At 46.2% G+C, this 69,435-nt stretch overlaps 1 long non-coding RNA gene across 2 annotated transcripts; it reads right to left on the reverse strand.

Moving 5' to 3' along the window:
* Window positions 1–33,644: 33,644 nt before the first annotated feature.
* On the reverse strand, window positions 33,645–60,112 carry LOC116877105. 2 transcript variants are annotated; one of them, XR_004384544.1, is made up of 4 exons: window positions 60,084–60,112; window positions 56,773–56,876; window positions 53,627–53,706; window positions 33,645–34,051 (listed from the first exon to the last, which is right to left on the reverse strand). It is a non-coding gene; the product is annotated as an uncharacterized LOC116877105 (long non-coding RNA). The 2 variants fall into 2 exon arrangements; XR_004384545.1 differs by having other exon boundaries at window positions 33,645–34,054.
* Between the last annotated feature and the right edge of the window lie 9,323 nt (window positions 60,113–69,435).

A 69,435-nucleotide genomic window follows, 5' to 3' on the forward strand; every position in this document is an offset into this window, starting at 1 on the left:
CGATGTGTACCTGGAAGGAAATGGGGCTGCGACCTCAGACACTATCTTGCCCAGGCCAAGGCCACCCTTCTCCCCTAGCCTCTGGCACCTCCCAGGACTGACTGAGGTAGGTGTGTAGTCTGTAAGGGTTTCAAGCCTCCAACCCCACAAATCATCCTGTTTTAATGTAAATGGCAATTGCCAGGAGTACAGCATGTTTTCCTGTGTCAGCAGCTCAGTGACTAATGTCCCAAGATAAATGGCTTTGCTTTGCCTTATTTAGAATGATTCTGTAATCTTACCATCCTTTCTGCAGAGGGGACTCCCCAGCACCTTCCCAAGCACACTCCAGGACTGAGGAAGACTGGGGGTTGGGGTCCTGCCAGCTGGGCTGGGGTTGCTCCTTGTGCAGTAGGAGGCAGGGGCAGGTGAGAACCTGGGCTGAGCATATCTGAAGCAGACCAGCCATCAGTCCTCAGCAAATGACGGAAGAGGAGCTGAGAACAAGTTCTACCCTCCAGCCAGTCTGGAGCTGGGCTTGGCAGGACGATCCAGAGTGCCTAGGACTACTGGGAGAAATGTGGGGCCTGGGATAGAAAGCAAAGAAGAATGGGCAATTAGGGAGACGTTCCACTGCTATCTTGTGCCACATGGATATTATTAAGCAGCTGTTGGGAAGAGTACCTTTTTTTTTTTTTTTTTGAGAGATAGTGCACATGGATGAGTGCGGGGGGTGCCGAGTGGGGAGGGAGAGAATCTCAGGTAGACTCCCTACCCAGTGCAAAGCTGGGCACGGGGTTTGGTCACACAACCAGGAGATCAGCCCCTGAGCTGAAACCAAGAGTTGGATGCTTAACCAACTGAGCTACCCAGGCGGCAGCCTCCCGGGGAGCGGGGGGTGGATATTTTTATTTATTTACTTTTAGTCAGTGAAGACTTAGGGTTTTGGAAGAACTGGCTATGGACCCAGACCCAGGTGTCTGGGAATTTCAGTCCTAGCACCTACTGGCTGTGGCATCTTGGATGGTAGCACTTCCATTTTATAGATGAGAAAACCGAGTCTGAGAGTGGCTAAGCAATTCGCCCCAAGTCTTATGTCTAGTTCACGGCAGCGTTCAAACTTAAACCAGGACAGTCTAGCTTCAAAGTCAATAGTGCTGAATGAAGGGGCAATTGAGAGAATCTCTCTCCCCAGGTCCCTGGTGACTTCTGACCACTCACCTGAAAGCCCAGCTCCTCACCCATCCAGAAATGTGTCCTTGCCTTACCACACTGCAAACGCTGTGGTTTATATTTCCACCCTTCTGCCTTCTGAACACCTTTCCCCATCCCCTAGTGGTTGGAGGACCATGTGCTGTGTATCATGTCCTGGCTGGAACATTTCACTGTCAGTTTCAAGCCCTCCAGGCCCCTCCCTTTGTCACAGCAGCAGGCGCTGTTCCAAAGAGCTGCTCCATCAGCCTGGGTCCCTGATGTCATGGACAGGACCCTAACCAACCCGCAATGGACAATGGAGCATGAGTAAGAAATAAGTCTTCACTGCTCCAGACTGCTGGAATTTGAGGTTTGTTATTGCAGTCTAACTCAGCCCATCCTGACTGATTGTCTTCTCTTTCTAGGAGGAGGAAGAGGTAAATTCCTCTGGATGTACAACAGCGGTGTTCAGCAGAGGGAAAGGACAGGGAGCCCCTTTCCATCAGTGACACCACCCTGTCTCAGAGAGGTCAAGTGGAGTAAGGAGAAATGGGTCTTAGAGGAGACAAAGATTCCAAGAGCCCTGAGCCAGAGAGCTTTCAGACTTGCAGGGTCATCTGGCCCCTCTGAGGTCAGGACAACTGGGTCAAGGAGGTCTAATTTCACACAACCCAGATCCAGGAGGCTCAAGTCTGGAGCTGTCCAGGCCTCAGGCAAGAGAAGGAGCTGAGCCACCCCTGGGCTGAGCATCAGCAGAGTCTCTCGAGTGACAGATGGGCACAGGTGCAACTGGGCATGTTGGCAGACAAGTCCAGGGCCCTGGTACCCCAATTATCTAAGCACAGTTTCCATTCTCCAGGCGAACCCCTTGGACAGGGCACAGGGCCCTCCAGGGGCATGAGGCCTGGGACACACACTGCGAAGGCAGGGACCAGGCTGCAGGACATGGGGAAGAGTCTCCCAGAAGTGACTCTGAGCCCTGTGGAGAGTGTGGGTACTAACCCTTCCCTTGGGGTGTCTTCCCCCTCCTCCTGGAGAAGTCTTCCCTTCCCCTGTCTCACATTTCTGAGAGACAGCTAAAGGGAAAACAGTTGCACTGTAAATTAACCCCTCCAGATAAGGTGGTTCTGAAGCTGGACTTACACTGGGAGAGATGCTGGAACCTGGCACTCAGAGGGCATCCCTGTGGAAGGGGAAGGGGTAGCAGTGGGGGTAGACTTTTCCCGAAGTGGCAGCTGCCTGACTGGTGTGAATAGAGGGCTGTTTCAGGGCACAAGTGACCCCCAGACACCCTTCCACCACTTCCCCCTTTCCCTGTGGTCAGGACTAGCCTTTACTCATGCTGCACCTGACCTCTCCTGCCTCTCAGGTCCCTGGAAACCCCTCCTCTCTCAAAGCTGCCAGAAAGATCTCACAAGTCTTCTTTCACAATGCACAGAGTTCCTTCCAGAAGATCTTGGAAGTGCTGGACTGCTTTCTGGAGAAGCAGTGAACAATGGAGCCCCTTTCCCCCAGAAAAGATGGGCAATTTGGAAGCTGCCTTGGAAGCAAACACTGATATTACAACCACCTCTGATTGTATCCTCAGCAGAAATGTGGAGCGGCAACAGCCCAGCCTTTAATATGAGACAAATCTGAGTTTCATTCCCAGCTCTGCCATGCGACAGGAGTGTGAATGTGGGCCAGGGCCCTGAATTCTATAAGCCTCAGCGTCCTCATCTGTAAAATAGTGATAACACTGGCCCCCATGCCATGATAGTGCTCATGCAAGGACCCAATGGGGTGACAGAAGACACAGTCCTTACCACAGGTCTCTCTGCCATGAAGCACATAATGAAGCTTAATAAATGATATTTGAGATTTGCGTGCTTTCCTGAGTGGGCCAGAAGCAGACGCTCCAAGAGTGTAAACAAGCAGGCAGTGAATTTGCTTGACTCAAGAGGGCAAGAAGAGGGTTGGGAAAACGTGTGCCAGGGGCCTAGGCTACACCTTAGAATTCTGGTCAGCTGCAGGACCAAGTCCTCAGCACCCTGAATCCAGAGCCCACAGACGGACAGGAGGTTCCAGAGCCTGGGTGGCCTCCCAGCCAGCAGCTCTAGAGTCAGCCCAGTGCTGACTTGGGCAAAGGTCTGAACACATTTGTTCAGGGTCCAGAACAGTCCAGAAACCACCCTGGGAAAAGCTCTTCCTTAGCCTTACTCCTATCCCTCTGTATCAGCACCCTTCTGTTTCTGCTGTTGCATTTCTGGGTTGCCATTTTGGACCTTCAAACTGCCTGTGGGTATTTCTGGAGAAGTTGCTGGGCTTCCCAGTCCAAGCCTGTGAGGTTGGGAGCATGGGCAGTAAGGGTGGCGGGGTCCCATTCAAGAGCCCAGAGCCAACTGGGAAGACATAGAAGAAATGAAGAAGATGGGGCCTTAGGGCTGCTTGAGGAGGATAGGACCCCTCCATCCTGAATATTCCCAGAGGGGATTTTTACCCAGAAGTGTTCCATCTCTGCATAGAAGAATGACAGATATGTTTGTTTATTTAGTAGGTATGCATAGAACCATGTTAAAGAGAATAAAGAAAGGAAAATATTCACAGGCAAATAATGGAGAAGGAAACCAAGGTGATAAGCAGAAACTGAAATGCAGCAAATAACAGAAACAGTGACGAGTCACTGTGACTGGACAGGGCTCCTGGGTAAAGCCAGGGAGCCCTGAGCTTCCAGCTGGCCCACCCTGGAAGGCTGGATTGACTGCCCACATCGGGGAGGTATCTGGACCAGAAACTGAGATGCAGAAACTGAAATGCAGCCCAAGAAAGAAAATGAGCCCTGGTCATGGTCCCTATGTAGGTGGAAAGTAAAGTGTGGTAAATAGAAACAAAATGATATTACAGAAGTAATTTCAAATATATTGATACTCAAAATAAATGAATTTGAGTGTGTGAAGCCTTTATTAGGGGGAGACAAACCATGAAAGACTATGGACTCTGAGAAACAAACTGAGGGTTTTGGAGGGGAGAGGGATGAGGAGTTGGGTGAGCCTGGTGGTGGGTATTAGGGAGGGCAAGTATTGCATGGAACACTGGGTGTGGTGCATAAACAGTGAATTCTGGAACACTGAAAAGAAATAAAATAAAATGAAAAAAAAAAAAGATAAGTTTTTATGGGGATGCCTGCGGGGCACAGTTGGTTGGGAGTCTGACTCTTGGTTTTGATTCAGGTGGTGATCTCAGGGTCAGGAGGTCAAGTCCTGCATCAGGCTCCGCACTCAGCATGGAGTCTATTTGAGATTCTCTCTCCCTCTCTCTGCCCCTCCCTCACTGCTCACAGGCATGCACTCTCTCAAATAAATGAATGAATCTTTTAAAAAAAGATAAAATTTTAGGTTTTTCCCTTTAATTCACATATATCCTATTTATGAAAGAAATATCTAAAATTAAGACAGACATATTGGCAGTAAGGTTATGCAACACACATACACAATGCTAATCAAAAGGGAACTGATGAAATATTATTTTGTAGAAGAAAACCTTAACTTTATGGAAATGAAAAACACTTCTTAGTCTTAAAAAGAAGTATCCATTAAAGTGAAATAACAATAATACCTTGTATATAACTAACAAAACAAACTCAAAACATGTGATTGGCAGTATTGAAAGGAGATGTTGACAAATCCACAATCAGAATGGGTCACTCTCTCAGAAATGAATAGATTATATAGTCAACAATTTCTCAGATTATAAAATAACTGAATACAAGTATTCGAACAATAAAATGATACATTTGCTATAATACAGCCATATAGTACTTGGCATCCAATAAGCAGAAAACACATATCATTCAAGCATGCATGGGTCGTTTGTAATACTCATTCTGAACTGCCTGGTAAAACTAGTCTCATCAAATTGCAAAGACTCAATATGAAACAGACCACATGTTCTGACTGCCACACCATAAAGCCCAAAAGAAACCATCAAAAGAGGGCACCCCCAAAACTCCATATATTTGGAAACAAACAAAGCAAAACAATTCCACTGCCAAATAATTTATAAGTTAAAGAGGAAATCTTTTAAAAATATATGAACACTTTAGAACCAAACAAGAATGAGAGCATGGCATATAAAAATTTCTGAAGGGGTCCCTAGAGAGAAATGTCTAAATCTAAATATGTTTATTAGAAACCAAGAAAGATGTAAAATAAATAGACCAAGGATTCACCTTAAGAAGATGAAATAGGGGGCGCCTGGGTGGCTCAGTGGGTGAAAGCCTTTGCCTTCAGCTCAGGTCATGATCCCAACGTCCTAGGATCAAGCCCCGCATCGGGCTCTCTGCTCAGTGGGGAGCCTACTTCCCCCTCTCTCTCTGCCTGCCTCTGCCTACTTGTGATCTCTGTCTGTCAAATAAATAAATAAAATCTTTAAGAAAAAAAAAGAAGTTGAAATAGGATAATGAAGCAAACCAAGAAAGAAGAAGAAAAGGAAATAATAAAGATAAAAGCCAAAAATAATAAAATAAAAATAAATAACAAAAATAGAAGAGAACAATGAAATAAAAAAGTGGTTGCTTGGGGGAAAAAACCCTCTAATATGACTGGGAAAAAACATAATCTGTTATACTAATAGTATTATATTGTTACAAAGCAATCAAGCAAACATAACTATAGATAGTTATTTTAGGGCTTCTGGGAGCTACTTCTGTATTCATCATGCCTTTCCATTTTCTGTATTTCCTGATGTTTTGATAGCTGGGACCCTGCTGTCCCCAGAAAGACTGCCTCTCCCAGGACTGGCCATGCATAGAGACAGGAAAGGACTCACCTGCAAGCATCTTTCCTGAGCAAATCAACCAATCCTGAGCCCAGGCCCAACTACCTCTTTTACCCACCTGCCCTAACCACCCCAGGGCCAACTATAAGACAATCAATTAGCCCTTTGGCCCCAGAGTCTGCTGAAATTATCCAAACTAGGCAATCCTAAGCCTGCTTACTATGCCCATTCCTTTTTACAGAAACCATAATGAAGGCTCTTGCCCATGCTTTCCTCTCATACCCTCTGCCTCCTGACTGACCCTGGTGCTTCTCCATGTGACCCCATGCAGTGTACCACACTTTCTCTAGGGCCCCTTCCTCTAGGGAACTATGAGTCACAAACTATCCTTTCAATGCCAGTCATCTCCTGATCTGTGGCCTCTCCATACTGGAATAATAACAAAGCCTACATTTCTTTCTTGTTTTTATTTAAATACAATTAATTAACATATAATGTATTATTGGTTTCAGAGGTAGAGGTCTGTGATTCATCAAGTCTTATACAATACCCACTGCTCATTACATCATGGGCCCTTCTTAATATCCATTACCTCATCCCTCTACCATTCCCCCTTTCCAGCAACCCTCAGTTTGTTTCCTATGATTAAGAGTCTCTTATGATTTATCTCCCTCTCTGGTTTCATCTTACTTTATTTTTCCTCTCTTCCCCTTATGATCCTCTGTTTTGTTTCTTAAATTCCACATATGACTGAGATCATATGAGAATTGTATTTTTCTGATTTATTTTGCTTAGCATAATATCCCCTAGTTCCATTCATGTCATTGCAAATGGCAAGATTTCATTTTTGATGGTTGAGTAGTATTCCATTAATATATATACATATATATATATAATACACAATGTGTATATATACACAACATATATATATATGAGTGTTCCATTAAATATATATATATACATGTTGTGTATATATATTATATATATATTATATTATATATATACACATACCACAATTTCACATCTTTATCCATTCATCTGTTGATGGACATCCAAGTTCTTTCCTCTAGTTTGGCCATTGTGGACACAGCTGCTAAGAACCCTGGGGTGCAGTTGCACCTTCGAATCACTACATTTGTATCTTTAGGGTAAATACCCAGTAGTGCGATTGCTGGGTCATAGGATAGCTCTATTTTTGTATTTTTGAGGAATCTCCATACCGTTTTCCAGAGTGGCTGCACCAAAAGCCTACATTTCAAAACAGCTTCCCCATCGCTATTCCAGGAGAAAGAGGAGAAGATGAATTGGGTGGGAAATGTGAGAAATGAACAATATCTTTAATCTTAGGGGTAGAAGGTCCCATGGACAACCAAGCACTACAGATGTAAGAAGAACCATATTTAAATCTTGCCCAGTGAATTTTTAGAATGTCAGGGATAAAGTTTCAAAACCTTTAAGTATTTGAGGGGAAAAAACTTACATGTCAGGGTAAAGATGATTGAACTGAGTCTTCTCCTTTACAAACCTAAATACAAACAAAATATGATAAGTATAATAATATCAACAAAGTTCCAAGAGAAAAAGACTCCATTCAAGACAAAAAAAAAAAAAAAGCTGTGATTTATTTGTGAGGTCAATTAAAAGACATTTTTCAAACCTTTAAGCATTTGAATGTATACCACACACTCAAACATGCAGAAAAATTCGTTCAAAGTATATTCCAGCTGAGCAAGAAATGAATAAGAAAATTAATAGAACTCAAGATTAATTTATAAAAATTCAATATTAGCATTATTGATGTCCAAATATAATGTCCAACATAATTACTGAAGGAGAAGATACATAAATGTCCAAAATAATTACTACAAGAGAAAGTATACATACATGTAAGAAATAAATTCATAATACTAATCTTAATTTTTTATATCAAGAAAAAAAGGAGGTGAGAAGTAGGGAGGAAATTTTAAAAGTATGAAATTATCATACACAGGGGAAATAAATACATACTATGTGTTTTTTTGAGGTTGATAAGGCAATAGTATATATATGGGATGTGTGTATGTGCATGTGCATGTGTCTGTGTGTGTGTGTATGATCGAAGGCATCAGGAGTAGGCTAGAAATGGGAATGTGACTTTCTGATTTCTAACTATACACTTGCAAAGCAAACCTGAGCAAATGGCAATATAAGGAAGCGTAAAGAGTACAAAATACTATCATCATATGAGACAAATGATTAAATAACCTGACTCCAGAGCCTCAGGACTAAAATAACACTGGGACCACCATGCTGGGGACTCCCCCATCTCTCAGGACTGGGTCTACTTTCTTTTCACCATTTGCAATAATCTACTCCCTGTTTTCCAGTTTACCCATAGGAAGATGGCCATGGCACAGGCAACAACCAAGTGTGTGTCCCAAGTGCCAACACTTAGGGAGGATTCTGCTTGGCCCTGCCTGCATCAGCTGCCCATGTTGGAGCAAACAAATGTGGCTGGGGACAAGATCTTAAGAACTCCCCACAAAGTGGACCACCTTCCAGGAGAAGGATGGACAATCTACTTGGTGTACATTACCCAAGGACAAACAAAAAGAAAGCAATATTCACATCAGACAATGCAGAATTCATAACAAAAAAGCACTAAACTACCTTGGGGTGGGGGAGGAGAGAAGGGTATCCTATATTGGCAAATTGTAGAAACTAATGAGAATATAAGAACCATGAATTCTGTGTGCACTGAATATTGCGTTAAATGTACAAGGCCAAAATGCTAGCAATTAAGGAGTAATTGAACAAAACCACAGTGATAACAGAAGGATTAATATGCCTTATCATTTCTGAGAGACCAAGTAGACAGAAATTTCATGAGAATAGAGAAGAGTTCAAGTCTATTATTAAAATTTTGATTTAACAGATCTATATCAGAATGTGTTCTCTAGAAACAGAAAATACATACTCATTTCAAATGGCCAAAGAAGAGTTACAAATTTGGTATCTTAGGCCACAAAGAAAATCTCATTAAAGCCTCAAAAGCAGAAATAGTACTATGCACAAATTCAAACCACAATGCAACAAAAGTAGAAGTTAATAGCACAAGAGAAACAAAGAAACAAAATGAAGCCACTCTGGGGAGCTGGGAAACTTGTCTTAATAGCTGGAGAGTCAAAGAGAACATTGAAGCCATAATTAATGATTGTTTAAGCAACAATGAGGAGCTATGCCAAAGAGAAAATACAAAGCTCTAAAGAACAGAATACATAGAGTTTTGTTTTTCTCATTAAGCAGAATTAAATGAAACAAGTATGCAAGACAAAAGCAAAGTTCTTAAAAGAGTAAAAAAGTGAAGCTATGAAAAGCCAGAGGAAGAATTTGAAGATAGTGAATATGAAGGAAATAAATTAAAAATTATTTTTAAAAAACTATAGATCTGAGAAATTTAAGAGCTGGATCTTTGAAAAGACTATAATTAGGATACTAACAGAGACTATGGATTGGGCATTCAGTTAATGGCCAAGGATTATGCTAAACACTTTGACATTTACACATTCATCTCAGGATAACCCCATGTGCTAGGAAGTACAGATATCCCCATTTTGTAAGATGGGAAAACTGAGGTGTTGGGAGTTAAGTGTTGGATCCCAGATCAGTCCATGCCCAGAACTCATGCTCTTAGTCATAACGCATTTCCTCTAGCAGGGCAAATCAAGGAGAAAAGACATCATGGCCACAGATACACAATACGGTGGAGGAGAAAGGCATACAACCACTACAGAGAATTTCAAATTAAGAGAAAATAATACACACAAACTGATACTAAGATAACTGATTTGTTTCTCTCTCTCTCTTTTTTTTTAATTGGCAAGTTTGTTTATTTGACATAGTTGGGTTCATATGCTTCACCCAGTCGGGTCTCCTTTCTTTTTCTCTTTTTGTGTAGAAATAATTTCAGGACTAAAGAAAGTTTGCTAAAACAACACTAAGAACTTTCCCCGCTAAACCATGTAAGAATAATTTGCCCACAGGATGCTCCTATACCCCTCCATACTTGAGTGTGTATTTCCTTAAAGTATGGACATCTTCCCACAGAATCTCAATACAGCCATTGGAACCAGGACAATATCGATACACTTCTGCCGTTCAATCCACAGACCACATTCAAGTTTTGCCAACTACCTCCACAATCTCCATAAGCAAGCAGCTTCAATCTGGAATCACATGTTGCATTGAGTTGTCAATTCCCTTTGATATGGAACCATACCTCAGTCTTGTCTTTACTCTTATTAAAAAGGGAACAACAAGTTCAATATGGAGTCATTTGCCCCCTGTGATGGCAAACTGAGACTTAACAGTTTCAACTTACCCTGGGGAATGTGACATTTTAACAGTCGTTCTGAAATTTCCTGGCCAGCCATTTGCAGGATACAGACCCTATCATCCCCCTACCACCACCAACCCCCCCAGCCTCCAAGAATACATATCCTGGCCTAGAACAACTCTTCCTTCTCTTTTGCCATTAACTTCCTTACTCCACCCTCCTGATTATAAAAAACCTTCCATTTTGTACATCTCCTTAGATCATATTCCTATTTGCTAGATGAGTTGCTGCTGGACTCACAAATCACTTAAGTGATTTCACCAATCACTTAAGCCAGTTAGATCTTCAAACGTACCCACTGGATTTTTGTTCTGTAACACTCTCTTGATCTTGATATATTTGAGGATACAAGTCAGCTATTTTGTTGAATGGCCCTCAGTTTGGGTTTGTCTGGTATTTCCTCATGCTACATTTTTTTCCTTATGATTTTATTTATTTATTTGAGAGAGAGAGAGAGAGCATGCGCGCATGCGAGCACAAGCAGGGGGAGGGACAGAGGGAGAGGAAGAAGCAGGCTCCCCACTGAGCAGGGAGCCGGATGCTGGGCTCCATCCCAGGACCCTGGAGTCATGACCTGAGCCTGAGCTGAAAGCAGATGCTTAACTGCCTGAGCCACCCAAGCATCCCTCATGTTACATATTTTGAACAAAAACATCACACACTATGGTTCTTCATTGCATTCTATCATGGGTCACATGATTTCATTTTGACCTTGGTTATTGAATTAAGGGAGTGTCTTCTATTAAGGATTCTTCTTCCAAAGCCCTTTGTAATCAATAATTATTTTATGGGAAAGTATTTTGAGACTACATAACTAGCTTCTCTTCTACCCTTGTAATATCCACTGATGGTTCTTAGCTGCATCACTTATTACCACAATGGTTGCCAAATAATGATTTTCAAATTCCTTCATCCCTTCTACATTGGTTGACATTCTACTTTTAAAGAAAGGTTTTTCTCTCTTCTCCACTTACATATTCACTTATTTATTTTATCACCGTGGACTCCTGATTCCTATTTCATTCCATGGTAAAAATCTGTTACTATTCTCTTGTATTTTGTCAAATTATCCCAGATTGGCTAGTATTACCTCTTCAGTCTGGTCTCTTTGTCCCTCTTGATCTGTACTCATTATTCCTTGAGCACATCTTTACTTTCTTGAACAACAGGATGTTCCAGGCTCATCTTGTACTTTTCCTGCCCCAGTCCTGGAATCCACCATTTAGTGGAGAAAGGTACTTAAAAAACAAAGATCTAGACAGGAGATGAGTTCATTGCTCTTAAGATTTCTCAGGGCACAGAGGCAAAAAATATCAATCCCACCTGTCAATCATCTATCAATTTATCTATTTAACTATCTATCTATCTATCTTTCTGTCATCTATCATCATCTATCTGTCGTAGGCAGCCCCAGGATTGCCCCCCAAAATGATCCCCACCTCCTGATATTCAAATACTTACGTAACCTTCTCCTCTCAAAAGTGAAATGCACATTTCTGACTCACCTCTAACAAACAGAATTTGACAAAAGTTTGAATTCAAGTTTAGGTTTATGTCACATTGAAGTTCAGGTTATAAGAAGACTGTGACTTCTATCTTAAATATTCTCTCTTACTCACTTTGAAGGAAGCCAGCTACATGCTATAAGCTGCCCTACGGAGAGGTCCATATAGCAAGGGACTGAGGGCACCTCCAGCCAACAGCCCGTGAGGAAATGAGACCTGCCAACAACCACATGAGTGAGAATGGAAACAGGTCTTTCTCTAATAGAACCTTCAGATGAGACTATAGCCCCAACCACAGTGTGAGTCTCACAGCCTTGTGAGACCTTGAGACAGAGGCACTCAGCTAAGTCACTCCTAGATTCTTGATGCACAGAAATTATGAAGTAATAAATATGTCCTGTTGTTTTAAGGCACTAAGTTTGGGGGTCCTTTATTACACAGCAACAAATAATAATAAACAAACCTCCCCCCCCCACGCAAAATACATGCATTTATTGCTAGCTATATCCGTGCTCCATGTTGAAAACTATGAGTTCACCCATACCTCCAATTACAATTCAGTACCACTCTACTGAATTCTAGGATTCACTCTAGTTTTCTTTTCCCTAACTGTAAAACCCTTCACTGACAGTAAGGACCTGACTCTCATTATTCTTAATATACTTACTTATTGGATCACCCCCCACCCCCATAACTAGTTTCCTTTCCCTACCACCACCACCCCATGCAGGCTTACCTGTTAGAACTCTGATACCCCAAGTTAAAGCCATGGGCATTGCCTACCCTGTCTGAACCACTATCTTATTCAGATCTACCAAGTTGCTCCTGGTATTTAAGAAGGGAGGAAGAAAAATCATAAAGGTGGGAAGAAGGCAAGAGAGAATATCAAACTTGATTCCAAAAAGAGACAAAAAGGATAGAGAAATAAGCTTGAAATAAATTAAGAACCCTTAGAGATTTACCTGCCAAAAGGTGATGGGCCCAGAAGTATTTCAGACTGTGAGGGAATAGATCATTACTGGACTATATAAACTGTTTTAAGACCAGAGAAAAATATGGGTAATATTTCAAATCATTTTCAAATCTAGCAAAACTCTGATATTAAACCTGACTAAAGAAATCAAAGCTTCACAAAGTAAATAAGCTGAATTCAGCAATATATTTCAAGAGTAACGCATCATCAAGCAGATTGAACTGCAGGAATGCAGGGGTGGGTAAACATTAGGAAATCTCTTCACTTTAAGTGAGTAGATATAAGGAGATATGTGGAGATTGCAGCTGACATCAAATGGATTTTTTTTTTAATTCAATCTTTCCCAAGACATAATCAGTCAGCACTCTTTTGGTTGAAAGTAACAGAATCAAAGTCAAGCTTATCCACATAGGGCTATTTCATCGATGTCAATAAATTACTACTAAAAAAAGAATAAGTGTTGGAAAGGAAAAAGCAAAAAACTTTTTTTGTACCTGTTCATCGAGAATAAATACTCCAAAATCAGTAACTTTCCCATAAATCGACAATATCCGGCTTGAAAAGCCAACAATATATCAACAAAGACTACACAGTACCTAGAGGTTTGATGCTAGTGATGTGCATCTATTGAGGAAATGTAGAATATTTTTCACAGGAGAACATAGAAGGAGACTTGAGTAAGAGGAGAGACAGGGACTGTTTCTGGGTAAGAAGATGGGATTTTGTAAAGATGTTTATCTGCCTTGAATAAATCTATAAAGTCAGTGCGGTCTCAATGGGACAGTCTTTAAAACCGTCAGATGTTGCCTCATCGGACACTAAAAACATAGCATTGATCGAGTGCTTATACTGTACTTAGCACAAAGCTAAGTATTTCATATGCATTGTGGGTTCTATTCACTCCTTCCAAAAATTTAGGGAAGTACTATTACATGCACCTGAGAGACATTAACAAAGTTTCCCATCATTACAGAAGTACTAAATATCAGGAGCCTGTATTTGAACTCTGGACTCAATCACTTCAGAACTTAAAGTATTACTACTATGCTAATTAAATATATTACAAAGCTAGAGAAACTGAAAAACCTGCTAGTGAGAACTCAACTAAGCAAATTAATTTTTAAAATATGCATAATTATATTACTGCCAACATAAAAATAGAATTACAGGGGCCCCTGGGTGACTCAGTTGGTTAAGCACCTGCCTTTGGCTCAGGTCATGATCCCAGAGTCATGGGTTGGAGCCCTGCATTGGGCTCTCTGCTCAGTGGGGAGTCTGCTTCTCCCTCTCCTTCTGCCCCTCCACCTTCTTGTGCTCTCTCTCTCTCTCTCTCTCTATCTCTCAAATAAATAAATAAAATCTTTTTAAAAAATCGAATTACAGATTTATTTTTTCTTACACTTTATTTCTTTCAGGATTTATTATTTATTATGATGAACAGTATCAGGCAGAATGTGTTTATTACTTTTTTCAAAGAAAGAGCTGTTGATTATATTTATTAATTCTATCTTTCTTTGTGTAATTAATTTCTTTATTACTCTTTTTTTCCTTATTTCCTTTGGTTTTTTTTCTCTTCTCTCTCTCTCTTTTTTTTTTTTTAGTTTCTTGCATTGAGTGCTTAGTGTTTAGCATAATAATGAAGTACTTCTCCCCCATTTATTTTTCCAAATGAACTTTGTATTCTCTTTAAGTTCTGAAAAACTTCCATGGAGATGTTTATCAGAATTTTATTAAAGGTATAATTAAATTGTGGTGAAATTACATTTTTACATATTGAATCTTCCCAACAAGAAGCCTAACCTCCCATTTATTAAAGATCTCTTTTATGCCTTTCAGTAATGTCTTATGGTTTTATTCCTATGGGTCCAGCACAGTTTTCAATAGTTCATGCCAGGGAAATCTTTTTTTGTTTTCTTAACTAGCTATTGCTATTCTATAAGACTTTGTTAAGTGAGTTCAATTTGTGACTGGTTTCCTTATGAACTGTCTTCTGTTGTTCCCTAGGGTTTTCAAGGTAAAAAAAAAAAATTATATTCAAATTATGATAATTTCATTTCCTATTTCTTCTTTCTTTTTTCAGTTGCCTAAATAATTGTATTAACTAAAACTTCTAGAACAATATCAACAAATAATGGTTATGGTGGGCATCTCTGTCTGGCTTCTGACTAATGTAAATGATTGTTTCATTTTTTTTATTACACTTTTTGAGACAATTATAGATTCACATGTATTTGGAAGTCATAAGGAGACCTCATGCAGGTTTCCTGCAAAGTTATGTTTTGCAAAACTATAGTTACAACCAGAATATTAACGTTGATTCGATTCACCCATCTTATTCATATTTCCCCAGTTCTACTTGTATTTATGCGTGTGTGTGTGTGTGTGTGTGTGTGTTTTGATTCTGTAGAATTTTATCATACATGTAATTTCTTGTATCCACTTCCATAGTGAATAAAGAACAGTTCCTTGTCACAAGGGTCTCTCGCGCTGCTCTTTCTTCGCCACTCCTGCTTCCACTCTGTCACCCTTACACCCCATCTCTGGCCCCTGGCGACCATTAATCTGCTCTCCATTCCCGTATTTGTCATTTCAAAAAAGTTATATAAATGGAATCATATAATATGTAACCTTTTGAGATTGGCTTTTTTTACCATGATTCTCTGGCAATTCATACACGTTTTTACATGTGTTAATAGTTGGTTACTTTTTATTGTTGAGTCGTATTCCATGGTATGGATATATCACAGTTGGTTTAAACAGTCACGTGATGAAGAATATCTGGATTGTTTCTGGTTTGGGGTTATGATGAATGAAGAAGCTAATAATGCTGAACATCTTTTCAGGTGCTTATTTGCCATCTGTCTATTCTCTTTATGTGAAATATCTGTTTATGTCTTTTCCCCATTTTACAATGGGACTTTTTAAAAAATTATTAAGCTTTGAGAGTTCTTTACATATTCTAGATACCAGTCATTTTGTCGAATATGTGACTTGCAAATACTGTGGCTTGTCTTATCCCCTTCATATGAACCCTCACAGGGAAAAAGCTTTCAATTTTGATAAGGTCTAATTTATCTTTTTTAAAAATTTTATTTATTTGACACAGAGGGAGAGACAGCAAGAGAAGGAATACAAGCAGGGGGAGTGGGAGAGGGAGAAGCAGGCTTCCCGCCAGGCAGGGAGCCCAATGCAGGGCTCCATCCCAGGACCCGGGATCATGACCTGAGCTGAAGGCAGACTCTTAACAACTGAGCCACCCAGGCACTCCAGGTACGATTTATCTTTATTTTATTTGGTATGGATCACAGTTTGGTGTCAAATTTAAGAATTCTTTGCTTATATCCAGAATCCAAGATCTTCTATTTTTTTCCTAAAAGTTTTACAGTTTTATGTTTTATATGTAACTCCACGATAAAACATTTGACAAATCCAATACCCACTCATGACAAAAAATCTTAGCAAATTAGGAATAGAGGAAAATTACCTCAACTTGATAAAGAGCATCTACTTAAAAACCTACAGCTAACATCAGACTTAATGGTAAAAGACTGAAAGCTTTTCCTTCAGATGGAGAATAGGCAAGAATGTCTGCCCTCACTGCTTTTATTCAGCATAGTACTAAAAGCCCTAGCCCCTGTGATAAGGCAAGAAAAAGGAATAAAAGGCATATAGTTTAAAAATAAAACTGTATTTTCAGATGACATGATTGTCTATGTAGAAAATCACATGGAATCTACTAAAAAACTATAATATGTGAGTTCAGTAAGGGTATAGGATACAGAGTCAACATACGAATCAATTGCAGGTCAACACACTAACAATGAACATATGGAAACTGAAATGTAAAACATGATGCCACTTATAATAACTCCAAGGAAAATTAAATACTTAGATATATATCTACCAAAACAGGTGTGTGCCATATCTATATGCTAAAATTTACAAAATGCTGATGATATAAATCAAGGAAAATCTAAATAAAGGTAAAGACATACTGTGTTCATGGATTAGCTGCCTCGACATAATAAAAATTTCTGTCCTATTCAAATGATTTATAGATTTAATGCAATTCCTATCAAAATCCCAGTAAGATTTCTTTTTAATATACATAAACAAGCTTATTCTGAAGTTTGTGTGGAAGGCAAAGGCCCTAGAATAGCTAAAACAATTTTGAGGAAGAAGAATGAAGTGTGAGAATCACTCAGTTTCAGGCTAAACATCTTCAAATAATTCTTTTTAAAGAAAAAATGTGGATCCCAGACTTCTACCCACAAAACTGAAAAAATGGAAACATTGCTATCTTTTCTTTTGGCAGTTAGTGTTGCAGATGAAAAGTTTGAAGTCCTCCTAACTTGTGGATAATCTATATTTTTCACTTCTTGATTCCTATTAATATTTTTTCTTATGAAATATAATTATTTCCATGATATGTCCAGATGAGATCTCTTTTTAAAATCATCTTGCTTAAAATATAGAAAAACACTTCTGGACACATACTTGGATTCCCTTTTGATTTCTAAGAAGAAAAAGAAAATTTGTTTTGACCGATCATTGCCTCTTCCAGTTATCCTGGTTTTTCTCCCACAGCAATACCTGTTAGTCTTTGTTCATATCCTTGTACAAGTCAGGGATCTTAATATCAAGCAACCCAAACTAACTCTGGCTGAATTAGCAGTGAAATGAATTTATTAAACAGATCCTGGGAATCTTACCAAAAAAATTTTTATATATATGTGTATGTGTGTGTACACACACACACACACACACACGTATATATATAGACTCAAGCTCCGAAAATGGGCAGCCTAGAAGGAGGCTCAACAGCAACCAGAATGACAACCAAGTTGCACCACAGAACACACCCAGTGAGGACTCCAAGATGCTACCACCAAACCCTGGGGGCTCCTCACAGCATTACCGCTCTAGCCCTGGACACTGCGGCTTGTGCTGTCCTGAACCCAGTGCTGCCACCCTCCAAGAAAATTCTCCTTAGTCCTTTCATCTTTGTGCTGCAAGCTTCCTTTTCAAAGTCCCAGATGTATGTGCCTGACTGGCTAGCACACATCACATGCCAGCACCTTAGCAATAAGCCTGAGGAAATGAAATTCTGGCCTTTTCAGATTCAATGTGTGGGACAGTTCTACCACCAAGATACCTCACACGGGAAATTCTACAAGCATAGAAAGGAACTTCCATTAGGACCTTGCTTCTTTGTCCTCTGTCTCTCATTCATTATTTTCATCTCTATATCCACTCATACCTTCTGGGACTACGCAAATTTGTGTTCCACACCACTATTCCAGTTTTCCATAGTGTCAGTTCTGCTCCTCACCTCCTTTGGTGTGGATGTTAAATTTTCTTTTTTTTTTAAATGATTTTATTTATTTATTTGACAGACAGAGGTCACAAGTAGGCAGAGAGATAGGCAGAGAGAGAGAGGAGGAAACAGACTCCCTGCTGAGCAGAGAGCCCGATGTGGGGCTTGATCCCAGGACCTTGGGATCATGACCTGAGCCGAAGGCAGAGGCTTAACGCACTGAGCCACCCAGGCATCCCTAAATTTTCTTTTTAAGTTTCTTTTCCATCCTTCTTTTGAAACTACAATTCCCAGGTAGATTGACAGCAAAAACGACTGTCAATTATTCCTCCTAACCCTGTATGCACACGTATCCCCTCCCATCAAGAGGTGGAGAATTTTTCTCTTCCCTTTAACCCAGGCTGATCTTGTGACCTGATTTAACCAACAGAATGTATCAGAAGGGATATTATAGGACTTCCAATCCTCAGTCTAAAGAAGGTTGGCAGCTTCCCCTTTCTCACTCAGGGGATCTAGCTGCCATATAAAGAATCTCAAGCCACATGAGAAAAAGAGAGAGGGTCCCAAAATTCTCCAGCCACGTGCCATGAGAAGAACATTCCAGCTCCAGCCACCTCTCAACTAAATGCTACCACCCCTAGGCAGACCCCACACCAGACAGAGCAGAAGAGCTGATCAATTCACCCTGCTCTAACTCCTTCCCACGGAATTGTGAAGAATAAAATGGTACGATTTAGCTCACTAGGTTTCAACACAACTCGTTTCATAGCCGTAGGTAACTTGACACACTCTAACATCTTACCTAGTTCTTTTTCACCTCACTTTGGCATCTATTCATCTCATCTTATTTCATCGTGTCTTCTCTGCCCTTATGATTTCCTTTAGCTGTTCAGAGGCCACATTTTTTTTTCAACTAAGTGAGGGTTCCAAACAATTTTTCTAAAATTGAACTCTTGTTACTCTCTGCACATCTGAGTCATCAAGATACAGTTTCCTTTCTCATGTTCCACAGTTCATCTTTTTTTTAATAGATCAAGTTGAGTGTTTTCCCTTTTTATTCATTTTCAAAATAAAAGAGACATATCAAGATTCCATTTAGCATCAAACAAAATGTGTAGATTTCCCTTGGTGCTCCCACTGTTTATCGGGAATCAGTTGAATCCCCTTCACAAAGCTATAACATCAGGGCTTTTGAGGGCTATATATTTTATAGAGACCTCAGCCCAACTCCCAAGGTCTGGATCCCAGGCTTTCTTTTAATATGGTACTTTTAATATGGTCATGGTGTGATCGAGTCTTGTCATACCCCTACTTCATGGCTTCCTAGAACGTGGAAACTGATTCCCAGCATGCTTTGTTCCAGGTCTATTAAGGCTCTGTCCTACCCATAGGTGTGGGGCTATGCATGAGGGTCCTACGCCTCCTGGAATGCAAAGCACTACCATTGAGGTCAGCCTATACTGCCCTGCTGTTTTGTGGCCGTTTCACTCCCCAAATGAATGTAGAAATGTTAGTGGGAAGGCAAAATAAGCTGCACTCACACAGTACTGGGATGGTTCATAGTTTTTTCATTTGGCATCAGAATGTCTTGGGGCAATCAGAGGAGGAGAAAAGAAATCTTCTGCTTTATGTCAAAAGGAACACGAGTGTGCCATTTGTTTCTCCTTTTGTGATACAGCTTTATCAGTATTGTCTTTAATAAGAATTCCTCTAATAATCTGATAATATCATCATCAGCCTTGGTTTTCAGTGATGTTACACATTTTCATCTCTTTCTAGGTTTTTCTCAGACTTTTCGAGGGAAAAGCATACAGGCCTCATCAGAGCCTGCAAACTCTGTCTCCATTAAAATCATCAGCAGTCAGGAACCAGTGTCCAGTAGAGTTCTGTATTACATCTGCTGGAGGAACTGCACGAGTGGAAGTAATTCTAGGAAGACATTATGCAGAAGGAATTTTAATTCCATTTTCTCAAAAGATGCAGGTGGACTATAAAGAAAAGGATTAGAAAGGAAATGTCCTAGGTTAGGGAGAGGAGCAAGCTTGATGAAAAAGGTGTTTGAGGGAAATTGGAAGGGGAGGTGAACCATGAGAGACGATGGATTCTGAAAAACAATCTGAGGGTCTTGAAGGGGTGGGGGGTGGGAGGTTGGGGGAACCAGGTGGTGGGTATTGGGGAGGGCACGGATTGCATGGAGCACTGGGTGTGGTGCAAAAACAATGAATACTGTTACACTGAAAATAAATTTTAAAAATTAAAATAAAGTTAGGCTTTTGATCTGGAAGAAAGTAAATATGATTTACTGATGTTTGATAATAACTCATTTTGTCAAATAGGTTATTTTGTGAGCATTTTTCATAAATTAAAGTAAGCTAATGTGACTCTAAGATTTTAATGAAAATGTAAGTTCAAAAGATATATTGTTTAGAAGTGATGCAATAATGAGTATCAGACTTACTTTTGTTTTATAAATAACTATAAAACTGGAGCAAAGTCATAAAACAAGTGTTTTGGGGGGTATTAAGCAACAGATAATACAAGATTGTGATCTCTGAAGAAGTAAAATACACCAGGGTAGTTTTATCTGTATCTTATCTTTCTGCCTGGCAGAGAGGAAAATGTTAAAGAGTGGAAGAAAGTGATATTGGAACTTATTGCTGCTGAAGTGGCTAGAATTTGCAGGGCAAAAATAAATAAATAAATAAATAAATAAATAAATAAAATCCTTTAAAAAAAAAAAAGGTGTTTTAGCTAGAGTCAGGATATTGGATCAAAAAGTTATAAGTCATCATAGTGCCAAATTTTAGGCTTGACCTGTATCGGAGTAGATATCTTGAATGCTACAATTTGAATGTTGGAGCCAATACAGGTAGTTAGATTTAGGCCAATAAATGTCCAAACTATAGAAGCTCTTGAATCTAAGTGCAGAGAGAGTAGAGGTAAGGAGCCAGCTAATATAGGGCATTGAATAAAAAAATCTGCAGATTGAATCATGCAGTATAGACCTATGCTCTCTACTCCCACTGTTCTGGTTATTTATTGCTACATAGCAACCACTCCAAAATTTAGTGGCTTAAGCCAATGAGCATCTTATTACTTACAATTCTTTAGGTTTATTGTCCCTAGCTAGCTAGTTTTTCCACACCGGAATTAAAGATCATGGGTCTCTAGATCGAAATTCATTTTTTTTAAATCCACACTAAGACCCAATGTCATGAAACTTTAACATACCAGGGTTAAATATCTGAAAGATTTTAAAGAGAAAAGATAGCCCAAACAAAGGGCTGAGAATAAGAATGGCATGGGCTCTTCAACAGCAACACTAGAAGCTAGAAATTATGAAGGGGGATTATTTTCACCTGACAATTCTCCACCTATATTCAATCTAGTTTGTGGGTAGAATAAACCCATTTCAGACATTCAGAATCTCCTAACATTTAATTTTGTTGTATTGTTTCATGGGAAGCTATTGGAGGTTTGGCACCACCAAAGCCCAGGGAGTAAATCAAGAAACAGGCAGACATGACATAGAGTCAAACCAACCAGGAATAAACATAAGAGAAGGGCAAAGGCAATGCCAGGATGTTAGAGAGAGGAAGGGGCAGGATGAGGCTGTGCACCAGCCAGAGACAGAAGTGAGTCCAGATGCAGCCACAGATCTCAGTGTGCAAGAAGATAGGACTCCAGGGGAGAGAAAATGAAAGTGGTGAGTTATCTGGTAGGCTTACCAATCAGAAAATTGCAACTGAGAGGTATTTTGTAGAGCCATGAAAAAGTGTGAAATTACTTAGTAGGCCATTCAAAGAAAAGAAAATAAATGAAAATCGGAGGCAATTATTAACTCCAAGAAAAGCTAAAAGTTATACAACAAATTATATGTAATTAAACTGTTGTAATTAGACACCATTTGTGTCAACAGTAAGCAAAATTTATAGCCATAATGATGAAAACTCTGAAAATGATTTTTACTAAGAATCTAGGTATAATGACATTAGGAGAATAGGGGGTGTACGGAAGTGTGTATAAGTGAGTTGGTATTTTCATCTATCATGATAGAAAGTCAATATCTGAAGTTAATGGATAAAGAGAAAGCAACGCATTCATTTTAGCTAGAGATATAAATAGAAATACCAAAAGAAATACTAAAATAGTTTAAAATGCTTCCTTCTGGGGCGCCTGGGTGTCTCAGTGGGTTGAGCCTCTACCTTCAACTCAGGTCATGATCTCCAGTCCTGGGATCAAGCCCCGCATCAGGCTCTCCACTCAGCGGGGAGCCTGCTTCCCCTCTCTCTCTCTCTGCCTGACTCTTTGCCTATCTGTGATCTGTCAAATAAATAAATAAAATCTTTAAATAAATAAATAAAATGCTTCCTTCTGAGCAGTAGGATGGGAGTGGGATACAGTCTCAAGAGGTCTTAACAGGACTTCCTGCTATAGCATCTAAATATCCTGCTATCCTGCTCCTTACCCCATGCCCTCTTCCCTTTCCCAACCAGGCATCCCTATTATAGTTCCTTGCAACTCATCTCTGCTCTGTCACAAAACCTCTTCCTTATTCATCCTCTCCCCCAACCCAGTCTCAGACACTGTCCAGACCACCTTCACTTGTTACTCTGTTTGCACTTATAAATCTTTGAGACAAGCATATTTGTTGTCTACAAGTTCCAGGAGAAAACACAGGGGAGAAACCATGAGAAACTGAAGACCTAGGACCAGGACGGTCAGAGGAAAGGTTTTTCAGCTTCAGCTCAGAAAGCAAGTGGACAGTCACACTTGAGAAATTGAAGAAATTGTTCTAGCATGGATAGCCACACTTACCAGTTTCCCCTCATTCCCAAATTCATCCAAGTCCCACCTCCTCTATGATGAAGACTCCCTCATCTCCCAGTCTGCAAGAACATCTCCTTTTTAGGACAGTAGTACCTTCAGACTTGACCAAATCCCAGCCCATGTAATCTCTAGGTGGCTCTCCATTCAGCCTTGGAAAAGAAAGCACCATGCTACTACAGCTTCTCTATTTATTTAGATCACAGCAGCAGAGAGCGAAGGTATTTATAAGCCTTCAACAGAGGCTGAGTATATTGAATCGCTTGATTCAACTTAGCAAATGCCCAGTCTGCTCACATGTCTTTCTCGTCCCTGCTGAACTATGAACTGGATTTTCATATCTGTGTTTTTAGTAGGTGTCAGTCAGCATTTATTGAATGAATTAATTAATGAATTCAATGACTGCATATTTTACTGATGGTTCCTGCCCTCATTAAGTGATGTTAGCACAACAAAACTGGGTTAAATTACACTAAGGTAGTGGTTCTCAAGGTGTGACCTCTGGGTCAGCATCATCATTGATACTTGCTAGAAATGCCTCACTCAGGACTTCCTGATTTAGAAACACTGGGGTCAGGGCCCAGAAATCAACATTTGACAACCTTTACAGGTGATTCTGATGCAAGCTCAAGTTCAAGAAGCTAACTGCACTAATGGTTCCTCTCATTCTCAAGGCTATGTCTTGCCCTGCATTTTCTCACACAGAGATATTAGTGAGTGAGAGAAAAGTAAGGACAGCCAGAAGTAAGACTCGCACAGCTTTTGTTAATGGAGAACCCCACTGCCTGATTTGTTCTAGAGAAATGTGATCTGATATTTTAAATTCCTGTTAAGAACTGCCTCAGGCAGGAACCCTGGGCTTCAGCTAGCAAAAGGTATCCAGGTTAGACAAGAGAATTACTGGACCGGCGTCACCAAAGGCAGGCATAGAGTATCACCTCTGAAACGCAAGGAAACAGACAAGATGACTGCCAATAGTAAATACACGCCAGACCAACAAGTAGGGGTCAGATGCCCGTCCACAACTACCCAGCACTCTGAGCACCTTGCCCCTCCTCCCCCACCCATCCCTCCTTCCTCATCTTCCAGGGCAGAGCTGGAGGCAGTTCCAGAGGCAGATTTACAGCTCTCCTCCATGAATAATGCAGCAGCCCAGCTCTCCAGGCAGAAGCTTCTGGGTAGCCCGTAAATCACTGCAGACATTGTGCCAACCTGCTTAATCAGCTGTCTCCAGGGCACCTCTGCAGAGGGAAGGAGGGCACCCTGGCCGCACTCAGTGCTCCATTAAGGCGGCCCCAGGCTATAGCAGCTAACCCCTCCATGCTGGCCTCACAGCCCCCACACTGTGACCCCAGAGAGGAGAGACTTCCCTAGTAGGGACAGCAGAAGGACATAGAGGGGAGAGGAGACCCAGTCCTTGATCCAGGAAGCTCCAGCTACCACACACACACACAAGCACTTCTGTTCCTGGGCTCTGGGCCATAGAGCAAAGGTTGTGCAGGTCATGCCTTCATTGCATAAGGGCCCAGCAGGAGGGGCACACAGAAGGCTGAAATCCAGCCCAGCCATTGCCCACCAAGTCTGCACTCTGGCTCAGGGCTGTGCTCTGACACTTTTTTCTGATTGTTCAAAGGTGTGATCTTGGCTCACAGCTGTAGTGCTGGGCATTTATCTGGGTCCCCTCTTCCTTCTGAATCCCACCTCCTCTAGTTCTCAGCATTGGCCCTGTCTCCTCCTAGAACCCCAGTCTCCCCGGGTACATTCCCTGTTCATAGCCTGAGGCCCTGTCCCCCATGACCAACCATTTCTTGGTGCCAATTTTTCAGGGCTATCTAGCCTGCATTTCCCCCTCTCTAAGTGACTAAGAATGAAAAACCCAGAGCTGGCATGTGCCCATGCATTGCTGTGGTCCCCAGAAACAGAGCTGTAACATGACTTTCCCTGAGACGGCCTGAGGCAAGGTCATTCCCAAGTTCCCTGATGGACAGGCCTGGGCAGCCCCTTGCTGTAAGTAAACAGACAATACATGATCCCCAACTCAGAACAGAGTGTTTGAGTTTCCCCGGTGTCTTCTTATTCCAAAAACTGTGCATTTCCCACCAGGACCCCTCAGGCAAGCCTTAACCATACATAATCTAGCAGAAAGACCTTCTCAAATTAAGAGATGATTCCCAACCCACTGGAACTCTGATTCATGCATCTGCTAATGTTTCTTATTCTCCATTGGAAAGGAGGATATTGCTCATAATAAAAGGGTACGCCTGGGGAGGGGTATGCACAGGGGAGCAGGCATCTGAAAATAGGGTCAGGAATTTGAGAAATGTACGAAGTTCCCGAACCATGTCTCCTATCACATGACCCATTTGGTGTCTCCGGAAATCCCACATGGAAAATTGGACCAAAGCAGGGAGACACAGCTTCCCCAGGGAGGCGGGAAGGCTGGAAGTCAGCGAGTCGAGCCGCCCTGGGAATGGTGGTGCCCTTGGACTTGTGGTTTAATGAATGAGCCAGGTCACTAACTCTGGGAAGAGCCCCGGAGGCCCAGGAGGTCATAGAGGCAGCCCACCATGGACATAGCAGCCCACTTCCTGCCTTGGTCACCCTCCCTCCCCCAGCCACCACTAACTCCAAGAGTTACATGACTCAGCACCCAGAGCCACCAACCACTGAGTTCCTCAGCACCCCTGGAGAGACCTAGGCAACCAGAAGTTCCCCGGTTCACCAAAACCCACAGGCTCTACATGAAATGACCGCCCTGTCCTGGTAGGGAGAAAAAATGCAGCTCCTGCCCTCAGTGGGTACCTGTCCTGTAGCCACACCATTGGCCACCACAGCCAGGCCCTCAGCAGAAATCCATTGCATAATAACAGCAGACCAGGACTGGATGCAGGAGCCAGGTGTCTGGTCCTTTCTATAGCCATTAAGCAGACGGTCACGCAGTCATCCCCCACATGTGGCTAAGGCCAACTTTGTGCCAAGCACTGGTAGTGCATAGTGTACCAACCTAAATGATAAGAGCTACCTTGGAGGGCACTGCTGGGCCTCAGCCTCTGCTGAGGGCTCCAGATGTGTCAGTCCATGTAAGCCCAGCAGCAAACTTTCACGCCATCCTTATCTTACTGGAAACTGAGGCACAGAGGGCTTAAGTGATTTGCCTCAGAGTGCATGGCAAAGCGATGCCCGGCTCCTGGTGGCAGCCCTCTAGAACCCAAGGCAGGTGATGCTCAGGGCTCCAGGTGGCAGCCTGCCTTACTCCTCCACTGACAGCGCTCCTCTCTTAACAGCTCATGGTCTGTAAGAGAGTGGGGCCATGCACCAGATAATTAGAATACAGAGCCTCTCTGGCTAAAAATGCTGACTCTAAACCCGGGCCTAAATAGAGTGTTAGAGTAGGATTCTGAGCAGTCTGTTTGAAATCTCAGAAGAATAAGAGCTTGGCATTTCTGGAAAATGGCAAGATGCCCTTCGAGGATCTAGTCTGTGACCAGGCGAGCCATGAGGCCGGAGAGACAGCCTGCATGAGGGTCCTTCCATGCCCGGGCTGGAGCATGTACGCTGTGTCTCGTGGGCCGTGGGGAACCACGGCAGGTTTCAGGTAGAGTGGTGACATAACCCCTGGCCAGCAAGAGGGCCTGGCACAGGGGTCAGGGGGCCATCTATGACCAGCCTGTAGCTAAGGACCCAGTGGCGGGCTCCCCCAGGGCCTGGCCTGGCCTCTGCCTGCCCTGGGCCTGGGGCGGGGCTGGGGGAGCCGGCCGGCTGTCTCCAGATGATTAAGGAGCTGGCAGCAGCTCCTTGGTCCAGGGAGGCTCCAGCCAGCAGAGCACAGTCCTCCCTCTTTCCCTTTTGGCACCGGGTGGGCCTATTGATGTTTATCAGCCCGTGTTTATTATTCTTAACGCTGCTCAGGATGTTCCTCCCAGCTGGGGAGGGTGAGGCAGGCCAGCAGGGAGAGCACGGGGCTGGGACCTTGGCCTCGCTGCCACCCAGGGTGTGTGTCAGAGCTGGAAGGCTCACAGCTCAGCCAACTTAGCCGCATTGACAGATAAAGAAGTTGAGACCAGACACCGGGAGAGATTTGCCCAAGATCACAAGAAAATCAGATGAAGATTATCTGCGATGAGAACCAAGCCTGAATTCAGACCTCTCTGTCCCTGCAGCCCCACACCCTGGATCAGGGCTTGGAGTTTTGTTTAACTAAGGGTAATCATGTGCCTGGTATCTGAAGGGGCTCTGGAAGACTGAGTAGGAATTATCCAGAACAAGAAGGCTGAGACGAGGTTAGGAAGTTGGTAGAAAGAGCCTGAGCAGATAAAAGACCTTGGGCTGGAACCTAGACTGTGCAGATGATTCCAGAGCTGGGGGGGTGAAGGGTGGGAGCCAAGGGTGATGGTGGGCAATAAGAATACTGACATCTCTCCAAGCTGGAGAGCTCCCCAGGAGGCCTCCTGCATGTGTAATCAGCCACCTTCATCATTCCAGATAAAGCTTGAGCACACCCCTGCTGCCTCCAGGCCCTTTAGAAGCCTGTCTCTTTGTTCTCATTCCCCCACACATGAAGCAGATTCCCACTGGGCTCAGGAGGGACTCGAGGAATTCAGCTCCCCCTGCTCATTGGGAGACTTTGTGTCTCTCCAGAGACGTGGTTTGATGGGGCAAGGGTCACCAGGTGGAAGGAGAGCTTGGTTTGGAAGGGTGCAGGGAAGCCCGTCTGCAGGGAGGTAATGTCCCCCCCAGAGGCTAGGGCAGGTGAGGCTGGGGGCTCCAGCCCAGGGCACCAGCCTGAATGATCCCTCTAGGCTGACTGTAACTCCCCACCCTTCCTAGCCACCTGCCACAGGGCTGCAAGGCACAGGGCTACTCCTGCCCCAGCACTAACCAAGATCCCCAGAGAAGAGGGCATCCTTCTGGCCTCTGTCCTTCTTTTCCCACGCTATCTCTGCCCTGACACTTCCCAGAGTTTATCCCCCTCCAGAGAGCGCTCCCCAAATGTCCCCCTGACTCTGGAGACGCTTGGGTGGTAAACTCAAGCCCCGGGGTTGCCGTGTGTTGCTTCATACTTGTTTCTCTCATCCCTGGCCTGTAGCTGGGAGTGTTCTCCCCAGTCAGCAAATGCCCAGTGGCCCCACTGAGATGGATGGGCCTGTGGTAACTCTGCAGCAGGCCCTTCTCAGACCTGGCTGAGCATGCCAGGTGCTAGGACAGGATCAGGAAGGTGCTCTGATGGCCTTCTACCTTAAATCTATCCCCAGAACTTGATTCTAAGACCTGAGACCCAAATCCATCATCTGCAAGGCTGAAGCTTTCTCGTGCTCTCCATAGAGCCTGAGCACCAGGGGCTTGATGGGAGGCAGAACAGAAACAAGCAAACCTAGAAACAAGCACAGCAGCCAAGAAATGTGCCAAGGGCCTGGGAGGCTCTGGAGGAGTCGCCCAGCCCGGGGAAGGGGTTGGTCTCAGGACCTGATGAAGAGGGCAGGGGCAAGATGAGGACTCTGAGTCAACTGCCTGGGGCAGTGAGTTCCCTGACAACTCCTGGGGTTCCAGAGTCGCTCCTCCCACCAACGCCAAAGACTATGGACCAAAGCCTTGTCGCTGAGGGTTTCATCTGTATGGTGAATGCATTGGTTGGTCCAGAAGGTTCCTATGAGGCTTCTCAGATTCCATTGTGTTTTAATGATCACAGTCTGATTGTAGTGTGCATGGAAACACAGTAGGGGAATGCCTTTCTAACCACAGTAACCCAAAACCAGGGCCCTGGAAATCCACATTAAAAAAGACCTGTGGCTCTTACGTGCTGCCCGAAATGCCCAGCATCACTCTGAGTAGAAGAGTGCCGTCTCCCTAATAGCCGAGGTAGCAAAGATCAAAGAGCTAACCCACGCATGGAGCTTCTGTTAGTCATCTGCAGTCAAGGCCAGTTGTTAGTTAAGGCCCTTGGCTTTGGAGGCCAGAAGGCGGCAATGAAAATAGGGCACAGTTCAGAGAGGGGAAGCAGACTCAGCACACATTCCTGTGTGCGCCAAGGGCTGTCATAAAGGCAGAGTTGATTCACCACTCCATTCATCTCTTTGGCCATTCATCGTTCACTCCTTGAGTTCTCCCTGGCTGCAGTGGAACAACAGGAGCTATGAGGACAGGGAGGGTTAGGTAAGATAATCTCTGCCCAGAGGTGTGCATGGCCAAGCTGGGGAAACAGAAGGGCAGCAGCAGTCACGGGCTACCGAGGTTTCAGGAGGCTGGTGTGCACCTGCCCAAGGTGGCTCTAAAGAATCAGCATGTGGACGGAGGTGCTGGCCCTGGGCTGTGGTGAGGAAGCCAGGATCAGGCAGGTGGACAAGAACAAGGTCAAACAGCCTCAATGGTGCAGTAGCACCAGGCCTCAGAGTGACACTGAAGGGCGTGGATTTTAGCCGTAAGTTAGGAGGCCATCAGGTAAGGGTGGTGCTGCCCTTAGCAGGTGCAGGAAGGGGGAAGTGGGGTATCATCCTGGACACCCCATTTTCCGACCTGAGCAGCTCGGGAGGTGTGCTGAACACACAGGAGAGGGTTTGGGGGAAGATGACAAGTTCAGCTTTCCCGGAATCACACATGCCTGTATTTCCTTCAAGCGTTAAAGGTTTCATTGACAGGCTGCAAATGATTTATTGTTCCTCCCTGTCTGCATCCATTACCCTTTGGGTTTTTAGTCCTATATACCCACAGACAGAAAGAGACACAGAAACAGGAAGAGAGTCCCAGGGAGTACGTTCCAGAGAGAAGCGAAACTTTCCTTCTCTTTCCCTTTGCCCCTAGACCATGCCCGTCACACACCTAAGCCAGTCCTACGGCCCGCACAACAGCTGCAGCTCCTCTCCCGCCTCATTGTGATAGCCACCTGGGAAGCCTTCCGAAATGGAGGTCCCAGGAGGTGTGGTAGTCACCAGGACATGTGGCCCTTCCTCCCCTCGTCGCTGTCAGGAGGCACCCAGCAGGGCCTGGGATATGGTGAAGCCTTGCCTTCATCCACGGGACTGGTGTGGCCAAGAGATGCCTCTGGTGGAGGCACCATGGGGCTCCAGCCCAGATAACAGGTTGAGATTATAGAGGGAGAAAAAAAGTCAGGTCTGAATTCCTGTGGAAGTGCCTCCTGACCTTCTCTAACATGGTGTGGTTTGAGTTTTCCAGAAACCAAGCCCCCCGACTAATGGTTCTACTTTCTTTTCTAATAAATACGTGGCCCTGGGCCCGGCTCCCTTCTCTGCTTTGTCATAAGGGACCCGTTATTTATGACTTAGGGATGAGTCACAGGCCTTGGCAAGGAGCTCACGGCTCTGGGCCCAGTGTATTTTTCCACTCAGTAGCAAGTGAAGGAGGACAGATGCTTGTAAATTCTCCTGTTGAAACGACTGTGTAGGTATCTTCACAGGGATGCTCTTCCTCATTCGGCTATAAATCTGCCTGTTGGACATTTCTGGTGGTCTTTGGCTGCTGCCCAAGAGTGCAGATGAGGGCTCTAAGGACTCAGGACTCAGTCCCCACCATGGCTTCCAGGCCACACAAACAACTCTGTGCCTCACAAAAGTGCCACGTACTCTATGGGGATTTTTCCAAGGCACCTTGGACACAGTGAGCCAATGGAAATGAAGGTGTCAGAACAGTGAGTCCCAGAGATGATAAGGGTGGTGCCTGGGAGACACAGGCAGGGCAGCGGGAGAGAAGGGCTTCCAGGGCTCCCCATCACCCTCCAAACTCAGTGTGCATTCGTTAGCTGGCACTCCGATGAACTCTGTGCTGGGGCTGACCCTCACCTACACAAGGTGTGGACAGCACTGGCCTACAGTCCCAGCCTCCCTGCTTTGCTCCAGCTCTTCTCTCTCCTTCCAAACCCCCTTCCTCAAAGCCCCTACTCAAGCACTCTATGCTATTAGTGATCAGACTATGTTACAGATTATTTTTTTACTTCCTATTTGTCTTATTTGCCCAAATAGATTTTGAGCTCCTGAGCAGAAGGTCTCATGTCTCTTTACATCACTTACATGATGACCAAGCACTTGATTTGGGGGGCCAGTAGGAGAGGTGTCAAGAGCTGCAGAAGGAGCAAGATTTATACACTTCTCACAAGCTAGAAAGCTTGCCTGCCAGTAATTTCATGGATGCTGGCTGAGACACGAGACTCCTGGGTCAGAGACAAAGGACTCTATTACTCACAGTGAGAACAGTATCTGGAGCATCAGCATTTGTGCCAGTCCCGGGAACCCTACTTTCTACAGGGTTAGGGAAAGAGGCCAGGTGAGTGCTGCACCGTGGTTTGCATTACAGATCTCTGAAATTAGGGAGCCTGAATCCTTTATAATAGGCAGTAAGTTTGCCTAAATTTTGACCCAGAAGTAGACTTTTTCTTTACTGCTCTGGACAGCATACAAAGCTGCTCTCTGCTCCACAGGGAGACACTTCTGTCTTCCTGGACCATTAACTACACAAGCAACCTTGAAAATGCAGTCAAGAACAAAGGAAGCCTGTGTCTGGGCTGGTAAGACGTGCAGAAAAATGAGACACATGCAGCGTCTTCCAACAGGGGGATCAAGAGATTTTTTTTATTCATCTCATAATGACAAGCCATGGCATTGTCCAAAACTGTGTCATAGTGCACCAGTCTAGAGATCCCAGCCTAGAGATCTGATGGGAATTGCACATAAGAGTCTCGGTGAGTTTGAGGGCAAGAGTGAGAGATGTACCTCATTTGTAAAGGCATATTTCAGCACGCTTTCTTGGTTCTCTGCCATAGTCTTCAGCATCACCTCCAGACTGAAGACTACCCACTATGCCCCATCTTTGCCTGAGCTCAGGACAAGCCAGAGCTGATGGAGGTTTAGTGCTCCTGGAGTCAGTCCTCAGCCAAAGATGGGGAGATGGTGCTTAGATACCTCCAACTCCTTCCCCTTGCCTGGGACAACTCACTGAGATTATGCCCCAGTTTCCCATACCAATAGCTACTCAATCTTTATCTGCTCCTTCCATTCACTTTCTCACTTCTGCACTCTCTCGGAGCTTTCTGAGGTCACTTGCATTCATATCCTTTTCTTAGTACTACTTCTAGAGTATCCCAACCTCAGACAATTAACTGACTTCATAATATTCTATGAAATGTGTATTGTTCTCACAATACAAGGTATAGAAAATAAAGTTTACCATACTATGCTTGAGTCATGGAGATACACAAAAAATAGTAACAATTCCTTCTAAGAGAGGGGCAGATCAACAGAGGACAGGCAGGGAAATATGGGATTAAAGATGCCAAGATACCACTAATTTAGACCCTGTGCTAGCTCTTGAGAACACGGCAGCTGGACTATCTCTGCCAGTACAAAGGTGAGACATGTAAGGTATGGATCACTGGCCAAGGGAGCGCTTGCCTGCAGTCTTTCCTTTTGCGGAGCTCTCCCCTTATACACCAACTCCAAGTCTACAGCCCTCTTAGCCCAGACTCTTCCCTTACAAGAATTCCAATCAGACACAGGCATGAGTATCTGAGAATAGCTATGAATGGGATCCTTGGGGCACTGAATTAAATGAGCCTCAAAGCTTTGAGCTAAAGTGAGGAATACCCAAGAAGGGGGATGAGGTAGGAGTCAAGAACTTCAGAACCACTTGGAGGGTTTATCCAAACCATACACCTAATGAGGTGGAGATATCCCAAGAGTGGGCTGAATGTCTCCAATTCAGCCACATCCCTGCATAATTTAGTTTCTGCCCAGAACCACTCTGCCAGTCTTCTTCCTCAGCACATACACTGGAAATTCTCCCCTCCAACCCTTTAGCAAGCAAATAAAGCATATTGGGAAACTACTAGCATTAATTAGCACTTACATTATTGCTCATTGTCATTATCATCTCGAGTTAAAACAGTTCTTTATATTTTTCAAAGCTTTATCATATTGACTATATGTTATTTGAGCCTTTTTCTTTCTATTGCCCCATTAAGTAAATACAAAAATAGCCTCATTCCACCGAGAGTGAAACTTTGGATTAGAAAAGGAAGCTTGATAGAAATACTCTCACTTTACAGGTAAAGAAACTGAGACTCAGAAAGAGTGGCTTGCCTAATATCACACAGGACATTACTGTCCCAGAGAGTAAGAGGAGCATCTTGTTATACATTACTGTAGTGCTTATCACTAGTTGGGTGTTTACGATCTGCCAGGTCCTGTATGTTGATGACATTCAGCTCATCATTTTCATTAATCCTTAAGAAAAGCCTTCCAGGGAGGTGTTATCATGATCCCCGTTCCACATATGAGGATAGCAAGTCTCCAAGTGGTTAGTGCTTTGCCCCAGGGGAAGGCAGATCCTGGCTGGGTGGGCATGGATGTGTGTGGAGTTAGGCCTCCTGGCCTGCCAGCTCTCTCCAGGCATGAGCTCAATCAGATCTGACAGCCAGATGGCTGGGCTGTGACGTCAGGGCTTAGGGCAAGGGGCTGGGGGGCAGCCAAGCTCTGGTTGGTAGCCCCCACCCAGACAGCTCCCCATGTGCTGGACCACATGAGAGCCAGAGTGAAAGAATATGTCTGCTCCTCCCAGCTGAAAACACCCCGCTGATGGGCTTGGGGCTGGTCTTTGTACCAAAACCAGACCAATATTTATGGGTCCCTGGTTGGAGTGGGCTCTAGAAGAGTGCTGGACTCCGTCCCTACAGCTCCAGGTCCTCTGCAGGCAGATGCGCCAGAAGGGGCCAGTGACTGCCCATCCCAGTAGCACCCGGCTGAGGACTGTCTTCCCCTCCCCCATCACAGCCTCATCTGTTCATCCATAACCATTTGGCCATTGCTTCTTCCACAGATCTGTTCCACGGTCTCTTCCCAGGGAGACATCTTGCTCCCCTCCAGGCATGGCCTACAGCTCAGAATGTACACCCAAGCTGACCTCACTACTTCACATCAGGAATGGTTTGGTGTGCATGCCAGACCAAGTCTTGGGTCACTGGTGATGAAAGTCTGCTGTCATGTCCCTTTCCCCCAGCCCTGACACTGTCCTTCGGCAGCAGCCCTTGAAGCCTTCTCAGTATCCAGATGTTTGGTGTCCTACAGCCTGGCTGATGTCCAGCCACACCACAGCAGCATTAATGGGCCATGAAGGCATGGAGGCTTCTGCTGGAGAAGATGGAGGTCAGTTTATTTAACTCAATTATAAACAAAAGCAAGAATTAGCCTGGGTGACGGAGGGAAGAAAAAAGGAATAAATTAAGCCCAGGCTGAAGAAACACCTGTGGAAAGGACTCCTCAGCCCTGGGGAAAGTGGCAGCTGTAAACAAACCACGAGTGACCTTGGATCACAAACTACTAATTTGCTGATTGTTGATGGGTTTACACAGTCTAAAATGGGAAGAAAGCCACCATCAGGCAGTAACCCAGTCACCCTGTGTGGGAGAATTTAGTCACGAACTAGCAATTCATTACTCATGAATTAGCAAAGATGGACCAGCCCTGGTCTAGGGTCACAGGCCTGAGAAGGGACTCTGCCATCTTGGGGGATGAAGGGCACCCAATAGGGTGGCTGCGCCCTCTACAAACACAGAGACAGACATGAGAGGGGTCGCATTTGCACTCAGATAGCTACAGGACTAAGCAAAACCAAATAGATATATGTATCAGTCAGGAATCTTGGTTACAGCTTGAACCAGATTAAGGGAAAGATGGATATTATTTACTCAAAGAATCCAACCAAGTCATTGCAAAAGCAAGAATGTAAATGGGCTTCAGGAATCCTTCAAGGTCCTCTAGGCCTGCTTCTGTGCTTCTCTCTCCTCTCTCTCACCGTATATATCTCTATGCCTCTCTGTGTGTTAGTTTCCTTCTCTTACTGCACAGTGGTTTCCATCATACAAAGAGGACACGGCCTCCAACAGCTTCTAAGTTTTACATCATACTATTTCCACCCCATTCTCTTTCTCAGTTTTTATTTTTTTTAAAGATTTTATTTATTTATTTGAGAGACAGAGCAAATGAGAGCAAGCATGAGGTGGGGGAGGGGCAGAAAGAGAAGAAGTGGGAGAAGCAGACTTCCCACTGAGCAGGGAGCCTGATGCCATGGCTTAATTCCTGGACCCTGGGATCATGACTGGAGCCGAAGACAGACGCTTACCCGACTGAGCTACCCAGGCGCCCCATCTCAGTTTTTGTTTTAAAAAACGTGTCAGGGAATGACTGTGAGTAGCCTGAACTGAGTGAAGTGGTTGGTCTTAGACCAATGAACTAGAACCAGAAGGGTAAGGAGCTACAATTGACCAGCTCAGCCAAGACCCAACAGTGACCACAAAGGTGGGGCTGCCAAACACCTAGGCAGTCCCCTCTTTTCAACCATGTGCTGGTGGGAACAGCAGAGAGAGGAGGGGACTCCAGATGGAAGGAGGGGTGTGGGGTATTAACTGCACAGCCGGACACAGCACCCTATGGACAGCGACAATACAGAACCATCGTGCAGCATGCGCAGCAGGAATCTGGAGTGAGGACTACGTGACTGAGTTGGGAAGACCAAAGAAGGTACCGCAGAAGGGAGTTTTAAAGGTTGGGTAGGTGTGCGATCAGTGAAGAGAGGAGAAAATGCACTCCAGGTTGGGAGAAGCAAGGGACAAAAGATGCAGGAGTCTAAGAGTAAACAGATATGACAAGAAATGGTGTGTCTGGGTGATGGACTTGACAGTGAGCCTGAAAACCCCAATGATCCCATCACATGAGGCCTGAATGCCTTGGAAAAGGGCTTAGACTTTATAATATAGTCAGTGAGGAGCCACTGATGTTTTGTGAGCCAGGGTGACATGATCAATTATTCATTCAAGAAACACTTTCTGGATGCTTGTTATTTTCTAGGCCTTGTGCCTGATGCTGCGTCCAGAGAGAAGGAAAGTGCATTCCTGCCCTCGGAGGGCCCTTGGTGGAAGGGTTACAGAAATGGAGCATTACAGTTCTGCTCTGACACAGACAGAGCCTGTGCCATAGAGGCCAAGGGCTGGAGTTACATCTTACAGCTCCCAAAAGGCATGGGAGTAGATGAGAAGGGGCTTCCCAGAGGGGTCAACACTTGGGCCAAGTTTTGAGGGCTAAGCAGGTATCTGCCTTGTTGGGCAGATGGAGAGGTAGGGATGGGTGAGAAACACAGACCAAGAAACAGGATGTACAGTTCTCAGAGCTCATGAAACCACCTGGAATGGCAAAGCAGGAATAGGAAGAAGCAGGGCGCGGGCTGGAAGAAGGAGCAGCAGCCAGATGGGGTACACTCTGTGGGCAGTGGGGAGCCATGGAAAGTGTATAATCAGAGGGTACACATTTTACATGATGTGGCTGCTCTGTATACCTGGGGAGGCAGATGCAAACAGGAGCCACAGGGACAGCTAGTAGGCAACTGTAAGGTCAGGAGGAAAGAGAAGACACCTGGGCTGAGGCAGGAGGGAGATGAGGATGAGGAAGGGATGGCTGTGAGGAAGGTTGAGGGATGGATTACATGGGAACAGATGGAGACAGCCTGGGGCTGGAAGGATGGTGCCACACACAGGAGTAACAGCCCCATGGGGAAAAGGAGATTTGGGAAGAAAATAATGAGTTGGGTTTGGAGGCCTATTAATTTTGAAGTATTAGTGGGGCCTCCAAAAGGAATTGCCCAGTTGTGTGGTGGAAGTGTGGGTGTAGGGTCAGGAGGTACTTCTGTGCAAAGACAGAGGTGGCAGAACACCTTACTTTGAGAAGGTTATTTCCCAAAGTAACACCTTACTTTGGGGTTTGAATCCACAGCTGCTTTCGGTGCCCAGCAGAGAACACACAGAGAGGGAGGAGAGCAGGCCAGACAAGAGAACACCAACATTTCAGGGGCAGATAGAGGAGAACTGCCCAGGGAAAATATTAAGAAAGAGCAATCGGAGGTAGTTGTTCACCAATATCTGTTCTCTCCTCCTTACCAGGCAATGGAATTTCTGCCTGGCTCGACAGCACAGTCCCCAGCAAGGTGTGGCCACATGCTGCCTTCTGACCAGTGGGACGTGAGCTGAAGGGACACTACAATTTCAGAGATCTGCCTTTGAGGGGGAACTGCGTATCTTCCCCTCCTCGTTGTCCCTTTCCCACAGATGACAGGATCAGGAGCAGCCACCCAGAGCCAAGAAACCAAAGCGGCACATGGAAGATGGCAGAGCACATAAGAGCCAGACCCTAACGCCATTGAGCTGCCTCACCAGCCATGCCCCCAGCCTTCTTGAGAGAAAAATGGATTTCCATCTTGCTTCAGCCACTGTATCTTGGTATCTTGGGGTCCATTGGTTCAGAGGGTATCAGAAAGGCCAGGGAGGAGGCTGGTAAATATAATGGGCTATCACAGAGTTCAAGGGAGTGAGGTCAGAGAATGACCTGGCAATGGGGTCCCTGATGACCATGCTGAGCATGGACTCAGTGAAGGGGAGGGCTCTGAGGGGAACAAGTTGAGCCAATGGAAGTGGAAGAGAGAAGCAAGTGCAAACAGCTCCAGGAAGGTAGGCTGAGGGTGGGAGCTGAACAGACGGGCTGTGGGCTGGATCACCAACAGTGCACAGACAATGGTAAGAGGCACACAGTGCTAGTAGATGAGGCGGAGTGAGGAAAAGATACAGGGAAGCCCTATGGTCATGGGAATGCTCTCAAGTCCTGGGCTAGAGCATAGTGTTCCGGCATGGACACAGGCGGTATCATTCCTAGGTAGGGACGCCCCAATCCACAGGCCCCACAAAATATCCCAAGATCATCAAGTAGATCAAGAGAATGGAAAGAATTGCGAAGGCAATGGTTGGGGTGGGAGAATCAGTGACTTCTAGTGACTAGTCAGGAGGCAAGTTTGGACAAGGGTTGGATGGTATTTCATGACAGGTTTGGGAAGAAGAAACAAAGTTCCCACAAAGTGATATCAGCAGCAGGCCTAGGGATCCAGGGGTCACCCACACCTGCTTCTCTTAGGCAGCTTTCATGGGACCATCATTGTCCAGTGTTGGGGACACTGGCTCTGTCCAAGCTTGTACACTGGGCAAGAAGAACCAAGGGCTCAGGGGCAGACTGGGGACTTGATGGGGAGAACAGGAAGGCAGAAGGGAAAGCTAGGCCAAGGGGAAGAAGAAGGAGAGACCCATCTCTTGGTCCTGGGCATTCCATCACTGGAACAGGAAGAGTGGGGACTGGAAAGGTCTGGGTCAGGAGGAGGTGCCAAATAGACGGTTGGGGACATGCTGGGCCTGAGGTTCCCCTGGAGAGTAGTGGGGAGACAGAGGGTCGAGGGTTCTGGTTCTCACGTCGCCAGAGCTGAGGGGAGCATGGCTGGAATGCACTACAAGCCAGTGTCCATCCCCCGGGGCAGCCAGTGGGGAATCTCTAGCCCTGAAGTCATCGCCACCCGAGGAGCCTGGACCCCGCCATGGAAAAAGGGTCCCGCAGGGGCACCCGGCGCCGGCCAGTGAGGATGAGCTCATCGCCACTTGCCGCCTCTTCCCCTCTTTTCCAGGCATCTCAGATTTCTGGATGTCAGGAGCATCTAACAGACAGGAGCAGAGGACAAGAAGGGGGCTGGGACCCAAGGTAGGATGTAGGGGGCCAGCAGTATTTCCCTCCACCCCAGCATTGCTCCTGCCTCCTCTGCTTCATCCTAGGCCAGATATAGGAAAAGAACCAAAGCTACCTTCCTTCCCACCTCCATTTTAAGGGACCAAGGAGGCCCTAATGATAAGGTCCCTAAAAAAATGCATCTGTGTTACCTGGAGAGATGGCACTGCTATCCTTTCCCATCAGCGCATGCTATTACCATATACTTGCTATGAAACTGAGGGTCCTGAACCCAAAAGGAATAGGAAACAGAGCAGAGGAGGCAGTCAGGGTGGCAGGAGACTGGTGGGGCTGGGCACATGGGGCATGAGGCATGGAGCTGCCACATGACGCAGCAGTTGGAGCACTGTGCTAAGAGTCAGAGCACAGCACCAGGCCCAGCTCCTGCTTCACCACTGGGTAGCTGTGTGACTCTGGGGAAGCCAGTCTGTCTTCCTCAGTTTCCCCTACATGAAATGGAATTGCCACCTGATCTTAGAGTGTTTTGAGGATCAACTGAAAGCACAGATCTGGGCTTTGGAAGCTTACAACACTCTGCACTCAAGGAAAACACATTACTGATGCAAATAAAGTGGACTTGACTTTGTGGCTGCTATACTATACAACCACAGGCGCCACCATTCACGCTGCAGCCTGTAAGAACAGGGTGCCCCGTCATGTGAGTGATGCTCTTGGGAGTGGTACAGACCTGCATACCTGTCTCTATAGCTGGGCAAAATGGCTGTCTGGAAGTTTCCCTACACAGAGAATGGGGTTGCCCTAGTCATCTGACCGTTGGATGGCACTCTGGGAGCCAGATCCCTGCAGAATAGTCCGGCGTGGGAGATTCTAATCTAAACAAGATCGTGCCGTTTCCCAAGGGGAGGCAACAGGAGGAAGCAAGCCCATTGCATCTCTCGAGGTCAGGATACAATGAGACACACTGCAGTAAATGAGACCATCAGTGAGACTATAGAAGAGACGGCGACACACTGGCCAGGTCTGGCACCTGCAAGACTGGCTCAGACATCCCTGGAGGACTACCCAGAAGCCCTGTGAGGTTACCACCTGCAAAGACTAGATTTCCTGTCTACACAGATGACATCTGACTGCCAGGGTTATTGCTGTTTTCAGTCACAGATATTATAGGTCAGAAGTGGCCTTGGAGGTCAAACACTCAGGTGCAACCCCTCTTTAGGTCATTGTCTCCACTGCAGGAGCCTGAGGGACTCAGGGGAAGCCGATCCCATAGCCGTACAGCTCTCTCCATCTAGAACTAAAGGGCTCTTGGTGGCATCATTTCCCCTGCAGGGAGAATTTTCTAAGGGAAGGGAGGGAAGGAAATGAGCTACTAGTAACTGAGTCCTTAATCTGTGTTAGGCACTTTACCTGTGCCCAGCAGATAGTAGGTGATCAATAAATAAGGTGCTGAATGAATGGATGGAGAGATAGCTGAATAGCGGGAGAAAAGAACCAAAGTCATCTAACACCTGACTAACTACACTGATCTTGCCTCCTATGGGAATGATATAATGTCTCTTGCAACTATACACCTTCATGTGAAGCAGAGTGCCTTGAAGAACCACAGGGTTTGCAAAGCTGGCCTCAGGGAAAAGAGCTGGGACACAAAGGGAACTCATTTTCTCGGCATACCAAAAGCAATAATTTGACAGATTCTGGAGAGAATGTAAGGATATAGGAAATGGTGCCTCGGAATGGGGAGAGGGTTGGAGCTTGGCAATATATGAGCGCCAGGCTGGGCCTGCCAGAGAAATACAGTTAATAGGATGAGCAGCAGAGGTGAGAGTGGGCTTTTCAGAACACAAGGGCTAGAGGTCACTCTTTAAGCTCCCACCTGGGCCGTACTTGCAGAGGTACAACCTCTAAAACATCACCCCCAGAATATAAGTAAAAGCTGTCACATCTGTGGCCCTGTACTTAGGAATATGAAGAAATCTGTGGGGTGAGGTATCCATCAGTTAAAACTAAGAGCCAGCCAGGTGTTAAGGTACGTAGGTGGGGATGGACACAAGAAGTACAAATACATATGTTTGCTCATATGCTCCTGTTCACAGCACTGTGTGAGTTTGGTGGCCCATACTTGTAGCCATCAGAACTCCAGAAATGAAATAGGCCACCTCATACATGGAGAGGGCTCCATCCCTAGAGGTTTCTAAACAGAGTTCTTACAAGTGGGTCTCCAGCCCAGGTGGAGACTGGGCCACACCAGGTACCTCCCAATCCTGACAGTCCATGCTTACACTAAAATGGTCAAAGAAGTCCTTCCATTCATTGAACCAACATCTACCTCCCTATCTCTTCCTCCTCTCTGAAGCAATACTCAAAAGTTTGGGCCCTCATTCACTTTCAAGTCCTTTAAAGATCTGAGGAGAGCTGTTGTCAAGAGAACATTCACTGCCCTTCAAAACTTCATCTCTCCTGTTTGAACAAACTTCTGGACTACAATCCCAGCCTCTCTTGCTGTTATGTGCAAACACATGACTAAGTTAAATTCAATGATACTTTAGCAGAAGCAATGTACACCATTTTCTGGCCCGACCCATAAAATTCTCCCACAACCCCACTCCTTGTTCTTTCCCATCCTGAGGAGCAGGAGGTTAACACCCAGAGTACTGGAAGCTACATGTTGAAGATGGAAGGGTTATCACCAGTGGATTTCCCAGTTTGAAGAGAGTTAATGTAAAAGAAGGTGAAGATTATCTGGCTATGTAGCATGTTATCTGTGGTTTATGTTGTAAAATATCTCAGTACGGCATTCAAAGCCCTCCATGCTATGGCTCTAGCTGACCTTTCCAACCTTGTCTTCTGCTGCTTTTTCCTATGAGTCTTGTGCTCCAAAAAAACTTTCCTAGAATCTGTTGGATTTCTGGGAAGCCAGAAATACCAGGGGAACTGAGGAGTGATGGCAAGCACATTTGTGAACTTTGCCATAATTTGTCCTGCCTCTGGCTCCTGGTGTCTCCTCCCTCTAAATTGTTTTCCCCTTTCCATAAGGCCCTCCACATTGACCAGGTCTTTCTTCTATGGCCATAGCAGCCTTCCATGATACCTACACTGTCCTACTCCCTCCCGTGCCCAACAAGCAAACAGTGCCTGTCATTAAAGAGTACACAAATATTCCAGTTCCTCTCTTTTCAGGTATCTGAGAAGATTGCACTTCCTTGCTTCTTTTGAGCTTAAACTCACTTCAGCCAAGAAAATGTAGGCGGAGACAATATGTGTCATTTCTGAGCAATGCACATAGAATGTGAATGAGAAATACTATTGTTGAAAGCTACAGAAATTTGGGGGTTTTGCATTACCTAGCCCAAGATGACCAATACAGAAACAATGCATGACTCATCACATTCTCTTCTTACTGCCACAGTGATCCTAAAAGCCTATAGGCTTGGATCCTCCATCAGCACAGCCCATAGGTGACTATGAGAACAGAACCACCTTCTAACATACAGCATGAGAATTAAACTTTGCCATATAAACTCCCAAAGGAGCTGTTTGTTACTACAGCATAACCCAGCCTATTCAGACGGTTGTCTTTAAATACCCTACATATGTATCTGTCTCATGATTTTGATCAATATTCTCATATTTATAATACTGTGTTTGTCATTGCCAAGTACAGTATCATTGCCTCCATTGCCAATACCACCCCATCTTGGCCTTAACGACTCCAACATCCACAATGCTATGAAATTCATCACACCACCAACATTCCCACCACTACTTCTGATATCAATGTCACAATCACTCCCATCATTCCCACCTTCACCATCTCCAATTACCACCACTATCACTTCCACTTTCATTGCTATAATTATCAATGCCATCCACCTTACTATTACTTCCCCTTGTTTGCCTCCCATTACTGCCATCAACTCCACTAATACCATGTCTCTCACCATGCCACTGTCACCACCAAATCACCTCCACTATCATTGCTAATATCCCCACCTCTAACATCTCATCTTCACAGCCACTATACCTCTATCATCATGAATACAATCACTTTCATCATCCCACTAGAATTATTTGCATGATAACTTCCAATACCACCATCAATATCCCTTCCATATGACTAGCCCCATCTCTATATCTATCACTCTTCCAGTCATTCCCTCTATTGTGCCCATTATAAATTCCCAATGTCATTGCCACTTCCTCACCTCTATCAGCTCCAACACCACACTATCACTTTCAGCTCCACTGCTACCATCACTATTGGATTCTAGAAGTTATCCACAGTTCTCTCCTCCCTCTTTGCTCTACCCTCAAGGAGAAACACTGCAATAGCTACTCAGGTCCAAGAATATCTTATGGTGCACTGTGCTAGTTAGGGAGACAGAGTGCCAGACTGAACATCCAGCCCACATGGGTGCAGTATGAGGGCTAGGGCCTGCTCCCCCAGGGAGAAGGCCCAATCATCTCTCCTTATTTTTGGCTTGAACCTTTTCTTCCCATTTCTCTCTCTTTCTTCCATGTGGCAGCCACATGGTCCTGGAAAGACTTGAGAAATGGAGCAAATGCAAGATGTTTCTGTGTTTCTTGCACTCCCTTTTGTGGCTTTCTGGTGAATGTGGACACATCCAAGACTTGGGTTTGGACCTAGAGGCAGTAGATGGAACAGGTCTTTCAGCTGATTTTGGTTCTGAGCCATTTGGACTGACTTATTTAGTCAAGAAGTTCCCCACATAATCTAGCATGGCTCACTAGAGTTCTCATTTTTATATTCTATTTAAATCTTTATTTTCTTAATCAAAGTAATACATGTACATATTTTTGAAAGTAAAATGTTCTACAAGGTTTCTAATGAAAACCATAAGACTTCTGCTCCAATCCTGCTCACTTTTGAGTCCTCCTTTCCTGAGGCAAGCACTTTGAATATTTTAACTCTTTCCTCTAGTATTTACTTGATTATTTCTAATTGACATGGTAATACTTATATTTTTTATATTGCTCAGTATTAGGTTTTAGCTATTGACCTACTAAGGAAGATGAGGATTCAGCTGTCTTACACCATATCTTTCTCTCTCTCTCTAAAACACACACACACACACACGGAACATTGATATTGAGTAGTCATATTAAGGATTTGCATTACTATCATTCACAATTAAACCACTTTTCTTTTACAACTGTTTGGTTTCCCTTGGAAATAATTACCTTGCTTTGCTATTTGCTTAATTTTTCCATGTATCATTTATTAATTCATCTCTGAACTTTCCGTAGGAACTAAAAATTCCCTTTGAATGTACATTACCGTCAGTTTCATTTTCTTCTTGGCAACCTCCCTCTTGGAGTCCTGCATCCTCATGGCTAATGTGGACTGACTGTTTTCTACAAATTTTACTTGACTGTCATCCTAACACTTTTCTTCACCATCATTCTCAAAATTCCCTTGTCTCTAGCCTGATTACAGAATCCTTTGTCTCCTTCCTCTTCCTTGGTTTATTTCCTAAGTAAGGTGGATAACTCTCCCCAAGATCCTCCTGGAAAATACTGCTTAGGAGGTAAATTTTTAAGTCCATTCATGTCCAAACGTATCCTTATTTTTATTACCATACTCAATTGCTAGTTTTCCTGGGTACAGAACTCTGTGAAAATCATTTTCCTCAGGATTTAGAAGCATTGTTCACTTTCTTCTTCTTACATGGTAGGTGTAGAGATCTGTGATTCTAATTCACAGTAATTTGTAAATAAACTTCCTTCCCTGTGCTGGAAACTTTTAAAGTTTTCATTTCAGTGTTCTCAGATTTCACTGCAATGTGCCTTAGGATTAGTTGTTTTGTTTTTAAATTCAGTTTGCCATATATTCATAGAAATATTTTGATCTGTAAATTTATTTGCAGTTCTAGGAAATTTTCCTCCTTTTTAAATTTTATTTCTCTGTAGGACTTACATTTTGATATGCTGCTCTGAGACTGACCATATAACTTTTTCTGCCAATTTCCACCAAAAAAAATTTTTTTGTTATACTTTTTGAGACTTTGTCCTGACTTTATAGTCCAACTCTTCCTTTGACTTTTAATCAGGTATGGATGTTATATTTGCATGTTCAAGAATTTTCTTTCTTCTCTTTTTAAAAAAAATCACCTCCAGTTCTCACTTAAAGAAGACATAACCTTCTTTTATCATTCTAAAAATGTTAATCATAGTTTCCATGCTTTTCTTCTTCACTGTTTTTTTTCTATATTCCTTTTCCCTCTTAGTTTGGATGTCTTCCTTTCATGTGAAGTCCTTCTTAAAATACCAAGTAATTCTTAGCTGTCCATTCATACTGATGCGTGAGGCACTGCAGTTCTGATTGGAAGCAGTGGAAGGAGAGAGAAAGTTGTTGACATCTGGGCTTTACCAAAGGGTAATTGATTGGCACTCACAGTTTCATGAGGAGATCAAATACCAAACCTTGGAGAAAACTTGGGAAAATCAGTTTCCCCAGGAAACTTTCCTCCAATATCTTGCCTATGTGGTATTACCCTGGCTTCCAGTGTTCTGGGGATTGATGAGGAAGAGAGCTGAGAACTTAACCTTTCAGAAAACAGGCTTATCTTTAATCCCTATTTTCAGAATGACTCCCCCCCCCACCAGCTGTGCCTGGTCCACCTAAGTCCAGAACCTTATACATTCAGCATCTCTGAGCATAAATCTTCTGTCTTCTGACAGCATGGAAGGGGACGGTTACCTGGACGCCTAGGGTAGAGGAGAAAATCTGGGATGGGGAGCTTTCTACTTCTTTCTTAAAAAACTTACAACCAATCCTATTTTCCACCCGCATTCTGAACCCCTGCCTTCAGAAGTAACTGGTGCCTCCAATTCCCAGACTTTTCTCGGAACCTATGGCTAAAAATATTTTGCTACCTATTGGTTCCTGCCATCTACCCCCACAACCTCGTGGGCTTGAGTTTCAGCTTTCTGTGGTCTGCTAAGTCAGGTACCACTCATCTATATGCCTTCTAATTTCCAGATTCTCAACTTCTCTTTTCTGCTCCTGTTCCCTCTCCCATTCTCTTTTTCACTATGGGTTTATGCTTCAAAGAAAAATCCATTAATGACATGTTAGTGGGGCTTCTGGAAGTAGCCAAGATAAACATGTGTGTTCAATCAGCAATGATTAAGAAGTCTAATGTTTTCTATTGGAGTTTAGGGCCAATGTAACACTTAATCATAAAGCATTCTTCTACCTTGCTTTGCCTGCTCTCTCTGTGCCTTTCTTCAGGAGTGGACAACTGTTGAAGGTAGTCTTGATCACCTATCTCACCATGACTCTAAATAAAGTGGAACAATCATTCCAAACAACACAGACATCATCACCTCTAACACAGCCTTTATGACCACCATCACTATCACTTAGTCTCATTCCTGCCACTCCCCTCACCTCTTCTTTGGTGTAGCCTGCACCACTGTCTCCACCACTGCCCCCAACATCACCTTCACCACCTTCTCCATCATCTATTCCAAGGTGTTCATCACTACCATCATTTTTCATCACCACCCCTCCTTCCACCATCATCTCATCACCATGACTACCATCAACTTCACTGTCACCGCTTCCATAATTTTCACCAAGACTTCCACCATCTCCTCCAGCATTATGACCTCTAGAATGTTTTCTTAACTATATATTGAATATATTCTTCCATATAAGTTGCACTAGTGATTTTCAGTTATGTGGGAAGGACTGATTTCTACCTTTGAACATGTAGAATCCTTCTTTGGACAAAGAGAGGGGTAGTAGAGAACCTATTTGTTTCTCTAGCTTAAGCCACCTACACGGGAAGAGGGAGGGGTAAAGGGAACACTCACTGAGCCCTTTCTAGGTAACAGGCATCCTACTAGGCACATTAGTTAGACTATTTCTGGTCAGAATCATTGCCTCAGTTTTACAAGGAGGAAACTGAGATTCCCAGATGCTAAATAACATACTCAAGGCCACACAATTAATAAGTTGTGGAGCCAAGATTCCAACCCTGTGTGACTTCAAAGTCCATATTCTTTCCATTACACTATGCTGGCAAGAAATCTCAGGAGCTTGGTTTAAGCACAATGGGTTATGACTCTGAGCAAAGAGAGCCATAGTCATGGTCCCTGATCCCAGGGAGACCTGATCTGGCAGAAAGAAGTTCCTCTCTCAAAAAGACTATTATCTGATGAAGAAGATTCAATTCCAGACTCACAGAGCCTATGCCCTGCCTGAAGGCTTCACTCAAGCAACTCTTCACAGTGCCCAAGCCTGCCACCTCTCCCTGACCTTGAGTTCCCAGAGGGAGAGGGAGGGAGTGTGGACATCCAGTCCTGGGAATGCCTGGGGTTGAGAGAGCTGAGTTATTTTGGGATTGTTTACATTTGGAATCTTCCTGATCTTTGGTCCCAGAAAAACACCCACATGTTGGAAACTCTTCCGAGTTATTCACTGTTGGGGTTTTTCTTCATCTCCTTCAGCTTTTTCTTCTTCTTGGATGGAAAAAAAAATCTGCTAGTGATTAGTCACAACCTGTGAGGCTCAGCTTTTGACAGCCCCACTGAGAAGAGAGAGACAAAGAGGCTCAGAGAGGGGCCCATGGGCAGATGCTGCTGGGAAGGAAACATGGTTCATAGCATTGACCTCCCGGGATGAGGGATGGTCCATTTGCCTCTCTCTGCCAAGGGACAATCACTCCCCAGACCATGGTTGTTCCATTCCAAGCCCTCATCCCAGTTTCACTGGGGAGCACAGGCCAGAGCATGCATCAGAAGGAGGCGCAGGGGGTCAGGACCCTGAGAAGAAGCCTGAAAAGAGAGGGAAGAGGAGCAGGTGCCAGGCACAAATGATGCCTGCCCCTTGGGCTCTCTGGCCACATTCTCCACTGACAATCCAAGGCACCCAATTTCAGGATGGAAGTATAAACTGACAATCCTAAACCTCTTTGGACAGCCATATGATCTCTGACAGGCTTTATTACATCTTAGGGCTCCTGGAAATCCCAGGGTGTGAGAGGGCCTCCTGCTTTTTTGCAAGAAGGCTAAGGGTCGGGTGGGGCTGAGCACTGTCCGCAGAGGCCAGGACAAAGGGAGATTGTTTGAGCTGAAGAACTGAGGCCTGGAAGTTAGATCTGGATCCAATTTTAAAATCTAAGGATTGTGAAACATGGTGAGGAGGGGGTAATAAAGGGAATTTGGGAACACTCCCTTGGTGTAGGTCTTTTTAAAGAGGTTTCAGGGCAACAAAAAGAAAAATCAATTAATGAAATAAGCAATAATACAGCAGGATGGCTTAATGTCAGGGGAATGGCAGAGCCATCCCTAAGTTGTATGGGACACCAGGAAAAAAGTTTTTGCCAGGTTCCTATCTATGTAAACCATTTGAGTAGGTAAAAAATCAGTGTGTCAGCTCCATTCTGAAAGCCCAGTCCCCTGTGATTGCACGTAAAAAATACTTTACCAGCCAGGGGAGCAACTCACTTGCCAGACTGCCTGCCTGGAATCGAGTATGTCCATGAGGGCTCAGGATAACTGCATAGGCATTGGTCTCATTACTTCTGGGAGCATCTGGCCAACCCCACACGTGGGATAGAAGGTTGGAGGGAACTTGAAGGAAGAGAAAGAGGGGCTGGGAACCATCTAAGGCTCCGTCCAAGCTCAGGATGCCCCACTCAGAGGGCACTGCCAACTCCGGTCAGTTTTAACCACAGAAGGGAAACTCAAATATCTCCAGGAAAGAACTCCAAAGCACAGGGCCATTTGTGCCCAAGCCTAACGATGGTACTGGAACTGGAGGTAGTAACCTGTCTGCAGGTCACCTCATACCTCTACAGTAAGGAGTCCTGAGGGGCAGGCAGCGACACCTTGTTTTTAGTCCTTGGTCTGTCTTTTCCTGGCTGTGTGAACTCAGGTAACCCTCTGTTCTTCTCTGGGCCTTCTGGTTCCTTATCCCTCCACCAGTATATAACGTCCACCTCAGATTGCTGTTGTGAAGAGTAATAGCCCAGTGCCCTGGTCCTGCCTCTGCCTATAAGGGGTGGACTTGCCCATGGCGATATGGTCCAGGTCTAGAATCTTGGCCCTCCCTTCCAGAGTGTCCAGGCTGCCGATGTGCTGGCCAACACCACTTCTCCTTGCCCCAGTGCAGGCCCTGGGGTTAGAGTCCTGCTTCTCTTGAGAAGAAGGGTCTCTACACCAGACCCCCTGTGGTAAGGACAGAAGGCCTATTATCCAAATCAGGCAGTTGAAGCCAGTAGGGTTTAAGACGTAAGCCTGACAGGAAGGGGAAGAAGGTCTAGGTCACTTAAGTGAGGCTCCAGAGGATGTCATACTAACAGAAACACTGCCAGCCTGGACTGAAGGGGAAAGAGAAGATAAAAGGGGTATGATAATGAAAACAAAGCCCCAAGTGAGCACCACCAGCCAAGGAGCAAGGGCCGGGCTCACCTTGAAAGAGGGAAGGAAATGGGTTCTTTCCTGTAGGAGCTACTGGGCCAAAGGCTAAGGAAGTTGCAGAGCTGGGAGTCATCCTCACCTTGTCATAGAAAAAGGAGGTGGCAGCTATGCCCTCAGATAAAACCATTCAAGCCTCCCTCTTGATTCAGTCCTCAGTGTGACTGGATCTTGGCGGTAGCCTAGTACAAGTCCACATTCCCACCCCTGAAACTGTCACATAAGCCAGCCGAAGAGCAGCCAGGGTAGGGGGCCAGGTTAGGCATGCGGACCTGAATAAGCCAAGCGTGTCCCTTCCCTCTGACTCCCTCTTTCTCTCCTGATTACCACCCCTGAATACTGCATATGGGGGCCTCTTGGAAAATTCCTCCAGATGTCATCTGCTCTTGCCTGTGAACTGGACTAAGTTTCCCTAGGATCCTCAGCATGGTCAAAAAAAGCTAGAAGAGTCCCCAGAAGTAAAGGCAAAGGAAGTCCTTGACAATAAAACAGCAGGGGCTCTGTAAGAGCCTGTAGTGAAGACCCTCCATGCGCTTGCCATCCCCAGAGCTCTATCCTGGGCAGTGGCTAGCCTGGCCATTCACCCACTCTCCTCACACCGCAGAGCCTTCTGAATCAGCCGGGGATGGGGGGCAGCCCCCTGCCCAAGCTCTACCTCCATTTGGAAATATCTCATTCCTCCACCCATGGCTACTTTCTTTTAAAAACCAACATGTAGCCTGCTAAAGGATTTTGTTTTCTCACTTGTGAACTTAAATGAAAAGTCTTACCAAGGTACTAAAAAAACCCAACTCCAGTTATAGTGGACATTCAATGCACAAACAAGATCAGAAAGAAGAGACTTTTGTGTGCATCAATGACTCCAGAATGAAGGCTAAAGCTGCAGGTGCCATGCCATACCTGCCAATGCAGCCCCAACCTGCTAACAAAATATGGGAAGGGTGTTGGCACCACCAAAGGAGAAAGAGCTAAGTGCCTGCTGGGTCCAGAAAGCTGGAATGAGAGGAGAAGGGCTGTCCATGCCTCAGGGAGGAGAAGGGTAGGAAAGAGCACTGAGAAAGCAGGGCAGATGAAAGAACTACACCCACAAGGAAGACTGAGGCCCAAAGTGTGGGGACTAGAGTCCAGGAGGCTGGCCCCTCTCAAGTCAGCCTGTACCCTTCTGCTCAGAATAATCATGACCATTTCCTGTAACAATATCCTTTTTGATCTTTCTCATAACTAATGACTACAAGGAGATAGGTTGTGCATTATTTCTGTCATTTCAGACAGAAAAGCTGAGGTAAGTGATGACATTTGTGTCCTTCCCTTGCTGACACCCTTCTTCACAGGCAGGAGCCTGATGAGGAACCCAGGGGAGCAGCATGGAGACACTGGTCCTAGCCCCATATTTTGGTGGAGCTTTGTCCTTGCCCCTCATCTCCCTGGGTGGGGTGAAGTGGAGCCAAATCTTCCTGGACCAGGTCATAGAGGACAGCTCTCCACAGGACAGAAGGGGCCACTGGTCACCAGGAAGTAGTCCAGCCTTCTTGACCAGGTACCCTCACACTCACCAGCCAAACTGCCTAGACCAGGGCCTCTGGCCTGGACCTGCTAAGAGAACCGGCATCTCGAGAATCACCCTTCACTCTGTCAGATAAAGATTTAGCCTCATCTCAAGTACCTGTGCTCAAACGTGCCCACTCCATTCTGTATAGGCCACTCTGTGCCGGAACTGAGACTGGGCCCAGCCCCCACCATCAGACTGGGGGCTCCCTAACAACTCTGGATCTCTCTCCCTTCCACTTTTACATGTTTACTCCCAAGACTATTTCTTGCTTATTCTTTTCTTTTTAATACCCCCCTCCCCCCTGCAAAAAAACAAAAACAAAACAAAACAAAAAACTCACTTTCCATGGTTGATACTTTGCCCTCCCAGATACCCATCTGTCTAACGTGGATTTCCCTCCATAGACTGACAGAGATCCACTATGTGTTTGCCGTTTGACAAATGGGTCGGAGTTTCCTCATTTCCCAGATGGAGAAAGCCAGTCTCAAGAGGTTGGGTGACTTGCCTGTCAGGATGCTGTCAGTCCTGGACCTCTGGCCTTCCAGCCTATGGTCCTTTCCCCAGACAGCCTCGCCACAGCCTCCTGGTGTTCACCCCAAGTAAAATCCAGAAGCCAGGACAGGAACTGGGACAAAGAGAAGGAGGACACAGGGGCCCAGGCCTTGACCCCAAGTTCCTATTTATAATCCACGTTCCGGAGACGGCCACTTAAACACACATTCCTGATAACTGAATAATCTTTGGCACCAAGCAAAAAATAGCCTGTGGCCCAGACCACAATTGCACAGCTGGAGCAGGGTGAGCAGGGGCAACATAGGGCCCCGATGGTGCAGGACAGGCTTCTGAGGGGGGGGAAAGGGGTGGCAGGCGGGGCTTGGGGTTGGGACAAGTGAGTGGAACTGCAAATATAGCAGTTAAATATAGCTTTGCCGGCCTGGACATGGTGCCAGCCTCCTCTGCAGGGAGCGTTTCCCAAATTGGCTTGGATCTCCTTTTCCCAAAGGAAATGAGAGCCAGAGACTTGAAGGGAGGAGCTGGAGGGATCTTGATGGCGATGGAGCCCATGGCTCTGGCGAAGTCTGCAAACAAACTGAGGACCAAGAAAATTGGCTCTGATGGCATCTTCTGGAATCACCAATCTGATCAGGGAAGCACGGCTGTGCCCTGAGGCAGATAACAGAGGATATCTCATTCCCCAAATCAGCTGGTCAAGACTCCATGCATCTTCCAGTTCCAGAAGGACTTATGCTGAGGTCTCTTCTCCAAGAAAACTCAGGCCAGGGCAGAAATGGAAGTGAGAGACATGGAAAATTCTGGAGTTCAGAATCCTGAGGGATCTCTGAAGTAAGCAGTAGGAGCCTGACCCAGGAGGGGGCCCAGAGAAAGAAGCCATGGGCCCTTCCTCCCTCAGGACCAGCTAGCCTCAAGAAGAGCCAAGGTGCTGCTTGAGCCAACACCCTTGACAAACTTTTCTGTTCTTAACCGTCTCCTCTCAGGATCCTTCAGTTGTTCCTTTGGGGCACAACCTTAGTTCTGAGTTCTAAATTTTGGAAAGTCTGTGTCATCTCTCTTCCGGATTAGACAGTAATAAATAAGGTGAACCACTCTAGGTCTGAGGCCCTCCTGCCTATGCAGAGACACCCCGGCATTCCCAGGACATCCCAGACAGGGGTTCACTCACAGTTAGGGATAAGTCTCCTCATCTGTCTGCTTACCCTAAGCCATCTGAAGAAGTCTCACCCTGATGCCACTATCCCTTGGGAACCTCCTCCATGCCCAGGTGTCCCTAAGCTCCCAAAGTCAGCCAGTCTGCAGAATATCAAAGTACTGCTTTCCTTCTGATCCTCCCTGGGTGAGGGTCTGATACATCAGGTCTCATGGAGAAATGAAGAGAACATCCCTGTCCCCATTACTGTGCTACAGGTTCTGAAGCATCACTGCCTGGGCCCCAAATCCCACAATGTCCAGCAGTTTCTCTCTGTCAAGAGTATGATCCACACTTAGCACACAGTGCTTGCCCCCCCTTAAACAGCCTTCCAACTTGGAGGAATCCCTCTTAGCTGTGGTCTTGTGAGAAGGTGAAAAAGCCCAGGCCTCCCCTCACTGTCCCTGACAGCCAGGGCCAGGTAGTCAACACAACTCAGCAAGGTATGCGCACAGAGCCACCTGGCAGCCTCCCCAAGCTGTGGCTGTCAGGGATCTGCAACACTGTGGGGGAAGGGGCTGGGCCACACGGGTCCCAGTGTGGGGCACTAGCCCTTCACTCCACAAAGATGCCCCAAGAGCTACCATGCAACAGGTGGTATGCTAGTTACCAAGGGCAGCAGGGGGAAAGAGAGCCAGGAGCCCACTGGTGGCTGCTCAAACCAGGTATGCCAAAAACACTGATGGAAGGCTGCTGGAAGCCCTGCCAGTGGTGGATAGGGATTGGGAAGACCTCTGAAAGCCAGGAAGGCACAGGGGCAAGGGATTCTAGAGAGCAAGCCTGGGTATAAAAGACCTGAGTGAGAGGAAGGGAGGCCATCTGAAGATATGGAAGAAGGTCAGAAGAGCTTGTCCTTAGAAGGAGAGGGGGAGAGACAGGAGGAGCAGGACAAGATTAGAAGAGGGAGTAGGGGCCAGATCGTGCCCTGACTCTGCCTGAAGGCAACAGGGAGCTCTGAAGGGTTTTAAGCAGGGGTTGACCTGATCAATTTATATGTGAGAAGGATCCTTTGGTCACGGAGAGCAGATGGGAGGGGGCCTGGCGGGATGTGGGCAGACCAGTTAGGAGGCACTTGCAGATGTCCAGCTGAGTAGTGACAGTAGCCTGAACGCAGGCACTAAAAGGATGTGGAGAGAGGTGAGCAATCCCGAGACATATTTAGGAAATGGAAACCATAAGACATGGTGAATACTTGATGTGAGAAGGAGAGACAGAGAGAAAAGAAGTAAAACATTCACTCATTCATTCACTCAACAGTGATGCAACAAGTTTCTAACACACATGAAGTTGGATGCACCAAGTTCTCTGCTCACAGAGGTTTACCTTCCAGTGGCATGAGGGCAATGTGAAATCAACATGAAAACAAACACAAGATCATTTTAGGCAGTGATAAGTGCTATGAAAATAACAAAAAAAGATAAATAATAAAGAGTGATTGGGCAAAAGGGCCTACCTTAGGTCGGGTGTTCTTTGAAGCCATTTCCAGAGCAGAGGATCGAACACTAAGGCTCTGAGTGGGGAAGAGCTTGAAGCCTAAGAGGAAAAAAAGGAAGACCAGTGTGACCAGGGTGTAGTGTGAGAAGCTTGGGAAAGATGAGGTCAGAGGATTAGGCACGTGCACATGCTCAACATGCACGTACATACACACACATGCACATACACACACACGCACGCACACACATGCACACACGCACGCACACACACATGCACGCACCCATGCACACACGCACATGCCTCCCAGGATTGTGCAGAGCTGACTTGACGCAGAACAGATTTAGGGAGAAAAGAAAGAAAGGAAGAAAAGAAGGAAAAGAAAGAGAAGATGAGAAAAGCCATCACTGAGAGGTCATAAAATAAACACAGCCTCCCCACTGGAACCACCAACCAAATTTGCATCACTGGGTGAGTTCAAAGCAACTCACACTGTGAAATTTTATGTAACTGGGATCATACTTTAGTCTGTTTTTTTCACTATTATACTATGTAAAAAGGTAACTTTACAATCCAATTAAATGTATTTACGTAATATATCAAAAACCTAAGATTCTCTGCCATGGAGCTCCTTACCAAAGAACAGCTAAAATAGCTGTGTAATTTCAGACAAGAGATTTTCAGGAAAAGGTATTAATAAAGATAAGGTAATTCCTTCATAATCACAACAGATTTAGTTCATCAGAAACGTGTAACTAATTTAAATGTTATGCACCTAATAACAGAGCCTTAAAAGTATAAAACATAAAAATTATCAGGACTTCAAAAAAAGGTGACAAGTCTACAATCATGGTAGGAGATTTTAAGACATTCTGTTAGTCACTGACATAATAAAAGGAAAAAAAATATATCAGTAAGGGCATAGAAATTTTGAAAAACAGGATTAACAAATTTTACCTAATTCACCTATGTAGGAAACAGGACTCAACAGGTGCAGAAGATACATTTTTTGTTCAAACACACTTAGAAGATTTCTATAAATAGACCATATACTTGGTTCCAAGACCGATCTCAAAAAATGTGAAAGAATGAACTCATTGAGCATGCTCCCTAGCCCCAGTGCAATCAAACAAGAAAAGTGTAACAAAAAGAAAAAGATAACAGAAAAATCCCCTTATGTTTAGAAATTTTAAAATACCCAGTGTTAAAAATAAATCATAAGGAAACTAGGAAATATTTTCAATTGTACAGTAATAAAAATATTATATATGGAAGTCTGTGATGTAACCAAAGCAGAAAGAGGGAAATTTACGGCCTTACAGTAGATATTTTTCAAAAGGCCGAAAAATAATAAGCTAAGCATCAATGACCTAAGTTAGAACAACACCAAAATTAACCGGAAAATAATAAAAGGAAATATTAAAAATAAAGGCAGAGAATGATGAAATAGAAAACAAATATATAATAAAGAGGTTCAACAAAGAGAAAAACAGAGTCCTTGAAAGACCTAATACAATCAACAAACCACTAATGAGAATGATCAAGAGAAAGAAAGCGAGAGAGATGAAATGAGAGAAGACAATACCAACAAGAGGAGAAAGTGGACATCTCTGCAGATGTAAAGATTTAAAAGGTTAAGAAAATGTGATTTTTAAAAAATGTGTGAGAATAAAGTTGTATGCTGCTGAGATATCAAGTAAAATAAGAACCAGGATGACCAGGTTGCTGACCTGTGGCAGCAACCACAGGGGCAGCAAGCTGCCGGTCTGCCCTCCCCACCAGCTGCCCTCCAGGGCCTCCAGGTTGCAGGGCCTCCAGTTCCAGGAGGAAGATTTGGCCTCTCCCGTCCTTGGGGGCTGAAGACTCTCAGTGAACTTGACACAGTCTTGCATTAACTCAATTTACCCAAGCCAGAGTGTAAACCAGATGCCAATTTGTTCTTCTGCAGCAGGGACTGTCCCTTTCTAGAGCCTAGAATGCACCCTCCCTCCACTCCAGGATACCCTTTCCCAAGGTCAGGGTGAGGAACGGAGTGGTGGAGTATAGTTAAGGACATGAGGTCAGGAGCCAGGCTGCCTGAGTTCAAATCCTAGCTCTCTCTTTTCACTTAAGCTCTCTGAGCTTATACTCTCTCACTACAAATCTGAGATAGTAACAAATTATTGTGAATATTTCATGAGTTAGTACATGCAAAGAGATTAAAACAGTGTCTGGCATACACTAAGCATGCAATAAATGTTAACTCTAACAACTGTTACTACCTGAGAAGGCAAAGTCTTACCCAGAAAATGGCTTGGTGAATGCGGAACTCAGAAAGAGTTATGGGTTGGTTTGGAAGGAAATTTTACTTTGCTCTAGGGAAGTCCAAAAAAATAATTCAATTTTGCAAGTGGGTGCCCCAGCCCATTTCCTGGGCCTCTCTGCCCTGAACAGGGTTGGCAAACAGCACACAGCTCTTGTTTCTCTGATCTTTTTCATTCTCATCTCACCATTCCAACCCACCTGACCTCTTGTAAATGAGCTAAGCATCAATGAGCTAAGTTCACAGTTACTACAGCTGTGGACCCAAAGGAGTTTCTTAATGCCCTATACCTCGATTTCACATAAATTTCACAAAATCACCGACGCAGCTGAGTTACTCTGGTTATCTCTGGGTGCGGGACACACCGCCTCAACCCTAACAACTTAAAACAGAGGTCAGCAAACTCTGGGCCATTCTCTGGGTTTGTACAGCCCATGGGCTTAGAACAGTTTCTTAGGTTTTTAAAAAGTTGAAAAAAAATATTAAAAGAGTACTATTTCACGATATGTTTAAATCATCCAAAATTCAAACTTCAGTATACATAAAGTTTTATTAGAATACAGCCATGCCCATTTATTCACAGGTTACCTGTGGCTGCTTTTGCAGGACGTCAGATGTGAGTCATTGTAACAGAGACCTGAGGGCCCACAGAGCCCAAAATATTTACTATCACGTCCTTTACAGAGGAAGTTTTCTAGCCCCTGGCTTAACACATCATCTGTCATTCATTTTACTCATAAATCTGCTTTGGAGCCACACTCAGTGGGGACAGGTTATCTCTGCTCCTTCAAGTGTCATGTGAGGTGGCTCGAGGCCAGGAGTGAGTCACCCAAGGGAAGAAACTGTCTGAAGCCCAGCTCACTCACCTCTCTGGTGGTGGGTGGCAGCTGTCAGCCAGGACCTCCTCTGCTGGAACGGTTGGTCAGATCACCTGTGTGTGACCTCTCCATGTGGCTGTCTGGCTCCCTCACTTCAAAAGCAAATGTCCCAAAGGTTAGGAGTGAAAGACACCAGGTTCTTAAGACCTGGTCCCAGAAACTCACAGAGGGTTACTTCTACCACTTTCTGTTGGCCAAGCTGTCCCAAAGCCCGGGTGCAAGGGGAACAGAGACTCCACCTCTTATTGGAAAGGATGTCAAAGAATGTGGCAGCCATGTTTGAAACCCAGCACCTTTGTTGTGAGCATTTGGGGGCATGAGGCATGGACTCAAAGAATAGCTGTGATTATTCCTGCTCTTGCTTCAGCCATACATTAGCATCAGAGTCACCACCATTTCCGATTTTCTTTAAGGAATCCTCTGCTCATGGGGCCTAGGAGAGACCCAGGCTCCTCCCTGGCTGTGGACTTCCCTACATTCAGGCTACAACTCATCTAGAGGAAAGTGCACACATCCCTATTTTTAAAAAGCTCCTGGGATGATTCTAGTGTGCAGCCTGGGTGGGGGACCACTGAGCAGGGGAGCAAGTCTAGCATTTGCTGTCTGTCTGCATACAGACAGCAAAGACTTAGACAAGAGAAGCTAGTTCTCTCTTAATTTCCCTGCAGAGCCCAGGCCAGGGTCTAGAGCACAGCAGGGTCTCAAATGATACCACTGGAGTGACCTGCATCCGAGTGTCCCAGGACTGTAGCCCTCCCGTCCAGCCACCCCATTCCCTGCAAGCTTGTTCTGACACTGGGCTGACCCAGAGCAGAGGTGCCCGTACTTTTCCCAGCCTTCCAAGCCCTTTCCTTTCCCTGCTTCTCCTTCTAGAATGAGCAGTTTAGGGGACAACACAATGAAAGAAGCATGAGCTCAGGGCAAAGGAACCATTCTCTTGGGCAGAGGAGCAGCGTCAAGCACACTGGTTGTTTTAGGGGATGAAGAATGGGCCTGGATGGGATGAGGGCTGTCACCCAGCCATGCTGAAGGCCCACACACAGCCATGCACATCTGAAGAGCCCTTGCCATGGGCCACATTCCATGCCAAAGCCTGGCCTCCAGATGCCAAACTCCAGTCGGGGCCACCATCTGCCATGGTTCCCACAGGACCCCCCAGACTGCGGCCATGTGCAAGAGCCCCTTCAGTTGTGAGCTGGGGCCTTCCAGCTGTAGGGACACATGGCCTGGCAGATCCGCTGCTCCCCCAACCCCAGGCCTCACCAAGGACTTCAGAACTCAAAGCTGTAAATGTCAAGACATTGCATGTGTCTCCATTGGAGGAGGGGCTGGGCAACCTTTCATCATCCAGGGCTTTGCGATGTCGGTCTCATCCACATCAGTTACACTGAAGATGAACTGCTTCTCAGTCATGCTCAGACCTAATTCTGGCCACATCAACGTGACCTCAGACTGACCACAACTGTGGCCACAGACCAACCCTGACACTGACTCAGACGGATTCCAACCCTAGCCAAGACCAACCTCTGACACTGGCCACAAAACTGACCCTGTCCAAAGACTAATCCTGACCCTAGCTACAAAACTGACCCTGACCCTGACCACAGACTAACCTCTAACCTTGAAACAGGATTAGTGGAATGCACCAAATCATAGCATAGCCTCATGGGCCCAAAGGTGCACCAGTCTAGCTACACTTGAGTGACAGCCATGTGGGCTTCCTGCTCTTGAGCAGGAAGGTCTATCCTGTGCCAACACAGGGCCACCTGCAGCAAGCAGGTCCTGAGTGACTGCTCCCCGAAAGGATGACTCAGAAGCACCTTCTGGAGCATCTGAAAGGGCCAAATAGTTACCAATACTAGCTTGCTTGGCCTCTGGACCCCTGCCCTGGAGTTCCCCACCAAGCAGTCCTTCAGCTCTTCTGCTAACTCTAATCCTACTATGACCAGTGCCACCTGCCTGAGGAGGCTGGTCTGAATGCTCCACTGAGGTTTTCAAAGGTCTTTGACCCACATGATCTTGACGGGAAGTGTCTTCTAAAAGGATCACTGAAGAACTTTTCTCTTCAACCTTCCAACTCCAACTAGACATAGTACCTTCCCCTTGCTTCCTGCAACATAATTCAATAGAGACCAGTTTGGAATTATTTAAATGAGATTTCACTGCCTTCTTGTGTACATCATTGCCAGGGAGAAGTCTGGTGCCGATCTGGTTTAGGGTTTTTTTTGTAAGTAATCTGTTCTCTTTCCTCCAGTGAGTCAGGAGGAGAGGGCTAAGGGGCAGAAGGAGCAACAAGTTCATCCCTTGGGACACTGAGAGTGTGGACAATGGAGTGGGAACCTGCTTGAGAGTGGCTGCCTTGGTCATGCTACCTTCCCACGCCAAAAGATCCAACAGTCACCCACTCTTTCCTGTATTCCTGAGCCCCGACTCCTTAAGAACCGGGGCATTCTCCATTCACAGCCTCTGTTCTCAGAGCTCTGCACGTCCCCTTTCTCAAGGCAGGGGACCAGTCCCCATTCCTGCACACACGTGAGTATCTTCTTTGCATATTTATCTATATCAGCTATGCATATGCATCCATATGCATGTGTGTATGAATATGTGTGTGACTATGTGTGTTTGTACCTGTACACATGTATGTGTATAAGCATACATAGATAAGGATGAGTGAGTATGTGTGAGATATCTAGATGTGAGTGTGCCTGTGTTTGGTATGAGTCTGGGTGTGCATAGGTTATGTGGGTATTGTGAATGTGGTCCATATGAGTTATGTCTGTGTGTGTGCATGTGCTTGAGAATATGTTGCTCTTCCATCCCTGACCAGCAGTTTGCTTCTTGGGGGAGGCACCCTGCACCACCCCCTCACCTGTGTCTCCTGCACAGTCCTTAGACTGGATATGGCAAATTCCCAGCAAAGCCTCAGGGCTTGGGTCCAGTGGGACAATGTCCCAGGCCTCCTGAGTCTGTGGCCAGTACCCTTGATAGAGCCAGAAACCTGTCAGCAGGTCAGTGCCTATGGGTGGCCTGGAAAAACAAGGATACCAGGAGCCTTTGGGGGTGGGCTTGTGCCTCAAAGTTGCTATCCCAACACCATGTCCCAGGTTCATGGGGGCAGTTACTGCTAGCACACAGCACCTGTAGCTAATGCTGTCCTTCTATCCCAAAATCCTGCCCCCAGGCCCCAGGCCTCAAGCCTCATGCCCTAAGCCCAGCAGCATGCAAAGCATTAGCTCCTGCTTTCCCACTCCACCACTAACTCCCAGATCCACCTGCCTTGCTCCATATTTCATACTCACCTTTCCAGAGAACGGGAAGAGCGAGCCTGTGTGTCTTCCACTCCCAGGAAGCTCACATTTTCCACAGCCAGATTTCTGAGCAAGCCTGAGGGGAAAAAAACAAAAAGCACCCTGCAAAAAGATCCCATGCCCCTGAGTAAGGCTTCAACCTCCGTCTCAGCCAGGCCACCCATGCACCAAAATCTGAGGCTGCAGAAACCTCTCCACATTCTGGTGCACCCTAGAGCTGGGAAAGATTATTAGAGAGGGAAGTGACTTCACCTGTCTCTCAAGGCCTGTCAGGAGTTTAGGAGACCAGCACACAGGCTCACACTCTGATATACACTACCCTTACCCCCAGGTAGAGGGAGAACCAGAAAGGGAGGCCCTCTGAATGGGCTGTGAGGCATTGTAGGAGGGGCGTGAGGCATTCTGGGAGGGGCGTGAGGCATCCTGGGAGGGGCGTAAGGAATCGGTGGAAGGCGCATGCGGCATCATGGGAGGGGCGGGAGGCATCGTGGAAGGCACATGCGGCATCCTGGAAGGGGTGTGAGGCATCGTGGGAGAGGCGTGAGGCCTCCTGGGAGGGGTGTGAGGCATCGTGGAAGGCGCAAGCAGCATCGTGGGAGGGGCGTGAGGCATTCTGGGAGGGGTGTGAGACATCATGGAAGGCGCATGCGGCATCCTGGAAGGGGCGTGAGGCATCGTGGGTGGGAGGCGCCTGCAGCATACTGGGGGGGGGGGGGGCGTGAGCCATTCTGGGAGGGCTGTGAGACATTCTGGGAGGAAATTGTGTTTTGGGTCAAGTCCTGGCTGAAGTGCTTATTAGCTTTATGACCTTTGGCAAGGTTTTCTTTAGTTTACCTTCCTTATATATAGTGACAGTTTAATTGCAGCACTCTTAAGAGTGAAAGGGGACACTCTTAATGGTTATACCCAGACAACAGGTATGAATCCCAACCATTACAGGCAAATGGGAACATGTGATCACCCTATGCCATCTACAGTAGTGCTAATGAGGAGCAGGAGGGAGGAATTCCAAAGGGAAGAGCTAGATGTTCAGGCATTCCATTTGGCCACAAGCCAGGAGCTGAAGGTGAGGGGAGGAAGAAAGGGCTGCAGGCGGTCCCTCTGCCTCGCAGTCACTCTGCTCCTGGCCACTTGCCCTCTCCCCGCCCTGCTCACCTCCACATGCCCCAATTCTCTGACTGTAAGTCCATGCTGATGCCTTTAGCAGCCGCCCAGGTTTATCTCCAGGGGAGTGCTAGGTTCAAAGATCAGATAAATTTTCTGGCAGACATGGGGCTGGTGGCCGACTGCCAGAGGTAGGAATGGCCCTGCCGGCGCGGGGTCAGCCAGGTTATTTTGACTCCTCGGCATGGGGTGAGGGGCCTTGGGAAGGAGAAATCTAAAGTGTAGACACAGAGAGACTCCTGTCTCTGATGAGCTGGACTTGGCTTTGCCTTCCAGCTTGGAACAGGAGAGGGAGGAGGAGGAATGGGGGCAAGGAGCTGAGGAAAAAGAAACCTAGAGAAGGACCTACTTTAAAAGTCACTTGTCTTGGTTCCAGCTCTCCCCCAACACACCCCAAAGCCCTGGCGTTGGGCCACAGGGTGTGGGTGACAAGGTGTGTGTGGTCGGTGACGGGAAACCCTTAGGCATCCAGGACAGCTGGGGTGAAGCCAGGTAGGGAGGGGTGCGCAGGGCCAGGCATAGGTCACCACAACCAGTCCCCTGTCTCATGACCCTTAGTGCCCCTAGACTGATACCTTCAAACTTTTGATAGTGACATGCTTTTATGCAACCAAGAATACGTAAAGACTCTCCCCAAATACTTGTCCTTATTAAATCAATGCACGCTATATTTTTAATTCTACTCTTATTTTTAAAATGCTGATTGCAACCCAGAACACTGTTTCCGCAATGTACTATGGGTCATATCCTATGGTTCTGAAAACCACTGTTCCAGACTAGTACTTCCCCAAACTTTAATGAGCCTGCCTATACATCACCTGGGAGCTTGCTAAATGCAGATTCTAGTTCAATCAGACTGCAATGGAACCTGAGACCCTGCGTTTCTAATAAGCTCCCAAGGGATATAATGCTCCTGGTCCTCAGACCCAGGAGAAAAAATCCCCAGATCACAACTTCCTGATCAGCACCAAATTTCAACAAAGGGGCTTAGGAATCATGCATGCAAAGTGAAGGGAAGATGAAGGGTACCTCCACTGAAGGTTGTCTGTCACTGAGCCTCCAGGCAAAGCTGCAACTGAAATGTAGCAAAGACATGATGGTATAGGCTGGCAAAGAACTGCCCTCCAGGGCCCCAAGTTGAACTACTGTGATCTAGGAGCCCAGTGAGGGCACATCTGCCAGTTATCATTAGCTGGGCCTCACACAAAAATGGAAGGAGGGAGGGAAAAGGAGAAAAGAAAAGAAATTGTGGTTTGGGGACCTCAGTACACTAGCAGGCGAGGTTGACATGTCACACTGGGATTACTCCAGAATTCCAGCATTAATCAGCAAGAGCTGCCTTGTTACTGTTCCATCTGGAACAGTAACGCTGACCTTGCCTGTAGGCAATTGATATGGCAGTGGGTCCCACATAGAGCTCTACAAAACACTAGCTCAAGAGGATCAACCAGAAATGAGCATGAAGGTCAAACAGGTTTGAGAAACCGCATGTTCTTTCCTCCAGCCTCACTTGGAGCATTTTTGTTCACAGTGGAAGATGGAACCCTATTTAATTTGCTTGAACTCATCCCTTTTCACACCTACACAACCATGGAACTCTTTTTCTCTTTAACCTCATGTTATGGGCTGAACTGTATCCCTTCAAAATTCGTATGTTGAAGCCTCTGATATGACTGTATTTGGAGATAAGGTTATACGAGATCCTCAGAGTGGGGCCCTAATCTGGTAGGACTGATGTTTTTATAAGCAGAGGAAGAGACACCAGAGCTCTCTCTCCATGTGCTTCCACAGAGGAAAGGCCATTTGAGATCACAGGAAAAAAGCCGCCATTTGCAAGCCAGGAAGAGAGGTCTCACCAAAAACCAACACTAATAGCACCTTGATCTTTAACTTCTGGCCTTCAGAACTGAGAGAAAATTTGTGTTGTTGTTGGTATTCTGTGTGGGAGCCCAAGGAAGCTAATATTATTTAAAAAAGCATGCCATGGAACTCGCTTTAGGAAAGCAGGATTAGACTTGTACTTTTCAAAACCTTGATCTTCTAGGAGACTTACAAGTTCCTGTAGATGGGAGAGGGACTGTGATGCCAGTTTGGAGGTTAGGAAATGAAAGTCCACAAGCATGAAATGAGTGGCCCAAAGTCACACAGCTGGGCAGGACTGGACACATGAAATTCAGTCTCACTGTGGCTGACTCTGAAGATAGTTCCCCATGATCCAGCAGCTGTAGTCGACTGAACATGGTATGATATTCCCACTCAAAATAAAGAGGGAGCTGTCTCCCTAAGCACAGACAGGGTAGTAAGAAAAGTGGGTGTTGATCAAAGGTTTCCTAGAAAATGTGATTCTAGAGCGGGGCACAGAGTAGCCACAATGGAAGTAACCAGGATCAAAATTGGTGAGACCCACTGATGGCAGGAACTCTAGTGAGGACCAGATATATCTTCCTGGCTGGGCAATAGGGAGCCAGTGTAGGTTCTTGAGCCAGGCATGACATGGTCTGAGTTGATCTAGGTGTGTGGGATGGCTGGGAAGGAACCTGGATACGGGACGCCCAGGAGCCAGACCAGCAGCAGAGTGACCCTGCAAAGGTGGAACATGGAAGGATGGGGGTGGGTGGTAACTTTGTCATTCACCTCCCATGCCTGCCCCCATGATCTTGCTGCCTGGTGTAGGAATGTAGGGCCCTGGGGGATGGTTGGATTTTTCCAGGCCTTGACATTTAGAGCTGGTCCTGGCAGTCAGCTCCTCCCAGCCTCCTGCCAGGGAAACTGACATTGAGAGGTGGAGGGTGGATGGAAAAACTATTTAAGGTACTAAACACACACACACACACACACACACAGCACAGACGGCTGTTGGGCAGGGAGGCTCTCTCTCTCTGTTCCCCTGCTCTGTTCTCCACATGTGAGTGAACCCTCGCTCATAGCTCTGATTTCCACATATCTTTCCAGACCAACTCATTCAGTCATTCAGCCCAGCATCATCACCACACGAAGAGGGAGAGAGTTCTAAGGCAGACTCTAGAGGAACTGGCTGGGGCACAAACCAGGGTATTAACTTGGTCCCCAAAATATGGGCAACTGACCCTTCAGGACAATGACTCTGATGTCTAGGGAGATCAGGGCTCTTCAGCATGCCTTAGAGGACAGAGGAGTGCTGGGGGCCTCCATCCTCCATTTGCCCCCTCCCCATCATTCCCATCCAAACCAGACTTGGACCAGCTCAGCTCAGCTTTCACCGACTTTCACAAATCGGGGCCGTCATACATCCATTCAGTGAATGGGATCTACATCTTTAAAAAACCATCATCCTAGGGATTGGCTGGGGTTGGGAAAGGAGAGGTACTGAACTGTAGCTGACACTTCTGGCCAGAAGGCAGGGATCACAGTGGTGACAGAGAAGCATGGGGGAAGCTCTAAAGCTCCCTACTTTATCCTCCTTAGCTCTCCTCTAAGAGCTAAGGAGGCTTCTCCCAGTTTACACCGCGGAAACTGAGTCCAGAAGACATAAACTAACTTGCCTGCCCCTGACCACACAGCCAGGATCTCCTATCTTCCCCAGGGTGGCAGGAATTCCAGCAGCTTTGGGTTACTGGGAGGACATCAGAAATAGGGCTGCCACTGCCCCAGTCCAGGAAACACCACTCATGGTACATTCTAGAGAGGCAGCAGGACATGAAGACTGAGAACAGGAGTCGGCATCAGAATCCTGTCTCCACCAGCTTCTTAGAAACTGTGCGACCTTTTAAGCAGGCTGTTCGACTTCTCTGGCTCTCATCTGTTAAGTGGGAACAGACAGGACCTCGCCCACAGAGTTATGGTGAGATGAAGTGAGTGCATATCTATAAAGTTCTTACAAACGTGCCCAACTCCTCACACGTGCTAGGTCAGCAAAGATTACGTGAATTCACTCACTTGATTCTGGGTGGTTCGTGCTCCCGGAGTCAGTGCAAATAGTGAACTAGGAAGGGGGACGGCTACTAGGGCCAAGCTGAGTTCAAGCCTGGGTCCTTTTCCACGACCTTGGATGTAACCCTCTTCCTGCCACTCACTGTATGACAATTCGGGCTGGCAAATCCTGCAGAAGTTCTGCTGAGTTCAAAGTCCAGCTTCTCACTGTCCCCTTTCTGAGCTATCTGCCTCCTTTGCACCCTTCTTGGCCACAACACACATCCAGAAGGCAAACTCTCTGGGTCAGAGGCAGTTAGGACCTCTGCGTGGTGAGGCAGAAGAGGACTGGAGAGACCTGGCTCCCCTTGGCCATGACAGACAACAGGCAGCATCCCCCACTTCCTCCTCTACTTCCCTGTGTCGGGAGCTGTGACCACAACTCATTTCCCAGGCTTCCCTGCAGGAGCCCCTCCTATGACCCCCTCCCCGCCCCCGCCACCGTCCTCCCTCAGATGAACAGGCGGCTTCTCGTCTCCTGGTCCTGGCTGTTCAAGGCCACATGGAGGAGCTGGAGTTGGAGCCCTGGCTGGAGACCTCAATGTCTTCCAGGTGTGGGGGAGGCCCAGCTGGACGGGCAGGTGTGGGGAGGGCCTAAACAGCTGTGGGGTGTCTGGAAGGCATTTGGGCAGCTAATGAGCTCAGGATCTAATTAAAACATTGGAGGAGGAATCTGGGCCCAAGCCATGTGGCACAGGAAGTGCAGGCCAGGGGCCTGCCTAGGCCTGGGTTAAATGGGAGGAGTGCTGGGCTGAAGAGCGGGGGCGGGGGTGTGTGTGGACGACACGGGGACACGGACTCAAAGGCAGCCCTGACCCCACCCTTCCCGGCCCCACCTCTTCCTCCAGAACCTGCACTGCTTAGATTCCCAAGGGACCAGGGACATTGACACCACATCACTGCTCTCTGCAGGGCGAATCGGTTGGAGGACCGGGGGAAGGGGAGGTTAGGGGGGAAGCCCAGGACTCTGCCCAGCTAAGTCCCAAGTGTTTCTGGGACTGGAGATGAGGGAGCAGGATCCAGATGAAGAGAAAGCCAAGGAAGATTCACTAACCTGAGAGCCCACTCCACCCCCAAAATGTGGGCATCCTGGTGCGGCGAAGCTAAGGCCATCAGTCCCCACCATTATTACCTCATCACCACCATCACACTGCTTATCAGCACTGTCACAACTACAGTCACCAACATCACTGTCACTATCACCATCAACCCTATGAACGCTACTCATCGATCCGCAATGTCCTTGAGAACCTCCCCACCCCCATGTTCAATACCCATCACCCACAGCAGATCCCAGCTCCCTTGTACACTGTCCACACCTTGACATACGTCCCCGCCCTTCACCCCACCCCTGCTAGTGTCCTGAGGTGCTCAAGAGAAGGTCCCCAAGGTCCACATGCTGAGGCTTCTGCTGGGACACTCCCTAGGTACACATGGTTCTTGCCTCTGTTCTTCATGAAGGCCTCTGTGTACCCTAAATCTGGAATTCCCGTCAGTCTAGACCAAAGGACTTTCCATGGGGAAGACATTTCTAAAGTCTAAAGAATTGGCTCAGGACCCCAGAATTCTGGGTGACGTCTCCCAGTCCTTTCCCACGAATAATCCCTCCAACCCTCACGCCTAGGCTGACCCTCTTCCTTTCACATCTCTGCCCCTCCCGCCATCCCTTCCCATCTGCTCCCAATAAGTTCGGCTAACATCTCCCAGCATGCATTTCACCTCCTGGTCCCTGCGGGAGGACTGAGGAGGCACGACACCACCCCCCCAGTTCTGGTCCCAACTCAGGGTGTTAACAAGGAACAGGTTTTCAACCCAGCTGTGGGCTGGGCCCTCAGACAGGAGTTTCCTCCCTCCTGCCTTCTCCTTTATTCTTCAAATGGCCCAATTTCCCCAACAGATGCGGGAGGCTGAGAGGAGAGAGGCAGGTGGGGAAAGTGAAGGCTTCTTTCTGGAGTGGAGGTGACAGGGAGGGGAGGAGAAGGTGGGAGCCTGGGGAGGTAAGGGGGATACTTCCTCTGGAGGCACCTGGGGAAGCAGCCATCTAGAGGTGAAAGGGGAGGTCAAGCAGAGGTCAGTCCCACAGTCTTAGGGGAGAGCTGGATGCTGAGGTCCCCCGACCAACCCAGGTCTCTTCAGCCCTCAGCCTCAATTCCTGCCTCCCCCATCTTCCCATCCCACAAGCCCTGGGGAGAAGTCTTTCCCCCTAAAACGTTCCCAGGGAGTCCCCACCCTCTAAGAGGCACAGGACCACAGCACCTGGGCCCTCATTGGCCCAAAGCATCCTTGTGGGGCACAGGGGCACTCACCTGTGCAGATCTATCTGTTACCCTGAAGGCCAAGGCAGCATCTGCCTCGTTTGTCTGTCCTCCTTACGCAAGCTTCTGTGCTCAGTGCACACTCCATGAGTGCCTGCTGATGAGTGATGACATGAATGCAGGGGTGGCACTCAGACCAACGGGCACCTGCAGAGCCAGGCCCTGAAATCCTGTGTTCTCTCTCCCCCTGCTTGGTTGTGCAGGTGTGGGCCACTTCTTTGCTGCCTCTGGCCTCGGAGGGTTGGGTGGAGGGCAGGCTGGCCTAGATGCATGGGGAGCAGGGGTGCTGCTGTCTCCCTTGCATGGTAGGACCTGATGGGCTGTGGCTAAGAAGCTCCCATACAGTGACTGCTTTGCAATCCCAGGGGCTCCCACCAAGCCTCCCTCCTGGAAGGCCTCTCACAGACTTCACTGGGGCAACGGCCGGCCGGTGGACTATCGAGGGGCAGAGCAGCGCTATGGACACAGCCCCAGATGAGATTTCATGTGCTCCTCAGAGGCCAGGCTGGGGTTTCCCAGGATCCTGCCTGGTGGGAACCTCACAAAAAACTCCCCCCAGGCCTGGCTGCCATTGCCAGGCCGAAGAAGCTGTATGAGACAAGCCAGCACCCTCCAGCCAAGTTCTCAGTGAGGGGGGATGGTCTCCAAGGCCAAACACTGACCTCACTTTGATCCCAGGGCTTACCCTCTCTGCCATTTGTGTCTGCCCATGAGCAGGTCAGCAGCTCAGGAGGTGAGGGGAACCGGAAAGCCTTCTCCTCATGTGGGCTTCCCATGGGGGTCATGGTAAACCAGGAGCTCTGGGGACTGGCAGAGGCATTCTTAGAGCTCCAAAAGTCAAACCCCCTGGGCCACCTCCACCAGGAAGCCTCCCCTCATAGGGATTTCCTTCTTGTGCTCTATGATTATCCCTTGGAGTTCATGGGCCTGGGGCAGAGCTACTGCCATTAACTTGCTTTACCTTGGACCTGGGAGGCAGGTAGGCCTGTGCCCAGTCACTAATTATCGTTCCTTCTCCAACAGTACCCCGGTGAGCACCCTCACCCCTGCATACCCCCCAGGAAATTCAGTGGATCCCAGGGGTTCAGGGGTTCTAGGCCTCTGGGGCTTGCTGTGGAGGCCCTGTCCCGGCCTCCACTGTACTCCTCACCCCACTCCCAGCATGGAGAACACTGCTGTTCACACTGATCTGGGGCTGCCATCTTCAGAAACAACCAAGCTCTACTGTTGGCCTGAAGTCTTCGGCAAAATCCTTCCAACCCTCCTAGGACAGCCCTGGACCCCACCAGCCAGCTTGCACCATGCCCAGTGTCATCACACTGCCTTCCTCTCTTTCATCTCCCCTCCTATCCTGCCAGGACCCAGGCCCAAGTTCTTCCCCCTCCACAGCTCCCATAAGAATCAGCACCTGCCCTGGGCTCCCTTGCCCTATTCTTGGTCAGACCCCACATGCCCACCAGAATGCCCTTGAGTCTCAGCTGGGACTGACCTTGGTACCCACGTCTCTGTAGACTTCGCCAGAGGTTCTAAGTAAGGGTCTCCATGGACAGGGAATCTGCCTCTACCATTTGACTGTGGAGGCTCTGCCTCCCCCATCGGAATATGTGCCCACAAAGGGCACTGCCTTCTCCATTAATCTTAGGTCTCTTCAAGCTCAGGGGCTAGTGGCCTGAGGCTCCCTGAGAGCAAGTATTGTATCTCCCACATTGGCCTGGTCTGTCTTTTGGATGGTATATGCCTCTTCCTCCAATCTGTCAAATCCCTAAGGGAGGGGATGTGCCTCTCCCATTTGACCTGTGTCTCCCCCAACAGACTACTGGGTCTCAATGGAGCAGACCTGGCTACCTAATTCATAGAACCTAGTATAAAATAAAAATGCAAGGCCCCTTGTTCAAAAAGTATTAAGAATTTCAGGC

Source organism: Lontra canadensis, unplaced genomic scaffold (genome assembly GCF_010015895.1).
Source record: "Lontra canadensis isolate GAN:19392208 unplaced genomic scaffold, GSC_riverotter_1.0 scaffold50, whole genome shotgun sequence".
NCBI lineage: Eukaryota > Metazoa > Chordata > Mammalia > Carnivora > Mustelidae > Lontra > Lontra canadensis.